A 72,089-nucleotide genomic window follows, 5' to 3' on the forward strand; every position below is an offset into this window, starting at 1 on the left:
TAGATAGATAGATAGATAGATAGATAGATAGATAGATAGATAGATGGTGTAAGAGCATGAGTCAAACAAGCCAACCCCCGCCTCTCTATGATGTTCTGATGCTGAGATATAGCTGCTGTTATATCGTTGCTAGGTTAGTCTGTTTTGTTGCTATGGAGTTGATTGACAGCTTAGACTGATGATGTATCAAAGCTTCTTGCCAGTATGAACAGTTAAACACAACCCCCATGTCTCTATCACACTGCAGCATGACAATATCAGTCTGAACCTCTTTAATGGCAGTCTATTGGACAGTTGCTAGGGTGCAGTATTTGGTTGTTAGGGTGTGGCTAGAAAGTTAAAAGGCCATCAATGATTGGCTGCTGGCTAGACTGAGTTAAATGAGCTCAGCCATTAGTCTGTAGGACAGTCTGATGCAGAGTTATGAGCTCACAAAGTTTGATCCAATGTAAAGTCAATGAGAGTCTTTTGCAATGGAAGTCTATGGGACGGTTTCTAGGGTCCAAAAGTGGTTGCTAGGGCGTGGCCAGAAAGTTTAAAGGTGATCAGTCATCGGCAGTTTGATTGTCTGAGTTAAATGAGTCCAGTTAGAAGTCTGTGTGACAGTCTGATGCAGAGTTATGAAGTCACAAAGTTTGATCCAATGTTACGTCTATGGGATTTTTCCGGCGGTCCCGGGACGTTTTTCGGAAAACCGAAAGTTTTATATATAGCAACTCGATTCAGAATAGTTCGGAGGTCTGACCCAAGTTTGATGGTCATAGCTTGAATGGCCTAGGAGGAGATAGAGTTTAATTTTTAGTCTCAGAAGAAGAATAATAATATAGAAAAATAATAATAAGTTTAATAGGATAACAGTAGTCTGGCTTGCTACACAAGCCAGCCTAATAACCAATAATGGCCATTATAAGAGTAATAACGTACATTAAATTTAAACGATAAAGGTAAGCAATCAGTCAATGTGCAGAATCAGTGTACAAGGTTACATAAATTAATATATTAGCTTATCTTTTCACTCAGCCAAAACAGAGTTACCTGAGAACAAGTGATTCAAAAGACATATGAGTTGTTAGAGAAAACAAGATGAATTCAATATCACGTTTAACAACTATAGTGAGATGAGATCATCCAGCAGATGAACTGTCTGACATGCACTATACTCTCACCTGGGATTTATGCTCACCCGCTGAACTACTGGCTGCAGCTCTTGGCAGAGAGTGTGCGGTCACGTGATTTGCGCTTTTAGCCGTGTACTAGAATGAACGGAGAACTTTTCAGAATCGTTAAATGAAACGCTGGTGTATTTCCCACGATTTCTCTGCGCCTCCCTTGCGTTTCTTCTCTCTGACTCTCGACTATTTTGACAAATACACACAGACGACGCAAGCTCACACGGAGTCCAAAATAGGAGTTTGTGATTGGGCCAGCCCAATGTCAGTAAAGAAAAGAACCAATGGGCTGCAGAGTGTCACATGGGCCGGCCCAGTCTGTCTGTCCGGGAAAAAAAGCATCTACTTTCAGATAGTCACAGATCACAGGAGCGTCAATTAATAAGGCAGAAAAAAAACGATAGGCTGCTAAGCCTTTAATGGGCCGATCAGATCATAAGACGATGATCAGCCCGGCCCAAAAAGTACGTCGGCCCACCAGGAAAGTGCCTGGTTTGCCAGATGGCCAGTCCGCCCCTGGCTCTCCGTCTACACCAAAATGCTGAAAACGCACATCACGTGACCACACACACACTCTCGGGCAAGCGCTGCAGCCCATCTACCCAGATGAGAGCTGTGCTAGTCGGACTTCTCATCAAGCATCTCCCGCTGGATCTAATTTCACTATATTTATTAAACGTGATATTTCATTCATCTTGTTGTCTTTATCTAACGACATTGGATAACTGGTCATTGGCATCTATTACTTGTTCTCAGGAAACGTGTTTTGGCTGAGCGCAAAGATAAGTTAATGATTAATGTAACCACGTAGCCTACATTCTGTATATTGACTGATCGCTTGCCTTTATTTCCTATAATGTATAAACTTATTGTATGTTATACTTTTATAATGGCCATCATCTATTATTAAAACTGATATTTAGCAAAAGAGAGGGTGTGTTTCGTATTTTTACTGAAATTGAAAGGAGGCAGTTGTTATAGGCTCCGTTTAGTTATAAGTATCCACACAATGAAGATGATGCTCATGCATCACGACGCCTCAACATTTCTGCTGTCTGTTAAGTTGCTAATATCAAAATGAAAATAGGCAGTTCCTTAAATCATGTTTACATTTTATTATTGAGAAAGTGAAACAACGTAGCCAGGGTGATGTGAATGAAGTTATAAAGTACACTGTTCCCTTTGAAGATTTACCCGTGTCCTCGGTATAGTCTGTTTTCCATATCAAACTGAGAAGAAGAGACTGCAGGCTTGATCAAACTTGCGAAGTCTGAACTTACAAGGAGAGGATGCAGGACTGAACTGTGTACTTAATATTGAGGAAAAGCCCCAATCAGAGAGGCGAATGTCTGCAGCCCCGCCTCCATTTTCAGATGTCTCCGTTTTCCATCATCCACACTGAGACGGAGCAGCAGCGTTTCAGAATGAAAACGGCCTCTCCAGCGTTTTTGAAACGCTCCGTTTTCAGCGCTCGAGAACTACGGCGTAGTGTGGATGGATGGCGTAACCGTAGCAGAACTTTTGCGTTTTCAAACTAAAACGCATTAATGTAAACGGGGCCTTTGTAGCACCAGGAGTCGTAAACCCACACCAGAGACTCAGGCCCCTTTATAAAATCAATACGTAGTTTTATCAATGGACTGTACACTGTGGCCAACAATGGCCAACACTGATTATAACCTTGACATTCACACAGCTGCTGACTGCTCCTGTAGAGGATTCTGGGTAAATCTCTCATCAGTCTTCAGCTCAGTTTCACTGATGATCTAAAACACACATTAAACCCAGGGCAGAGCGGCTCAGTGAATGTGGTCTGGACTGAGTGGATGAGGCTCATTGTGTCTCTATAGATGTTGTAGAAGATCAGAGTTCCTGCACTGTGATCCACAAACACTCCTATTCTCCTGCTGAGTGCCTTCACTGAGAGATCAGTGCCTGTGTTATTGTATCTGAATGAGAAACTAGAGGAAAAGTATTACATTACATTACTGAGCATTACATCCAAACACACACTCATAACACTGATATATACACACCATAATCATCTCCACTCTAGTCAATCTCTCAGTAACAGCGTCCACACACACTCTCTCTGCACAACACCTGAGGATAATCCTGAAATCTGTCTGGATGATCAGGATAAGTCTGATCCTCTAACACACTCTTCCTCTCTCTATTCTCCTCAGAAAGAATTAGGCAAGTGTGTGCTGTGTTTGGATCCAGTTTGAGGAAAGAGACATCTGAACACATGAATACTCACATTTATAACCACAGCTGTGTATGTTAACAATTCGTAACTTTCTGATTTAGTGGCTAATTCGTATAAATTTGTACAATCTAATTGAACAATTTAGTACTATTTGCTAGGGATGTAACGGTATCAGAATTTCACGGTACGGTAATACCTCGGTATGAATGTCACGGTACGGTATTTATTGAATCATTTACAGGAAAAAAAAAACTTTTGAAAATACTCCAAAAAAGTGCCAAAAGTGTCAATGACATACAAATTAGCCATCTATCTGTAAGCTTTGAAACAGGAACTTCAATTTTAATAACAAAAAAATATTAAACTTGTAAAAAAATAAAGTTTCAATTTAGTATTGTTGAAAACTCATCACATTTAACATTTAATCCGTCAAATATATAATCAACAGCTCACAGACTCAAATCAGCTTCAGAGTTTCTGGGAATCACAAGAGCACAAATATCAAACCAGTAGATGAATAAATGAAGGATAAATGAAGTGTGATGTTTTTTTGTTTGTTTGTGTTATGTTCATTTTATTATTTTTAACTGTTCAAACAATGAAAACACATTTATTCCAGTATTTATTGATCTGTTCATGTTAGTTGATGACAATAAAGTTGTTCTCTGTTAGTTCTTGTTGACTCTCAGTACATTAACTAATGTTCACCAGCACAACTGTAGATTAATAATGCTTCAGTAAATGTCTATTCACTGTGATTCATTATGATTCATTAACTATAATTAATAATGCTGTATGAGAATTTTTGATTATTATTGCGATGAGATTATTAAACATATGAACTAACATTAACTAACATCACCTTATTGTAGTTTGACCATCTTAAAATACACAAAAACACCTATAGTAGAGTTATGTCTCTGTATTCTGCTTAGAGATTATTACAAGTGTTTCTCTCTCTCTCTCACACACACACACACACACACACACACACACACACACACACACAAACAGAGCAGTGAACACATGTACACACTCACACAGACACACACAAACAGCAGTGAACACATCCATGCATGCACATACACGCACACACATCTTTTTTTTACTCACACATAGATGCATGCACACACACACACACACCATCTCACTGCGGCTGACTGCTCCTGCAGAGGATTATGGGTAAATGTCTCCTCAGTCTTCAGCACATTTTCACTGATGATTCAGAACCAATCCAAAACCCAGGGCAGAGCGGCTCAATGAATGTGGTCTGGACTGAGTGGATGAGGCTCATTGTGTCTCTATAGATGTTGTAGAAGATCAGAGTTCCTGCACTGTGATCCACAAACACTCCTATTCTCCTGCTGAGCGGCTCCACTGGGAGATGAGTCTCTGTGTTATTGTGTGAGAATGAGAATTTGGAGGAAGAGCAGATCAGACTCCAGGACTGAGCATTATATCCAAACCAACACTCAGCACCTCGACCCTTTCTCCTGATGCTCTTATATGACACTGATATACACACACCAACATCTCCACTCCAGTCAATCTCCCAGTAACAGCGTCCACACACACTCTCTCTGCACAACACCTGAGCATAATAATCAAATCTATTCAGATGATCAGGATACGGCTGATCCTCGCTCACACGCTTCACCTCTCTGTTCTCCACAGACAGAATGAGTTGATTCTGTGCTGTGTTTGGATCCAGAGTGAGGAAACAGGCATCTAAACACAAGAACACACACATTTATAACCACAGCTGTGTGTGTGTGTGTGTGTGTGTGTGTGTGTGTGTGTGTGTGTGTGTGTGTGTGTGTGTGTGTGTATACATTTTTGAAGTCCTGCTGTAATCCTCGTGTGTCCTCCATGATCCAGACTGTAAACACACACAGATGGAGAGAATGAGCTGTTTAGTTTCCCCCTCAGCTAATAAGCTAAAGCTAGCACTGAGCTGCTCAGCTACACGCTCCAAACTCTTGAGCTAAAACACACAACACTTGTTGGTTGAGCCGGGATGCACAATGAATGTAACACAGTGCGTTCTTTTCCTCTGCTGTTGGTGAAGCGAGCGCAGATACTGCTCATGTTGATGGAGACACCCTGCTGCAACATTCATTTATTACAGTGATCACACTTAGCTTTGACATCGTTCTTCAGCACATGCAGCCTTTGAGCACATGTTGCAGTCCATCTCTAAACTATGTTCAGATTATTAAAGCTGCTCGACAGTGCTCTAGTTCCTGACAGATTACCAAGTGTGCACAGAGAAGAGGAATCCAGAATCCAGATGTTGGATATGATGATATCGTGCAAACAGAACATTTTATGGGTGAGTGAATACAGATACTAAGCTACCTTTTTTTCTGTCCTGTGCAGCGCTGCATTACAAACGCATAGGGGAAAACTGCAAATAAAAAATGTTTTCTGTGTCCTCAAACAAGTATATATGTTTTTATATGACGTGGTAAATTTTAAAAATGAAATTTACATGAAGAACATTAGTGAAAAGCTTCTGAGTGCAACAACATATAGGCAATATTTCATTACTTGCTCTTATGTGCTGAAACACTTAACACTTTCCTTAAGATCACAGAATGATATGCAAAATCTTTAAATAGAGGGGAATCACCTATAATGAAAAAATAATATGTTTCAGGTCTGTCTGGAGAATTTGGGCTGAATGTTTGACTGCGTCTATCTAAATGAGGATGTTAAAAAATACATTTTTTACTGAGTTATTAACGGAGACCATTTGATGTTCGATGCCAACAGTCGGTCGGTTAGTAAATGAATATAATGGATGAAAACACAGAGGCATATGAGTATAATGTAACATATAAAGTACTGCTGTTCAAGGCAATTGGCCTGACATGGCCCGATTAAAGCCCTGGCCCGACAGTGAAAATGCGGCTAATGATTTGCTCTTCATAGACATGACTGTATTACTCTATAAGCTGTATCTTCTGTCTGTCCTCACCCCATAACCCTCACAGAAAACTGAAGCTGATCACAAAAGAGCTTTGTCCTCTTAAAGCCATTTAGTGCAAAAGCACAAGACCAGTGATGCTTCACATACTTGAGTTTGTCCAGTGTGTAGTTTGGATCCTCCAGTTTTTCAGAAAGCAGCTCGACTCCTGAATCTCCTGGATGATTGTAGCTCAGATCCAGCTCTCTCAGGTGTGAGGGGTTTGAAGTCAGAGCTGAAGACAGAAAACCACAGCCTTCCTCTGTCACCATACAGCCAGACAATCTACAAACACAGCAATAGTCCACATCACACAATTGGACAATCACACATCTCTTTGTGTTGTGAAGATGCTGACTGCTGTTTCTGCTCATGTCAACAGCAGTGATGAACACACACATCCTGATCAGCTCTCCTTATTGATCGAGCCCTCACGTCAGCAAACACACTAACACACTCAACAAGGACTCGACATCATCTGTATAAGTGTACAGAGCAAAGACATTGTTCATAATACACCACATCAAGCTGTAAAGTCTGCTGTGAGGAGGAAGAAGACACACTTGAGCTCAGAAGATCATCTTAAAGTCATGTATAAAACACAACAGGAAATGAGCTGATTTCATCATTTATATTGTGATTCTGTTGTGGACTAAAACAAAATGAGCTCAGACAAACACAAACCCGCTCTCTTCATGTGTTCATTACCTGACCCACAGTCACATTCACACTGATGGTCCATTAGGGGACTTTTATTCTCTCAAGTGAGAATCACATCAATATTCATGACTGCTGAATCTCCTTCACATATCGCCTTTCCCATATATTGTTTTATGTGAACAAATAATCGGGATTATTTTCAGATCTTTCTGTAGTAAATACATAGGTCCACCTCGTCCCTTTCAGTAAGCTCTTGAATACATATGTTTATAGTGTGTGTGTGTGTGTTTGTGTGTGTCTTCATATTATTTGCGCTTGCGTTATGCTGCACTTTATTACAGTTTTTCTTGATTGCTTTAATGCAGCAGATACCTGAAACTCCACATTTTCAAAACAGTTAACACACAGGCCTAAACAGCGGCACTCATGGTAAAAATGTCACATTTTGCTTGCAAAACGCACATACCTTGTCAAAACATTTAAAATATGCAAAACAAGCTAGTTTTACTTTCCAACAACACAACTTGAAAACAAGTACATGAGCTCTTAATCATTACACAATGGACAACAAAATACAGAACTCAGTGTGAATCAGAACACCATTGCTTGCCATTGTAGCCTATTGCCAATGCCATTTGTTGTCTTTCTATTCGGGCTATCAAATTTGTCTTTTTGCAAAGAATTGGATCCAGAATGAGAAATGATTTGATTAATATTATATTAAATTCAAACTGTGGCTAAAAACTGAAATTCTGTAAAAAAAAAATAAAAAAAATAAAAAAAAAAACCATAACAACATAACAGACAAAAAAAATAATAAAATACTCTAAATATTAGAGAAAACACATGTAAACCAATATACAGTCACCTATTAGAATTACAGGACATAGCCACTATTGACCTCCTCCATCCATGCTGGCACAGAACAACACAAACCTTCCACTGTTTTTAATGTTTGCAGATTAATTGGTAATTGAAAATTTGTGTGAAGGAGTGTCAAAACGCTGCTTCAGTTAATTCATACTGCTCTTGGTAGTGTCTAATGGTTAGGAATAGATGGTTTCTGTTTGGTTACCATAGCTAAAACAATCGAGTTTGGACTGCATCACTGACATCCGTGTAAACTGTTTTGAAAAATGGTGGGGAAAATGTGTCAACTCAATGAAAAAGGCTTTACACATTTGCAAGACCTGTCTTCTGCTCTGCTGGGATAGTGATAATGAAAATAAAGTGGATCCTATTTTCTTTAACCAGGTCAAAGCAAACAAGAAAAACTGTAAATTCTGCATTCTGAGTGAATAAACCCTAAGATTGCCTGCTGTTCTTCCAATCAGCATTGTGACACCACAAATATGCAAATAAGAGCGTTAAACAGGAGTTTAGGATGTACAATTAATGAATTATCTGTTAATGAATGCTCTGGATTATTTGTTATTTTACAGGTATAGTATAAGCAGTAAGGGGTTTAGTATCACCCGGGGTTAACATATTCAAGTATGAAAAGCCCTAATATGTAACTGTCTGTAGTTATTGTTGAGTGGAGAATCATTTACCTCAGTGTCTCCAGTTTACAGTTTGGACTTTTCAGTCCATCAGAGAGAAGCTTTACTCCTGAATCCTGCAGGTCATTGTTACTCAGGTCCAGCTCTCTCATGACACAGTTTGAGGATTGTAGAGCTGAAGACAAACTCTCACAGGATTGAGCAGTGAGATTACAGCACTGTAGCCTGTTAGGAAAACAGAAATATAGATTTTGTGTTTATCTAGCAGGGCTAATCCAGAACAGAGACAACAACAATTGAATGGTGTGTTTTAGTTTGAGCAAAGGCAAAAATGACTATATGTACTCTTCAGGGCCGGAGTGGGACTCTTTTTCAGCCCTGGAGTTTCAAGCCTTAGACCGGCCCACCTCAGTTCACCACTGACTGTATTAAAATAAGGTCATTTCCAAATCAGTTTCTAATTACACTATCACGTCTTTTTTGAGAAAACAGCTGTTTTAGAACTTCAAATGTTCAACAACCCTTACAGTATTATATTTCTTTACAATAAAAATGAAAAAAAAAAATGTTTCTCAGACAAGGACCGAGCCCAGGTTGACAGCGTTATAACCTAACGTGCTAACCCCTGAACCACAACAGCTGAACATGGAATGGTGACTTATCTAGTTAAGGCTAAAAAGAGATAAAAAAGAGCAGCGCTGCGGTAAAATAATGAATAAGAAGGCTGTGGTCAAGTAAATAAATTAATTATTTTTAAAAAGTGTGACTGCTGAGAGCAACAGATTCTGGAGCTAGGGACACAGGGACGCCCCCAAGGGGTAAACTCTGGCCACCCCAAAATGATTTTGCTGTTGATATTATTAACTTACTTATTATAAACTGATGCGTGCGTGCAGAAAACCATACCCGTCCCGTGTGGCTCACGCGCTCGTGTGTGAATCCCGGTTGTTTACATGTACGCTGATAAAAAAACGCGCCGCTCATGCGCCGTGAAACCGGAATAAGCCTTTTGTGAAGAGGTGTCAGGTGTTTAGTTTTGAAAGTCGACAAAACTAAAGTTTATATAATATGATGATGATACTTTCACCAAGCATGTCTATAAAGCAGAAAGGAGGGATAAAGAGTCAGGGAGGTAAGACTTCATAACATTATTTCTCGGCCATAATTCGGGTCTAAGACCACAGATAATTCTATAAAACACATATTTTTGTATTCTATAGAATTGTCATAACTAATATTCATGCAAAAGGTTCCCTAAGTGATCTTAGCATATCACTCTGTTACATTGTTTTCCAGTAACATTTAGGATTGATGTCTGTTATTTATTTAGAATAATAATTGTGTAATTATATTAACATTAATTGTATTTATTTAGAAAAAATATAAGTACATTTTATATTTATTGAAAAATAAATGTAACTATTTAAGGAGGGTGGGTATATGGGGTGGTTTGCCCAGGGTGTCATCTAAACTAGAACCACCACTGCCCTCCCTGATCGTCATTGACAGCACACACACACACCTTCAATACAGAGTAATGGCTATGTAATATTTACCTTAAGGTATATCAATAGAAGAAGCTGCAATAATAAAGTGGCTCAAAAAGGGATATAGATAAATGATATTATTAGGGTCTGTATAGTGAGTGTGTGTGTGTATTTATAGTAATGCATTTTGTTCAGTTTGTTCACTTGTTTGTTTTATTATTTAACTCATTAATCTCAATTAATTTTAGACATGGCATATACTGTATGCTGTACAATAAATGTATGTAAAAAATAACTGAAAGTTATTTCTATATATGAGAAGTGTTTTTAAACTAAATATTGATTTTAATTTGGTTTGCACATGTACTTGCTTAATTATTTCAAGGAATAAATTGTGATACTGTAAGACTAATTAATTAAATTATTTAAAATCACATTATTTAATTGACCAGAAACAAAAATATAACATTACACTGAATTCAATTTTTGTTGTGTGTGCCACCCCAAGATTTGGTGTGGCCTCTTCTGGCCACCCCTATGAAAACTTTCTGGGGGCGCCACTGTAGGGACATCGGCCCTCGCGGCCAAAAAACGGACCGGCCCACCGGGAATTCTCCCGGTCCTCCCAATTAGCCAATCCGGGCCTGGTACTCTGTGTAGCTATCACCACACCATCTATATTTAGACATTTAAATGTGTTAACAGAAAGGAGAGATTCTATCTCCTATATTATATATAGAGATTCTATATTGGTATTGCATAAAAGAATTATCAAAGCATTGAAATGTCTTAAAATGAAATAAACTTAAGGAGAACAGATATTGTATACAGCAGGAGATCAGTAATGCTTATTTGAAGTGAAAGATTGCAGATGTGTCGCAAATTAATGTGTGAAATGTGCATAAGTGTATCCAGAAAACTCTTACAGGGCTCTTGTGGTGTTTTTGACCACTGGTATCAGTCTCATCAGTGCTTCATCAGATCTTCTGTATTTCTGCAGTTCAAACTTCTCTTGAGTCTCTTCTGACATCAGGAGCACAAACACCAGACCAGACCACTGAGCAGAGGACAGATCCTGTGTTGTAAAATTTCCAGACTTCAGACTCTTCTGGAGTTCCTCCACAAAGTCATCCTTCAGTTCATTCAGACAGTGGAAGAGGTTGATGGTCCTCTCTGCTGATTTCTCCTCTTCTATTCTCTCTTTGATAAAGTCAGTCGTGTCTTTGATGTTTTCAGGTTTGAGCTTCAGTCTTGGGAGGAGCTGCTTCAGGTTATTCTGATTAGACTCCAAAGAGAGACCCAGCAGGAACCGGAGGAAAAGGTCCAGGTGTCCATTCTTACTTTGTAAAGTCTTCTCGACTGCATCCTTATGAAGTTTAAACAGGGGCCTTTCAGAGAGTTTCCATGTCAGTTCCTTTTTCCAGGAATCAAGAAGTAGATTTGCTTTCTTGTTTTTGTAAGTAAAATACACATAGAGAGCAGCAATGAACTCCTGAACGCTGAGATGTACAAAACTGTAAACCTGTTCCCCTGAAATGGGGTTTTCCTCCTGAAACATTCGAGTACATAATCCAGAGAACACAGACCCTTCCTTGATATCTAGGCCACACTTCTCCAGATCTGTTTTGTAGAAAATCAGTTGTCCTTCCTGCAGCTGTTTCAAGGAAAGTTCCCCAAGCTTTAGAACAATTTCATCAAAAGACCAGGCCTTGGCTTCAGGTTCAGAATTATTGCTGTATTTTTCTTTCATCTGTTGCTGTTGAGACAGTAAGTAGCTGGTGTACATCCCTGTGAGAGTTGTGGGTGTTTTTTTATTGCTTTCTTGACCCAGCAGAGGCTGAAGAACAGTGAGAGAGATCCAGCAGAAGACGGGGATGTGGCACATGATATACAGACTTCTGGATTTCTTGATGTGGCCGATGATGTTTCTAGCAACCTCAGGACTGCTGTTTTTGATGAAGTACTGCTCCTTCTGCTTATCACTGAATCCTCGCACTTCAGTCACACAATCAATGTAGTTTTGTGGTATCAGACTGGCTGCTGCTGGTCTGCACGTGATCCAGATGAGGGAAGAGCGTAGAAGCTGTCTCTTTAAGAGATGTGTTACTATCTTACTCACTGTCATTTCCTGGTCAATATTTGCAAATCCATTATCCTCCTTAAAGTTCAATTCAAAGCGATATTCATCCAGTCCATCAAAGATGAACATGACCTTGCCTTGTTTTTCAGGAAGAGAGCTCAGTCCTCCAGTTCTACTAAAGAAGTACTTGTTAAGCAGACCTATGAGACTGTACTTTTCATCTTTAATCAGATTGAGTCTACGGAACGGCAGTGGAAATATGAAGACTATTTCCTGATTGTCTTTTTCTTCAGCCCAGTCAAGGATGAATTTATTGACAGAGACAGTTTTTCCCACTCCTGCAATCCCCAGTGTCAGGACTCTTCTGTTTTGTCGACCTGTGTCAGGCTGAACTTTAAACATGTTGTTACACTTCAGTGGTTTATCTTTGGCTGTCTGTTTGTGGTGTTTTAACTCCATTTGTATTACCTCATGGTCATTCTCTCTTCCTCCACTCTCATTCTCCACCACATATAGATCAGTATAAATATCATCCAGGTACTTCTTACGACCCATCTGCGAATTACCAATCAATATCTGCTTATAGTCCTCCTTTAAGTTCTTCTTTAGTTCATGGCTGATGTTTGTGTAATCAAGAGGAGTTTTACTGTTTTCTGAAGCTGCACCATTACAAGAGAGAGAGAAAAAACATTAAAGTAAAACATATTATTCCCTTTATTAAAAAAAAAAAAAACAATTACATTTATATACAAATTTAGAGAAACAAAGACAAACAATATATTCACATTCAGCATAAGCAGACATACAGCTTCCCGAAGCCCATAAATGTTGATATTGTGAAATGCAAGCATCCATTTACATGCATTAGCATTATGATTGGCAATCACTGTTGCCCATAGCAATGCTAAATCTTAGACGGTTCATCTGAAGCTGTGCAATAAATGTTATGACAATACATCTGACTTAAAAGCCTTGCTAGGACATAGCTATAATATGGAAGATTTAATCTGATACATATGTGAATATTTGTATAAAGTTTGACAATGAATGAAACAATACCTTGCTTCTGTGTATTTTCCAGCTTTTCAGCCAAGTCATTCTGGTTTATTTTCCTCAGGATGTCCACTGTGATCTTCACAGCTCCTTCTGGTCCAAAACACGACTCCATCTTATCCACTGTCTCCAACCTGTCTGCATTCTCCATTTCAGATTTTGAAATACATCTATAGTCATTCCTTAAGCACCACTGAAACTCTTTTAGTTCAACTTCTACCAGTTCTTTCAGTGAGTTCTTGAGCAGCTGTTTGACATTTTCCATGGTGCTTCACTCATTCACAGCTACAGGACAAGAGCAACAACATCTGAGTTAGTTTCACAATTAACATATGGACCTAGGCATTTATTTCTTGTTTGAATAATAAAATTAATATGAGTAGAAACTTAACATTTCAAAAATCTACATTTTGAAAATTGATTGTCACTATTTTAAGTGGTACACTCTGAGAAAAAATGTAGAATGTTGTACAAAAAAGGTACAAACCCTTGTCACTGGGGCAGTACCTTTTTATGGGACAAAACTGTACCTTAAGACAAAGAAATGAAACTGTACCATTTAGTTTGTACCTTTAAGGACATGATTTGTACCATGGGAAACCAAAATGTACCTTTGTTTTTTTAAACCTGCTGATACAATATTGTACCTTTACCAAAGGTACAAATCTTATCCATGAAGGTACCACTAAAGTGACAAGACACTTAACAGTTAACTTGTACCTTAACAGTGTCAAATGTGTTCCTTCAATAGCTATTTTAAGGCATTTTGCTTTATCCAAAATGTGTCGGTTTGTTTTAAGTAAATATAAAACATTATTACATTTATTAAACAATGTTTCAGTTTACAAAAAAGTTTTTTTTGAGTAATATCACATTTACAATAAAGAATAAAAATACTTTAACAAAAATCAAAAGACCTACTTTTGCAAAAAATTTCACACTATTCACAAAAATGTTACAGAAGCACATTCTCCCATGTACAATATAAAAAATAATTATCCAATTTTCAACACTTTTGTAATCATCTAAAAGTAATTTAATTTACTTAATTTTAAAATAGAAATAGAACTATGCAAAAGTATTGTAATGAGATATTGTATGCACAATGTTTGATTATTTCTAAATAGTAAAATATCTGCATGAACACTTTGCATATGCAGGATATTTGCCAGCTCACGTATGTAGTAGAAAGCACATGCCAAAAAGTTGTGGATATTATGGGGTGGGTATCTTTTTTCCAGTACTGTTCAGAGACTTTACAGAAGCTAGAAAAACCTAAAAGGGGCGGGGGGCGATCCGGGGGAAGAGGGTGAAGTTCCAGAAATTTTTGTAATTTCTGTAAAAGGCCCATTGTAGACCTTTTACAGTTTTACCAATTTACAGTTATATTTTATGTACTTTATTTGTCTTCTTTCTGACAGCATTGTAGAATGATCACAAAATTGAACACTGAAAAAACTGACAACTAATATAATATAATAGTTCCAAGATGTACTTGTACATGGTCATAATCCTCTGAATTAAATATATATTTTTTTTTTTCTATTTTGATACACATGGCCACACGGACAACAAGAGCCATTGGCAATTGGGCTGCCAGATCCTCCAGAGTTGCCAGATCCCCTTTCCTGAGTTCCCGGAGAGGGTGCCAGATCTTCTTGAATCCTGTAAATGGCGGGTTCTAGATCCTCCTGAATCCCCCATGTGGCTGCCGTCAGATCCTCTTAAATTCCCAAAATGGCGAGCAACAGTTCCTCTTGAATTCCCCGAATGGCAAGCACCAGATCCTCATGAATCCTACAAATGGCCAGAGCTGCCACCTGAGTCCCTTGAATTGCTACCAGAGCTGTGAGACTTAAAGATAAGCTTCACGATGGAAAAAAACACACAATAAGGCAATAAACAACAGGGAAAACAAAAGGCTTACTAGGCACCGACCAGAGGGGTATTGCACAAAAGTGGAATAAAGAAAGCTAGGATAAGAGAAAAAGCACAGCTGGACTTAGTTTAATTGGGTCCTTCTGGCTTAGTCCAAGAATCTGCCGAACCAGCTGTATTCCTCCCTGTTTAGAGACCTTACTTGCGCCATACTCACGTTAATGACAAAGGCAGACTCGTCCAGGCTTCTGGAGGCCTCTTCAACCTCCTGGATGGTCAAATTTTGGAAGACTCCACAGCGGTGCCCTGAGATGGAAGTTAGGTAGCCAGTAAGAAAGCCATAGAAACGCCATTGTTGCCTAGTGTTTGGGTTGGACTCCAGGCTATCTGATGAAGGCAGTAAAGTTAGACAAATTAGACCACCAATGGTTTAACTTAGCCAGAGCCACTGGTGCCCTAAAGCAAAAGGAGGGGGCGGGAAAAAAACATTTCTGCTCTGGGTTACCAGCAGCTCTAGGTTCACCCAGCTAAACCAGCCACGAAAGCCCGCCCACCTTCCCCCGAATGGAATTCCATGATGTGGCTGGTTCAACCAAGAGCTGCTGGTGCCGGCAGGGTTTCCAAGAGGTAGTCTAGGAACTGGGCTATGTTTTTCAGGTAGTGCTGTTTCGTAGGCTCGGCTATCCGCGTCCGGCCCAGCAGGGCAGCCCAAGCTCAGATTCGGGCCGGCTGATAGAGAAACAGGAAGTTCTCTGGCTCCGCGATGCCTCTTGCCATGTAGCCCAGAAAGGTCGGTAGGCTCGCTGCCAGGTTGAAAGCCTTCAAACTCCCCCAAAAGCAGGTCTGCAGAATGGGTACAACCAAGAGTACACAGCCCTGAAGACACAACCCCACTAGACCAACAGTAAAGTGCCACAACTATACTCAACTCAGCATGGGGACATAGTCCGGGAATGGATAAGCTTGCGGGTCCAAAGCTTCCGGAGGCTCGGGGGCGTCGGACCTCATCGAACATGCACCGTTTTGGTAGCGGCTCCACATGCGCCGGCAGTGGGAGCTTTTTTGTACGACCTGCTACAACCATATCGATATGCACCAACCATCGAACGGGGGTCCAGACAGCTCATAACCCCAGCACTACTGACCCTGGCATGTTTCACCTCACCGGAGACCACTAGCTCCCCCCCAACCAACCAAGGGTAGGGTGAGGGTCAGCTGGGAGCCAGCGAGGATAAACCCGGGGGGTGGGCGGCGTTGCGGATGGATGGGATCAGCAGCACTGGGAAACCTACACTATGCTGCCGCTGGTGAACCACTGCTGGAGCCACTGACCTTCAGGGCCTTGTCACACACTCTCTGCCCAGGGGCCCCCCACGCTCTCAGGCCAGCCGTGCTCCACGCTGGCCTAGAACCACTGACCTCCAGGGCCTTGTGTCACGCGCTCTCTGCCCGGGAGCCCTCCAAGCTTTCCGGCCAGCCGTGCTCCACGCTGGCCTGGAGCCACTGACCTCCAGGGCCTTGTGTCACGCGCTCTCTGCCCGGGAGCCCCCCACGCTCTCCGGCCAGCCAAGCTCCACACTGGCCTGGGCTGGTGCCACTGACCTCCAGGGTCTTGTGTCACGCGCTCTCTGCCCGGGGGCCCCCCACGCTCCCCGGCCAGCCAAGCTCTACGCTGGCCTGGAGCCACTGACCTCCAGGGCCTTGTGTCACTCGCTCTCTGCCCGCGAGCCCCCACGCTCTCCGTCCAGCCAAGCTCCACGCTGGCCTGGGCTGGAGCCACTGACCTCCAGGGTCTTGTGTCACGCTCTCTCTGCCCGGGGGCCCCCCACGCTCTCCGGCCAGCCAAGCTCCACGCTGGCCTGGGCTGGAGCCACTGACCTCCAGGGCCTTGTGTCACACACTCTCTGCCCGGGGATCCCCCACTCTCTGGGGGCAAGCGCCGGTTCCAAAGGACCCTCTAGATTGACACCTGATTACCAGCAGTGCCCGGGCACCCCACTCTTAAGCCCGGGGATGCTGACTTCGCCATACTGCACGGGCAAGACAGACGTGCCGCTGGTGACCCAACTGGCCAAGACGTACCACTTGTGACCCAACTGGCCTTGGGGGTGTGGATGGGGCACCAATGCCACGTAGTTCTAGTCTCAGGTGATAATAAAATCCTGTGTTTGCCTCGCCCTGGTGACCGGGATTATTGCTTGTTTAATGGGAGCAAGCTGGCGCGGACGCCGGGCCATAGACTCCCTGCTTCTTCGCTAAGAGCGCCGGGATGCGCGCGCGCTGGCCTGAGGGGACAACTTGCACTTCGGCTTAGGTTAACAGCTCAGCCACGGGCCCCTGACTTCCATGGGGCGCGCCCACCGGCCTTGCCCGGGTTTGGTGGCACCTCCTGGGGCAACAGGCCTGCTCTTAGACCCCTGGTTCGTTCAATCGCTAAAGCCAAAATTGCACTAAGTGCCCATTTCTTCGCCTTCTCCGAAAACAGAACGGCAGGTCAGAGAAACCCAGTATCACGCGCGCACCTCCAGGCGCGGGACATGCCGAAAAAGGTGGTCTCTCTTCGGCCATGGCTTGGTGGACTAGGGCCCGGGTCTAATCAACGCCCCCGGTGAGCGCATCCATTGCGTTTGCCAGCGGTCGTTCCAAAGACCCACCTTCCCCCGCTAAAGATCCACCATCCCGCCAAATGTTAGTTGTTCCAAACAGCAAAAAAAAAAAAAGCATTTTGTTTACCAAACCAAGTTTTTTACTTTCCACTAGAAGCTCAACAGCACTTCAGACATCTGCAACTCTTTAGGACATTTAAAGCCCCTATTATGCATCTATCAAGCTCTGACAAAGTCTCATACATCATTAATCTTTTCTGATCCTTCCTTTAACAAACGGCCGATGTATGCCCCATTGTAAACGTGTAGATTACTTAAGCACTCATCATAAAAATTACAGAAAAACAGCAGAAGGCTGGGGCTGTAATGCTTTTTTTATTTCAAAAATAAACTTCAACCACTGACTCTTCACAGCCTCATCTTTGGGTGTATAATAACTTTCTCTCATACTTCAAAGCACAGAAATTTGAAGTCACTGAATCAAGGCTGTGAAACACACAGAGAACATTTGTGCACAAGACTTTTGGGAACTGGATCTTGTAGCCTAGTGTTTTTGCTTCAAAATGATGAGAGAATCTTGTTTACTTGCATCTTGTTTATTTGCTCACAAAAAAACAATATAATGAATTAAAATTTCTAAGTCACTTTTTGAGTTAAAATGGTCTATGTGAGAAGGCATGAACTATCATTACTATGCAGTGAGTCACATCTGAGAAGACAAAGACCTGCATAATGAGCTGCAAAATGAGCCATCAGACAGGTATGTGACTAAGAGAATGAACCTGAGAAAAAAAATAAGTTTATATATTTGCAGTTTATTTAAAATATATCTATCACACAAAATAACTCGATATACACTTGTGAGAGTCAGCACACTGTATAATACTCTGTAAACTATACAAACTTGCACATAGCAAATCTAATTAAAGAATAAGCAAGATGATTACATAAACTATATTATTAACATTTTTGTGATGTTCACTGATACTAGTACTAATTTACCTAACAAACTCAGTTACCATAGGAATTATAAACTGAACAGCACCTGTTTTTTAAACAACTCTCAGTATTTATTTTTCACAATAGCTTATGCATATGCATACTTGATGAGAGAATCGAATGCAAATAACAAAGAAACTATATTTTAACACTAGTAACCACAAATAGGATTACCATACTCACATGAAAAACATTATTAGTAAGTTACAGTGAATAATGAAGTTGTTTTGAAGCATACTATAGTAAAGTACTTGACATAATTTGTTTTATTTATTCAATAGTTGCTGTGGTTATATAACCACTAGCAAGGACATATTTTATATAAATCATGAAGGTAATAATAAAAGGCTTACTTGACAGTGTAGGAAAAAAGGAATTTATTTTTTATTACTTTTGTGTCTTTAATTTTTTATTAGTAAAATATTCAGACTAACAACAGATTAATCAACCTTTCTCTTATGTATGAGATCACATCTTGACCTGACACGTTTCCTGTTTATTTTTATTTTTTACTGTGCTGCATACTTTTAGAGGAACTGCTGACCAGAGGAAATATATTAAAGAATAAATTTAGGGTTGTTCTGGACTGCGGTCTATACATGTCACAAGTTGCCATGATGCTTGTAGAAGTTGTAAAAAATATTAGATATGCACGTAATTGTTCAGTTCTGGTATGCAGAGAAGGGTTGTAGAAAGAGGAAGTATGTCTGGGGTACAAGAGCCAAAGGACTGCAGAATTACTGATAAGTGACATTACACCAAACTCCACCTGTTAATATCAGTTGTGTATATATGCTGGTGTCAGGAAATGTATGTTAGTTGCGAACCTCTTGAATGTAATTCTTGTATTGCAATGGGGTAACGTAACCCAGAGCTCTGTCATTGAATTGTTTATTTGTATCTAATAAATTACTATTATTTTTTGGCATTAAAGAAAAACCTCTCCAGACCTTTTCTTATTGAACACACATGGAATTGGCTTGATATTCCAACAACAGGAATTCTGTCCTTTGCTGAGTCTAGACATTCTTTAACATGCGCTCATCATCAGAGTCGCACTCTTCCTCTGAGGAGAAAGTAAATTCTTCAGCGCTGTTCAGTATCATGCTTCTTCACTCGTGTAGCGTGCCAACATTCAGTCGAAAGTAAGTAACTATAATAAAGCTTGTCGTTTTATGCCATGTCTTGGGGAGCGTGTACATTATTACCTGGCACACTTTAGTTCATTTTTATATGAACAGTATGCTCACTGAGTGCGGGATCACGTTCGCTGTAATGAGGAGACAGGAGAATCTGTACTTACTTTTATACGGATTACAAGAAAAGAGATTATTTTTTTTCGGCTTAAATTGGTTAATGCACAAGTAGACATATCAAGCTTTCTTTAGAAACATCTCTCATATTTCTTTGTTGAGTATTTGCTAAATTTCTGTTCATTTTAATGACGTGTTTTTCCTGACAGACCATATCTTGCACAAGTCTCATGCAGGATATTTGTAATATCAAAGCCTCGTGGGCGTGGTAGCATTACCTCTAATGAGCTTAGACTGAGAAACTAAAAATAGCTTTGGTTTCATACTGATTACTTTATCAAACAATATTTGTTTTCAACATGCACATGAATTTAAAAATAGAGAAACTTCAAGCTTTCTAAAGATATGTGTCTCATCTCTAGGTGTTTGGTTTTCGTGTTTGTGAGTTTCATCGCATTTTACTGACGCGTTTCTAAAAACAGTTCACGGAGAAAGAAAAGACAGACTGCCTACACTGTTTATTATCCTTGTTTTGCAAAAGCGCACACGTTTGTTGTAATTGTGAGTGTACACATTGAAAACTAGACACCTAACAGATTTGATCGATGTATTGATCTTATCTGTACGATCAAAACTGAAAGTGTAATTTAAGTTCATTTCAGCTTATTGAGGTAAAAACTTGTCAGACCGCGTATACGTGGTCTTCGACCCCATGGGGTTAAAAATGGTGCACTTTCAGATTTAAGCCTTAGCTGGATATTTCACCTCACTTAGAGCTGTGTTACACACTGCATGAAAGGTCATTTTCAAAAACCCATAATAGGAACTCTTTAATTCACTGCATTGTCCTTACCCATCACCTTCTTGTCAGCTGAAGATTTTGCTAAATGCTTTACTGGTAGGACTGCAACAATTAGTGGTATATTTAGCTGCTAAGATCCACTCCTACTGCAGAGAAATCACTCTCCTCCTCCCTCACAAAGCCAGAAGGGTCCAAACTTTTCTTAGGCCAATGTACAACTTGCTCCCTGGACCTCCTTAGTTAGAACATCTCCACGTGAATGAAAGACCATCACCTGCAGCTTAATCCAGCTAAAACTGAACTCCTTGTGTCCTTCCTGCAACTCTGACTTAACACCATGGCTGGGTCTGAAACTGCATACTTCCATACTATATTGTACGCTAAAATCAGTATATGAGCCGAGTATTATGTCCGAAATCATAGAATTCGAAAATCAGTATGCGAGCAGTACGCGGATGACTTACTACTTCCGGCAAGATTCTGGAGTGCGCATACCATACATGCTGCGCTATCCCATGATGCCCCACGAGCAAATTCATGAATGGGAGTAAAGTGATGCAATTGACACAGGTAGGTCACGTGACCATGACAAAATGGCGGATGTAGTACGTCCGAATTCCATTCGTACTTTTCACGTTCATACTGTATAGAACATACTTTTCTAACGGCCGAGTAGTACGTTTAAATTCAAATGCAGTACCTACTGAGTAGTAGGCGGTTTGGACGCAGCCCATATCTTCTTGATCAAACTGGAGTCAGCTGCCATTAACCCTTTCCATTCAGTCAAGATTCCTGGGGTGATCTTTGATGACCAAACACAGCAAAATCATGCAATTATGAACACTTTGAGATGTTGAGTAAAGTCAATCTGAACCCTTGGCTCATCAACCCATCAATGGCTGTATAATTTTGACGATTGGGAAAACTTTTTTGTTTTTCATTTTATTTTAATTTTAAAAACGATTTTCCCTATTTTAGAGGAACATTTGTTAGTTTGTTGTTGTTTTTTTTACTATGTCCTGTTCTGCTTTTGTGTTGAGAATTAGGAAATGTCATGATCTTTGAAATGTATTTAGAGAAGATAAATAATGTAAAACAGGTCACAGTTTTAGCCACAGCAGTTGTTTAACATCAGAATCAGCTAAACCGCAACACTTTAGGCAAACAAAAGAAGGTCTGACTGGTGAAACTCTTCAGGGTTTTCAACTCATGTGTCTAGAAATAAGATTGTGTGAATCCACAGTACTGCACATCACTTTTGTGATATAAAGCTATTCAGTCCTTCTTTTCCACAAATGTACACTCATAAAACAAACTAAATGCATTCATGGATACTATTATTGCAGTTTGAGTTTTCTACACTTAAGAGCTTCTATAACTCGCTGAGCTTATGCTGTGTGCTAAAAAACGGACTGTTCCTGTCTGAAGTAGAAAAGAGTCTGTAATTAATCATTACATCAAAATGAAGCTGTTGAGTGAGTTTCTGTCTCAGAGTTCACAGCAATATGATAAGAAATACAGTCTAAGAATCACAGACTCATTAATAAACACACAGAACACTCATGAACACACAGATCACTCATAAACACACAGATCACTGACAAACACACAGATCACTCATAAACACACAGACTCATTAATAAACACACAGATCGCTCATAAACACACAGACATTAGTACCACAATGAAACACACTCAACATTAAAAGGTGTAAATGAAATAATCAGAATGTCTTCATCTCAGCAGTGAAGTTTTAGAAACACAAAGAGATGATCGACGGATAATCAGACGACACTCATAGATGACATAAAGCACAGAAAGAGCAAACTCTCACCTCAAACAATGCCTGCAGATCTTTTTGTTCCTCCGCTGAACTGTTGAGTTGAACAACAGATCAGAAAATTCTTTCACTTGTGAAAAACGCGTCAAAACATGTTTGAAACATGAGGGAATTACCAGTCAGGAGAAAAACACAGACACACAATTATCATTGGAGGCTTTTGCTCAGCTCTTAAAGCAAGCAATGCAATGTGACAGTCTTCTTCTGTAGTGCACTAATATAACAGGTCACTTTCCAAATTTGGTATATACTTACAATGAATAAATTTTAGCCTCAGTTTGGTTTGTGATATTTATATTGTTTATTTATGTTTGTTGTTTATATTGTTCATGATTGTGAGTGTGCAGTAAAAGTACCACAACAACAACAACAACGATTAAGCTGTTCAAAAAGGCTACAATAAGAAGAGAGAGATGTAGCATCCAAAAATAACAAACAACCATGCGATGTAACATTTCCACCCATAAGTTTTCAAACCAAATACTTTCATTTTTATCAGTTTACTCTTTAGCAAAATAATCTCTCAAAAGCTGTGTCATGTTCAAAACCTTTACTGGATATTCAAGGTCTGTTCTTCATCATAGTCATATTCTGATAAAATTTCCTCATCCTGTGCAGAAAAGCAAGAGGATTATGGTCTGGATTAACACTGATTACATAACTACTGCCTCCAGGGTAAACTGCAGAATCCTGTAAAGCTGACACCAGCGCCTCCTCAGTTGTACTGTCCTGTACTTTTGAGCATTCGTAAATTTCCTAAAACACATACAGCATAATCTATGCCAGGTGTGTCAAACTCAATTCCTGGAGAGTCCTTCAGAATTTAGATCCAACACATTTACCTGCTGCTTAACTCTTATTAGTGCATCCTTGCTTCATCTCCTGAATTAACTTCATGCTTAATATTCAGATTCATGTGCATTTGTGTTTTTGGCTGAGGAGGAGCTAAAACAAGGAAAGATAATGAGAAGCAGCCCATTATTCAAACAGGAATGAAAGACTCTTTTTTTAATCACAAAACACATTCAGAGTCATTACCCAGAAAGGAGGCGACATTCTCGCAACGTTCCCTGAAAGTTCCCTAAAGGTAATGAAAGTCCCAAACATTTACAGCACATTAGGGACATTCTTAAAACGTTCTCTTTTAGTCATAAAATAACGTTCCCAGAATGACTTCAGGAGGACGTTCTGTTTTGGTCATTCTATGGTCACATAATAACGTTACAAAGAGAACCTTTCTAACATTAACAGAACGTTTCCACATGGTCCTCAGTCATATAATAACGTTCCCAGTATGACTTGAGGAGGACGTTCTGTTTTGGTTATTTTATGGTCACATAACTTTACAAAGAGAGTCTTTCTAACATTAACAGAACGTTTCTACATGGTCCTCATTTAGTCATATAATAACGTTCCCAGGATGACTTGAGGAGGACGTTCTGTTTTGGTTATTTTAAGGTCACATAATAATGTTACAAAGACAACCTTTCTAACATTAACAGAATGTTTCCACATGGTCCTCCTTTAGTCAAATAAGACCATTTTGAATAGGACTTTAGGAGGACATTCTGTTTTGGTCATTCTATGGTCACATAATGACGTTACAAAGAGAAACTTTCTAATATTAACAGAATGTTTTCACATGGTCCTCCTTTAGTCATATAATAACGTTTCTAATATGACTTAAGGAGGACGTTCTGTTTTGTTCATTCTATGGTCACATAATAACGTTACCAAGAGCACTCCCGCAGCACTAATTCTAATAGCTAGTGCTCGTGGTGTCAAAATTCAAAAGCAAACACGTAAAACTTCTATGTCTTCTATGTTCATCGTGCTCAAGAATGAGCATTATAACTGTAGTGTAGCGTGTAACTGCTTCATTCTGGAGAGTTTAAAAAAAAAAAAAACATTTCGTATCTGGGAGTCGATTCCTGTCTTCGAGTCAATTCCAGCACTTGGTCCATTGAGGAATCGACTCTTTAGAAGTCGATTCCCTAAATCCCTAAACAACGGCACTTATTCTGCCAGTCAACAAAGCTGCTTATCACCAATTTCAGGTAAGTTTAGTCCTTAAAAGCACTCGAATATTACATACAACTGTTCCTGACTGCTTCTTTTCTAACTGGTAATTGACATTTGTGTTGAATATTTATTTTATAGTAATGGTTACACAGCAAAATCCTCAGAGTAAAATTTACTCAGTTCAGAGAATATTTGATCCCTCTCTAAATTCAGCAGCAGTTAAAGTTAATGAGACAATGATGGGGTTAATTAAGTGATGTTTGAGCACTGATGATGAACACCTGCTGTTTGCTCATTGCTTACCTGATTGACTTTATTTCTGTCAGATGTTCACAAAAGACCATATGAGATTTATTGAGAATTAACGGTTTTAGTTCTTTACATTTTACAAAAAAAAAAAAAAAAAAAAAAAACACACAAACGTTTTTTTTTTCCCCTGATGTCACCATTGTGGAGAAAAGTGGTTGATTTACTTGGACTCTATTTCTAATGAAATAATTTTTCTGTGCTTGCTAGGACAAGTATAATAAGAGCAAATGTGATCAAGTTGATTGATCCTGTATTGATTCTTACTCTTGACAAGAGTAACTTTATAAGAGATTATGTTTAAATGATGGTTTATCACATAAGAAGCAAAATTCAGTGTTTATCAGGAGAATGGACCTCAGCTGGGGTTTTATATTTATTGAAACACATTGAGCATCTGAATCAATTCAGAGACACAGACATCAATAATCAGTGTATCTATCTCAACAGTGGTTGGAGGTTTATTAATTTTTGGCTGCAGTGCATGGTAAGATAATCATACGACATTCATCTATAGTTCCCAGCATGCACTGTAGAAGAGAAAAAAAAAAACTCACCGTATTTGAGAAGCATACTCTGATTCTTTATGTCTTTGCGTTTTATGTGTTTCAGATGTTCAATGTGTTTTATGACCTGAAGACAAGTACTGGTGAGCTCCGTTTTCTTTATACAGTGCTCCTTTTGTGATACAACAGTATTTAAACCTAATAGGTCAAAACCAATTTTACTGATTTGACCAGTGACTAAACCACCACAGAGTCAATTATCCAGAGCACAATTGCTCTCTTTATACAATATTTGCCACAATACACAATTTGGCAAACAAAGAGAAACTAACATTAGCAATCGAGTCAGAGTCCAAGTAAAGCAGCTACTGTTCTCCTCAATGTTGACAGCTTAAACACAAAAAAAGTGTTTTTTTTGTTTTGTTTTTTTATTGCTGTTGTAAAAAATGACTTAGTTAATTATTAATATTATCTATATGTAATTTTGTAAAGTATGGCAGAAATAAGGCCAAACAGGTTGTTAATAAGTAAAGCTGCTGTTTGTGGAGTTGCTTAATGATGCTCTGCTGAGATTTTGAAAGATTTGATGTGTTTTATTTAGTTTATTTTATATACGGCTGTGACTGAAGGTAGATGTAGTTTTGTGTTTCTCTTCTCTGTTTGTGCTTATTAACAGCAGGTGTTTATCATCAGTGCTCAATACTTAATTAACCCCATCATTGTCTCATTAACTTTAACTGCTGAACTGAGTAAATTTAACTCTGATGATTTTACTGTGTAGAGTCTGGAAAAAGTACTGAGCTTTTGTTTATTAAAGTTTTAGCTTTTAATGACAATATTTTTTGTCAATGTTTAATATGAGGTAGTGTAGTATTTAGCCTAAAATATCCTTTGTCAAAAACGAATTAAAACCCCTTGTGAAAAAACAACTCAGTTTTCTGACCACACTTCTATATTATTGCTTATTTATTCACTTGCTGGAAATTAGAATTGAATTTAGAAGTAGTTTGGAAACAAATGTTTGCTCTTCGCAAACAAAAATAACTATGTAGGCTTATGGATGTCTTCAGTGGAGATATTTGAGTGGCAGTTCTTCAATAATAGATAAGTGGGATGTAGATATGGAGATTTATACATTTTTTTTAAATTCAAAATATATTAATTTTGAATTATTTTATAAGACTCCACTGTAACACCTGAAAGTAAAAAAATAAAATAAATACAAAGTAAGTGAACTTATTTGTAAATATTGTTATTTATGCTTCGTTTCAGGCAGCAGAAAGACAACTGGACGATAGAGAATGTGACTAAGACACGCACACAAACACACACGGACACAGCATATTAAAAATTAAATTGTTTGACAAATGCTTTATGTTTTCTGCCAATAAAGCAAATTTTAGTAACATTTTATTGATTGAGCTCTTTCTGTCTCTAACATTCAGGACAAGAAAATAACATACCCTAGATGCACCCTGCAGTGGTCCCTTTTCTGCCCAATTTTACGGAACCAGAACAGCAGAGAAGACGCAGAGCTTCCTAGTGAAGCCCTTCAACTTTGGCCAAGGAGTCTACATTTGGATGTGAGCTGAAGCGTGCAGTATCACTTTGCAAGTCTGTTTGCTCAAGCAGAGAGGTCATTCTCAAGCATCCTAAAATAACTGCCTAGCAGCGGATGGGATTTGAACCCACACCCACAAAGAGACTGGAGCCTAAATCCAGCACCTTAGATCCCTTGGCTACGCTATCCCAGATGACTCCATGCAGTGGTCCCTTTTCTGCCCAATTTTACGGAAGCAAAGAGGACGCCGAGCTTCCTAGTGAAGCCCTTCAACTTTGGCCAAGGAGTCTACGTTTGTACGTGAGTGTAAGCATGCAGTATTACTTTACAAGTATGTTTGCTCAAGCAGAGAGGTCATTCTCAAGCATCCTAAAAGGACTGCCTGGCAGCGGTGGGATTCGAACCCACGCCCCCGAAGAGACTGGAGCCTTAATCCAGCGCCTTAGACCACTCGGCCACGCTACCTTGCCAAGCTGCTTTCCCTGAGCAGTTTTCGCACCAACTTGTTTCAAGTAGCGCAACAGCGCTGGGAAATCAGTTGAATTTGGCCATGCATTGCTGGAGCTCCTCCACAAAGAAAGAGAGCTGCTTAATACCAGCTTAGGAAGCACTCCCACCTTCCTGTCAACCACAGTTCTGTCTCTATTTGAGCACACCTCAAGGCATTTGAAGTCTACTCCAAACAGCAGCCAGCTGCGATACATTTAAGCACCTCATTACAAGGTAACTGTTATTTACCTTGGATTACAAGCCTTAATCCAGCTGCCGAAGGATAGTCCGACAATATTTCACAAATGTTGAAGATGAGAGCCAATCAGAGCGATTCACTCCAACATTTTAGCCAATCACGTTGCAGCGCTTCAACATTTGCAGCCAATCGCGGACTGGAATTCTCAACATTTTCAACATTTGACCAATCAGAGTCGAGACAATGTTGAAGCCGGGGGGGAGGAACCGTTCCAAGAATCACCGCTAGGTGTGCAGTCAAACAGGTCAGTCAGATGTCAATCAATTTTCCGAACTGAGCCGAAGGTACACGAAGGAATGACGCTGTCCTCTGGAGGCGGGTCAGAGGTCAAAAAAGTTCATTGACCATCAGTGATATTCAACGAACAGCATCATTCGACAGAGCACAGCATCGTTTTGCTTACAGTAAAGGATTTTTTCCGATAGTGATTTCTTAAAAAAGGTAGGAAAAACTACACAATTGCACGAATTAATGTTTTAGTGTGTTGTATTTCAAATTTGGATACTTTAATTCAAAACCGTTTAATTTATAGGAGAAAAATGTCTGGAAAATCTCATAAAGCCATGTCAGACGCTGACTGGATTTCACGTTTGAAAAAGTTTGCCAGCACAGGAGTTTGGCCATCAAATGAGGGAAACAGGCCAGCTCCTCGACAAAAAAATTGGCATGAGATTTATCAAAGGGTGTGTATTTCGTTTACATGATATAACGTTTGTTGAAATTTGCTTAACAGAGTAACGTTAACTTGTTAGGCTTCAGTACATTCAGTACAGTATCTGTGTAAAACATGTCATACTTGTTTTTAAATATTAAAGTGTTTTAAATTGCATGTATTTTGAGATTTACGTCGAATAATTTAGTAAGTTTGACCGTTTATGAGAGAGATCTGAAAAGGTGGGGGAAGGGATTATGAGTACAGTATACAGCATGTGGTTTTAAGGCCTGAAATGTTCCTGTCCAGTTCCTTTTATTCTTCTTTTCGTTTTTGGAGGTACAAACTGTACAATTACATATTAGACAAATATTAAACACATTCTAGAAACAGTGGTAAATTAATTTACAGAGCTATTGTGTGCTTTATTAAGGGAGTCATTGAGTAAAAATTCTTATTTAGTTATAAAAGTTTTTTTGTATTGTGTAAAATTATTTAATATATCTTTCATGATTTTTTCAGATTGAGAAATGCCCATTGCAATCTCGTGGGCAGAGGACTTTGCTTGGAGGTGTGCTGAAATGCACATGTGGTTTTCACACTCAAAAGGTACATTTTTGAGTCAATATGTGTTTATTTTTATTTACTAGAATGCCTTTCCTTTTTCATGATTATATGTATTTTTGTGATTTATTTTCAGCAGAGTACTGCTTCTGCTGCTCCAGCACAAACGGTGCAACAACCTGGCCCTACTGTACCTGCTCAGAAGGTGATGGAGACAAGACAACTTGAGGCCCAGCCCCAGTCCCCGTCTACTCCATCAGTGGCATCAAAGATTTCACCGCAATTGTCAATGGTACATTTTTTAAAAAATCAAAAGAAATGACCATTTCAGTGTTTCAAGTGTTCAAGGTGTTCAAAGTTCAGTTCAAAGTTCAGTCATAGGACAAGAGGATCACACCTCTTGTACAGTGGGGGGTAGCAGACACTTGCTGATTGGTCGGTTTGAGTTTCAAAGTGTAAGCTAAAATTTGTACTTTTTCTAAACAACGAGTCTGAGGTATTATCTTGAAAAAGTACTTATTTAAAAAATATATGAATATATATATATTTTTTGCTACCACAGGTATGATAATATTTTTTCTTCTGGAGAAAGTATTATTTGTTTTATTTCGAATACATTTTTCAAGGTCAATATTATGAGCCTCTTTAAACTTTTTTTTTTTTTTTTTTTTTTGGCATAGTCTACAAAACAAACCATCGTTATACAATAACTTGCCTAATTACCCTAACCTGCCTACTTAACCTAATTTACCTACTTAAACCTTCAAATGTCACTTTAAGTGGTATAGAAGTGTCTTGAAGAATATCTAGTCAAATATTATTTACTGTCATCAGGGCAAAGATAAAATAAATCAGTTCTTAGGAATGAGTTATTAAAACTTTGATGTTTAAAAAAATGTGCTGAACAAATCTTCTCTCCATTAAACAGAAATTGGTGGAAAAAAATAAAAAAGCGGGCTAATAAATCAGACTTCAACTGTATATAACACATAGTGTGATGTTGTAATATACAATGTATGTTTTTGTTGAAATGCATGATGTAATAATAGTACAATAATACTGTATATAACATAATGCAATACTTTATTCCTTTGGTAGTAAAAAAAATATTTGTTTGCATATTGCTCCTTGATCCAGAAAACTATAATTTTAATCAAAGCCTAACGTGTCACATTTATTTGCAATGAACCAGTTGTCTAATTAAATCTATTCTAACTTATATCTTATTTCTACCTGTAAAAGTAGCAGAGGGTGGTAGTAAAAACAGCTTAAACTCGAAACACTGTAGAGAAATCAAACTGATTGTACAACAGACATATAGAAAGATAGTTTGTAATTGCTTGAAATGTAATGTGATATACACTAATGTTCAAAAAAATGATTATTGTTAAAATATAAAAGCTTAATATTACTCATATTTTGCAAGAATTCTATTGTGTTTGTGTAAATTAAGTAGATTTTATTTGATTTGAATTGTTTCAATAAATTATTCTTTATTTATTTAATTTGCCTATATTTTTATTTCACATTATTCCAGTTTTTACTAAATATTTGATCAAATAAATGTAGCCTTGATAAACATAATTAAAACATAAAAAAAATACATTGAGCAGATCGCAAACCTTTGAACATTAGTGTACATTTTCCATTGTGAACACAGTGTTTTTAATGAAATGCTTTTTGTCTTGCCCTTTTTGAGTTCACCAAACCAAGATTTTCCGGATCCCACATTGCTGCAGCAAAGCCAAATCTTAGTGTGGCTAGAAGACCATCACAGGTTGACGTTCAGCCCAGTTCAGCAGTGTGTAGTGCTTCTACACCAAGCACGGCTTTAAGTATTGTCATAATCCACATAGCTTTCTGAGAGATTTTGGTATAAGCATTTGTTTTACGTAAATTCGTATTTTTATTAAGTACAGTCACATTAAATCTCAATAAAACATCTCTGTAGTATTCTTTTAGTGCATAAAAACATATATATTAAAAATAAGCACCATTCTTTAAACTTTTTGTTCTGCATAGAAGCGCTGTGACAAAATTTTACAGTTTAGCAGCAATCATTCATTTCCAATGTATTTTATACATTAATGTTCAAATAAAGTAATGGTTGCAAAAAATTCTGATTAGTTAATGTTATTTATAGATATATATTTACAAAATGCACTTTGTTATACTGCTTGTTTGTACAGACACAGGACCTTCAAGTTTCTGCCCCTATCCTCACATCCACTACGGCAGTGACCAGTTCCACAGAGCCGTCCAGCATTGTCTCAGTAAGTAATTTCATATTTTCTGTCCAAAAAGGTAATTTGGTTTGCATATTTGCTGCCCCAGCTGAATTCACACAAAGTGGTTTTAAGACCAGCCAATTAAATTGACTTGATGTTAATTAACTAAGCTTGATATATGTATAAATGTTAACAAAATAAAGAGAGGAAAAAATAAAGCAAAGAATCACAAAAATTACGCCTTCTGTTGTTTATATTTTATGTTCACAGTAGTAAAAAAAAGAAAATGGATGGAAAAGAAGTAGAAAGGAAAAAGAGAAATAACTATATTGGAAAATACTTTTGCTTCTTTAAAGAAAATGTTTATTGGTGAAATTCTATTAATGGTTTTTGGAATTGAAATACATAACTAGATTATTAAAGTTCGTCGAGACAAACTTTAGGCTGGCTTGAGAAAGTCTGTTGGAAATAGTTTATTTAGTTTAAACAGTTTTAAAAAGAATGAAAATATAATAGATATATAGATAGATAGATAGATAGATAGATAGATAGATAGATAGATAGATAGATAGATAGATAGATAGAAAGAATAAAGCAGTAGATAGTTAGATAGATAGATAGATAGATAGATAGATAGATAGATAGATAGATAGATAGATAGATAGATAGATAGATAGAATAAAGCAGTAGATAGATGGATGGATAGATAGATAGATAGATAGATAGATAGATAGATAGATAGATAGATAGATAGATAGATAGATAGATAGATAAATAGATAGATTAAAGCAGTTTATAGATAGATAGATAGATAGATAGATAGATAGATAGATAGATAGATAGATAGATAGATAGATAGATAGATAGATTAAAGCAGTTTATAGATAGATAGATAGATAGATAGATAGATAGATAGATAGATAGATAGATAGATAGATAGATAGATAGATAGATAGAATAAAGCAGTAGATAGATAGATAGATAGATAGATAGATAGATAGATAGATAGATAGATAGAAAGAATAAAGCAGTAGATAGTTAGATAGATAGATAGATAGATAGATAGATAGATAGATAGATAGATAGATAGATAGATAGATAGATAGATAGAATAAAGCAGTAGATAGATGGATGGATAGATAGATAGATAGATAGATAGATAGATAGATAGATAGATAGATAGATAAATAGATAGATTAAAGCAGTTTATAGATAGATAGATAGATAGATAGATAGATAGATAGATAGATAGATAGATTAAAGCAGTTTATAGATAGATAGATAGATAGATAGATAGATAGATAGATAGATAGATAGATAGATAGATAGATAGATAGAATAAAGCAGTAGATAGATAGATAGATAGATAGATAGATAGATAGATAGATAGATGGATTAAAGCAGTTTATAGATAGATAGATAGATAGATAGATAGATAGATAGATAGATTAAAGCAGTTTATAGATAGATAGATAGATAGATAGATAGATAGATAGATAGATAGATAGATAGATAGATAGATAGATAGAATAAAGCAGTAGATAGATAGATAGATAGATAGATAAATAGATAGATAGATAGATAGATAGATAGATAGATAGATAGATAGATAGATAGATAGATAGATAGATAGATAGATAGATAGATAGAATAAAGCAGTAGATAGATAGATAGATAGATAGATAGATAGATAGATAGATAGATAGATAGATAGATTAAAGCAGTTTATAGATAGATAGATAGATAGATAGATAGATAGATAGATAGATAGATAGATAGATAGAATAAAGCAGTAGATAGATAGATAGATAGATAGATAAATAGATAGATAGATAGATAGATAGATAGATAGATAGATAGATAGATAGATAGATAGATAGATAGATAGATAGATAGATAGAATAAAGCAGTAGATAGATAGATAGATAGATAGATAGATAGATAGATAGATAGATAGATAGATAGATAGATAGATTAAAGCAGTTTATAGATAGATAGATAGATAGATAGATAGATAGATAGATAGATAGATAGATAGATAGATAGATAGAATAAAGCAGTAGATAGATAGATAGATAGATAGATAGATAGATTAAAGCAGTTTATAGATAGATAGATAGATAGATAGATAGATAGATAGATAGATAGATAGATAAAAGCAGTTTGAAAAAGGATAGATAGATAGTTTTGAGGTCACAAAGTTAGATCTATTGTTAAGTCAATGACAGTCTTTTGCAGTAAAAGTCTATGGGACAGTTGTTGCTAGGGTGCAGTATGTGGTAGTTAGGGTGTGGCTAGAAAGTTAAAAGCTCTTCAGCTATTGGCAGTTTGGTAGTCTGAGTTAAATGAGCTCAGCCATTAGTCTGTATGACAGTCTGATGCAGAGTTATGAGCTAACAAAGTTTGATCCCATGTTAAGTCAATGAGAGTCTTTTGAATGGAAGTCTATGGGACAGTTTCTAGGGTCCAAAAGTGGTTGCTAGGGCGTGGCCAGAAAGTTAAAAGCTCATCAGTTATTGGCAGTTAGGTAGTCTGAGTTAAATGAGCCCAGTTAGAAGTCTGTGTGACAGTCTGATGCAGAGTTATGAGGTCACAAATTTTGGTCCAATGTTAAGTCTATGGGATTTTTCCGACGGTCCTGGGACGTTTTTCGGAAAATCGAAAGTCGGATCAGTCGGAAAAGATATAGCACACCGAGTCAGAATAGTTTGGAGGTCTGGGGGCTGTTCCAGAAAGCAGGTTATGTGACATACACGGGTAAGTTTGAGAGTAAGTAGGTGGATAACCTCAACTTTGGTTCCAAAATCGGAGGTAACTTCTGGGTATGTTAAGTAGCCATAGCAACTTACTCTCTGAACATAACCTGCTCCGGAGCAGGTTATGTTCAGAGAGTAAGTTGCTATGTTTCAGAGTTTGTCTGTTTCAGAGAGTTTACTGAGCATTGCGTGCTCTTTTGATGAGAATATTTATGGATGTGGACACACAGATACAAGTTTTTTCGTTGTGAGAGGCCTATAAGTGCATAGTTTTTTTCATAACCAAAGTCATAATGTTAATGTATTTAACAAACCTTTTTGAAATCAAATGTGACAAACCCCGGGTCTGCGCTTACCATAAAAAACATTCAGTGCAGCTCTTTGTATTCGCGTCAGGGCATTTTAGGCAACTGTACAATGTGGCAGTAGGACCTCCTGTACAGTATGCCTGGCACTGAACTGTTTTTTACACTTTTGTACAGTTCCTTGGTCATACATTACTGCGTATCATTACACAGATGATTCAGAGCACAGGAATAGCGTAGTGGACAGTGCGTCGATAAGGAACAACGGAGCGCACAACGGAGCGAGTTCGAATCTCACATACAGATCTTGTGTTTTTTCTCTCCTTCTGCACCCTTACATTTTTCTGTATAATATTATAAGTGGCAGCTTTGTCTTTTGTAGGAAAATATATCTTTAATTTAAGATGTAGGACGTTAATCTTATATATACATTCACGCACACACACCTAAATTTTTTAATATAATATTTTTTTCAGGGTTTCTAAATGCTATTGTGTGCATTAATTGCAGCCGATTTTAAAGCTCCATCAGTCACTAAAGGACACTGATCATATAACATTTGTCTAAAGTATAAGTGTGCATGTACAACTTAATTTTCTATCCTTAATCTTTTGGTGTTTCAACTATTAAACTCATTACTGCTTCCACTTACCAGCTTATCATACACTCCACCTCATCACTATGTTGAGGCTAAATGGCTGATTTTCAGGAAGTAATGATTCAAGTGTATAACACAAATATAGTAAAAAAAAAACTATAAAGCAAATGTTGCTTAACTCAATGATTATTTTTATTATATTTGTATTATAAAATAGAATCATTACTGGGCACTACATTGTTACTTGCTGGAGGACAAAAGATACCCTTTTCTGCCTTATACGATGACACGTACCTGCAGCCTGACCCAGAGGAAATCTCAGTGACCCAAGCAGACAAAACAGATGGAAGAGTGCTAAAAAATATAATTAGTCAAAAAACTGTTTAATCAAATAGTTTGGTCTGTTCATTTCTTCATTTCCTGAAATAAAATGAATGATTTTGTACACTCCTTTATACACACACCTTTCAACGTGTAACATATTTTTCATATACATTTCTCACCTTAAGTTGATGCTCATGTGAATCTTTGAAGATGGACCTTATACAGCTACTTTAGAATTTAAATATGTAGATAAAAGATTTTGTGATCCAAGAGTAATATTCAAATATGGAAAATTCAGAAAATTCTTACACTGCTTGTTAGTTGAGGCAGAAGGAACTTCGTCTGCATGCAAAATAAAAAGAACCTAAAGCTACCTGACAACAATCACTTACAACAGTGACAGAGTGTGTGGTTTAAATCAAAAACTCAACCACTGAAAAGCCTTTATTATAGGACACAGCAGTTAGGCCTATTTCTATAAGCTGCATGTCAGAAAGAATATTCTAGAGTGTTAAATAAAGAGCTCCAGTAATTAAATATTACCTTTTATGATAATGTTTCTGTGTTTAATGACTTTGGACAGAGTTCTAGCTCCAGAAAGATTACAATTTCTATAAGCCTTATTAGTCAATACACATATTGTGGCCTTAAGAAATTAATGGCAAGAAAAATAAATGCATGAATGGTTACACAACATACTCAAAAAGGATGTTAAAGAGTAGTTTAATTTATCATTACAATAAAATGGAGGGTGGCATGTGTAATTTAATGAAATAATAGATTTTCTTATTATTTATTTTTTATTTTCTTATCTATTTCTTATTCTATATTTCTCTCCTTCGTTGAAGCAGATGTGTAATCTCTGTGTTTAAAACCTCCAGCTTCGCCTCTGTAAAGTGCGTTGCCCTTTTTTTCTCACCGTGACTTTCTATGGTGACTCGTGAATTCGGCGATCTACTGAAAATGCCTTCAGGTGTGTGCCGTGCATGCGCATTAACCCGCGGTTATCTTCAGGAGGTTGATTTAACTAACTCTTGTCACCTGTTTTGGAACCAACATACTCGCGGTAAGCAGGTTTTGGGTAAATCAAGCAGAATTTTAGCAGATGGTAAGTTAACCCAGCTTTCTGGAATACCCCCCTGGTGTGAGTTTGGTGGTCATAGCTCGAAAGCTCTAGGAGGAGATAGATTTTGAGCTTAGTCTCAGAAGAAGAAGAAGAATATATAAAAAAAATAATAAGTTTAAATAGGATTTCAGTAGTCTGGCTTGTTTCTCAAGCCAGCCTAATAAGGTATTTAAAAACAATCACTTAAAATCAAAGGTATTTAGATTATAATCATGATAACATCATGTGAGGGTACTCACTCAAATATGTAAGGTGCATTTACATTACCAGACTAAAGGTTTGATCTATTTTCCTTCACAGACTGCACCTTCTGGGTCATTGTTGCAAGCTCCATCAGCTGTTCCACTTCCGCGCCTTTGGGCTGAAACCTTGCCACCAGAGGACCACAAGTGGATTGCCAGCAGGCTTTTTAAAATGGGGTCCAAAGGAAAGCCAGAGCTTCGAGACAACCTCCAGCTCTGGTATTACCCTCCACAGCCTGCACTTACATACAATCAGGCTCCAGCTCCAGACAGATTTTTCTGTCATTCACTTTTGCTGTGGATGCCATACAAGCTGTGGAGGGTCAAAGTCCTTTGCCCTAATCCTGCATGTGGACAGCATCAGCTGACAGGTGGAGGTCTGCACAAAAGGGCACGGCAGGTTCTGGACATCGACAGGATGTACAACATGGTTACAGAAACCCTCATCTGTACCAAGTGCAAAGCCTCGCATGTGTCCTGGAGTCAGACTGTCTTGCAGCAGCTGGATCTTGGCCATCGCTCAGAGTTTCGGGTCATTCACACGCAGAAGTGAGTAATTGAACACCTTTATTCCTCGTGCAGTTGTTAACCTATCATCACAGATATATGAAAATACTTTACAAATATATATATATATATATATATATATGTGAAGTTTCTCAAACTAATTTCGAGAGGAGCACGTGATAGGATTGACTACAGCTGATCCCTATCACTAATCACTAACTAGCCAATCGGATCACTCTAAATTCAATATAAATATCCAGCCTAAACTTCAATCCTCATCTTTGTTTTGGAAACCGCTCTGCTTCGCTCCGCTTATCAGCAGCCCACAAGCTACAAGCCGCTACAAGCCACCACAAGCTACAAGCCACTACAAGCTACTAGCCACCACATGCTACAAGCCGCTACAAGCTACCACAAGTTACAAGCCACTACAAGCTTCTAGCCACCACATGCTACAAGCCGCTACAAGCTACCACAAGCTACAAGCCACTACAAGCTTCTAGCCACCACATGCTACAAGCCGCTACAAGCCACCACAAGCTACAAGCCACCACAAGCTACAAGCCAGAAGCTACAATCCACTACAAGATAAAATCTACAATCCACAATCTATAGCAATAACATAAACTACTACTAATTCAAAACAACAACAATTCATCAACAACAACATCAAACCTTCCACTTTAAAGTGCCTCCTCAAAGAATGCTGCATGGAATCTGAACCCTCGCCTCCTAGCGGTGCACATGTGGTAACGTACATAGTATGCATGCCTTGAAGGAAAACTTTGCAAAATAACTACAGCCAAACATTTAGACTAAACATTTATTAATCTTTTGAATAACAAGACTAGCGTGAACGATGAATTTAACCAAGACATTTGCCTCACAATCCTCCTGCCTGTCCACAGATCCATAACATTTACAGCTTGTTTGCTGGAATGTGTTCAGCAGAACAGCAGCTCCAGTCATAAACAATGGGGACTTTTGTTCAACAAAATGGCCGCTGGGCTTTTGCACCTTTGGCAGGGCCTGATTGACACTCCTTTTAAGCCAATAGCTATAACCGTCACCATCCAATGAGCTCTAAAAAACTGGAGATAGTCCCGCCCTCTCTCTTGACTCTGTTACAAAGACCTTATGAATAAATTGGCCAGACACGCTTGTGAATTTAGTTAAGTTAAGATTTCAATAAATATTCATGGATTAAAATAAGCCATTACTAACATTTCATTCACAGTTTTACTAAGTGGTGATATCGTTTTGAAGTTTTATTAAGTTCAGAGTTTGATGTTAGCGGTTGATATTTTATATTAAAAAAAAAATAAAAATAAAAAATAAAAAATAATAATAAAAAATAATAATAATAATAATAATAATAAATAAATAAAAATAATAATAAATAAATAAATAATAATAATCAAAATAAATAAATAAATGATTATATTAATAATAATAATTAAATAAATAATAATAATAAATAAATAAATGATTATATTAATAATAATAATTAAATAAATAATAGTAATAATAATAATATAAATAAACAAATAAAGTTACATCTGAAAGCCAGTTAACTAAGAAAAGATTATTACCCAACCAGTGAACATTACCCAGGTATTGAAAAACATCATACACTTCGAGCACAGAAGTCCAATCGTAATACGCCAGTATTACGTGTTGATATACAAAGTGTCATACGTAAACTTATAATGGCAAGTCAGTTAGATGTAAAACGGCAAAGAAAACAAACTTCTTGCTTGGCTGCTATAGAAGGAGGATATTTGACAGATGGATCTTCAATAGATACTTCCAAGACAACCAGACAAGCCACACCACATATCCTCAGCTCTCCATCCATCTGCCATCATGCGGGGGGACGAATGCCCACCTCTACCATCCTTGCACATCGCGACAACCAGCTATCGGACCATGCGTTAACAAAAGGCGCATCCATTTACAGTTGTCCACACCCTTAATAAGATGATTGCATGGATATCAGCTAAAACAATTTATTATGTCTGTCGTACATGCACCATGTTGTAATCTTTATCTGATTCTCTCATTTCTCATTTCAGAAACCATGAAATTTGGCTGCAGAATCTGACCCTCATCCAACCCATTATATTCTATATACATTCCAAATACAACTATACTCTACACAAAGTATACATTTTTACACTAGCCTTTTAGTTCTGAGATATCTAACACTATAACTAACATCTAATCCCACAATCACCTCACCATATCTGAACCAACTTGGCAGGATGAAGAAATACCATCTTTCTTATTAAGCAAGCAAAATAGATCAATTTTGCAAAGGACATCATGCATACAGTTTGATATACCCTCCCTCACACCCAGTCCAAACTCTCTTAGCATTTTTTCACCACAGGAGAATAATACCACCTCAGGGAAGCTCAGCTGATATTCTCTCCTGTCGATTTCCACCAGCATGCATTTCTAGGAGCTTTGTACCAGAATCATATGACAGCCATTCATTTAGCATCGAAGCCGCCACTACTGCAGCATATAAAGGACTACCACAACATCACATCCAGGCACCAGGAAGGTAGTCGTCAGATCCATTTAAGTCATACATCTGCCTCAGCCGGAGTTATCTTAAAGAAGCCCAGAAGACCCTTTCCAGAAGGAGTCATCATGTTAGCCTATAACTCATGTACTGCTGTACTGACCCCCCCCCCCCCCCTCCCGCCCCAACCCTTCCTAACATTGTTCACAGGAGTTTTCTAATCCCTCCCTCCCTTCCAGACTCCTGCTAGAACCAGCCTTTGATAGCTCAACTACCCGAGCTGTGACTACGAGCACGAGTCACGTCACTGCCCCCCGCCTCCGGCCCTAGCTCTTTTGTTTATTTTATATTTGTTTTGACTGTTTATATACGCATATATGAAGAGTGCACATGGCACGTATATATATATGCCTATATGAACAACATAATTATATGCCCACGTGCACCCACGTACGTGGGCATATACATTTATACATAGTGCTGCCACCCCTAAGCTCTGGTCACCGCAGGAGCGGTCCCAGAGCTTAAAACCCCTTTTTCCCTCTAGTAGGAGTCTTCATTGCCCAAATTCCCATTTTCCCGACTCCTGCTAGAACCAGCCTTTGATAGCTCAACTTCCTGAGCTGTGACTACGAGCACGAGTCACGTCACTGCCCCCCGCCTCCAGCCCTAGCTCTTTTGTTTATTTTATATTTGTTTTGACTGTTTATATACGCATATATGAAGAGTGCACATGGCACGTATATATATATGCCTATATGAACAACATAATTATATGCCCACGTGCACCCACGTACGTGGGCATATACATTTTTACATAGTGCTGCCACCCCTAAGCTCTGGTCACCGCAGGAGCAGTCCCAGAGCTTAAAACCCCCTTTTCCCTCTAGTAGGAGTCTTCATTGCCCAAATTCCCCTTTTCCAAACTCCTGCTAGAACCAGCCTTTGATAGCTCAACTTCCCGAGCTGTGACTACGAGCACGAGTCACGTCACTGCCCCCCGCCTCCGGCCCTAGCTCTTTTGTTTATTTTATATTTGTTTTGACTGTTTATATACGCATATATGAAGAGTGCACATGGCACGTATATATATATGCCTATATGAACAACATAATTATATGCCCACGTGCACCCACGTACGTGGGCATATACATTTATACATAGTGCTGCCACCCCTAAGCTCTGGTCACCGCAGGAGCGGTCCCAGAGCTTAAAACCCCTTTTTCCCTCTAGTAGGAGTCTTCATTGCCCAAATTCCCATTTTCCCGACTCCTGCTAGAACCAGCCTTTGATAGCTCAACTTCCTGAGCTGTGACTACGAGCACGAGTCACGTCACTGCCCCCCGCCTCCAGCCCTAGCTCTTTTGTTTATTTTATATTTGTTTTGACTGTTTATATACGCATATATGAAGAGTGCACATGGCACGTATATATATATGCCTATATGAACAACATAATTATATGCCCACGTGCACCCACGTACGTGGGCATATACATTTTTACATAGTGCTGCCACCCCTAAGCTCTGGTCACCGCAGGAGCAGTCCCAGAGCTTAAAACCCCCTTTTCCCTCTAGTAGGAGTCTTCATTGCCCAAATTCCCCTTTTCCAAACTCCTGCTAGAACCAGCCTTTGATAGCTCAACTTCCCGAGCTGTGACTACGAGCACGAGTCACGTCACTGCCCCCCGCCTCCGGCCCTAGCTCTTTTGTTTATTTTATATTTGTTTTGACTGTTTATATACGCATATATGAAGAGTGCACATGGCACGTATATATATATGCCTATATGAACAACATAATTATATGCCCACGTGCACCCACGTACGTGGGCATATACATTTATACATAGTGCTGCCACCCCTAAGCTCTGGTCACCGCAGGAGCGGTCCCAGAGCTTAAAACCCCTTTTTCCCTCTAGTAGGAGTCTTCATTGCCCAAATTCCCATTTTCCCGACTCCTGCTAGAACCAGCCTTTGATAGCTCAACTTCCTGAGCTGTGACTACGAGCACGAGTCACGTCACTGCCCCCCGCCTCCAGCCCTAGCTCTTTTGTTTATTTTATATTTGTTTTGACTGTTTATATACGCATATATGAAGAGTGCACATGGCACGTATATATATATGCCTATATGAACAACATAATTATATGCCCACGTGCACCCACGTACGTGGACATGTACATTCATACATAGTGCTGCCACCCTTAAGCTCTGGCCACCGCAGGAGCGGTCCCAGAGCTTAAAACCCCTTTTTCCCTCTAGTAGGAGTCTTCATTGTCCAAATTCCCCTTTTCCCGACTCCTGCTAGAACCAGCCTTTGATAGCTCAACTTCCCGAGCTGTGACTACGAGCACGAGTCACGTCACTGCCCCCTCTCCTCGAGCCCTAGATCTTTTATTTATTTTACATTGCTTTGCCTGTTCATATAAGCACATATGAGGAATGTACACGGCATGTGTGCATATACATTAATATGTGCCTATATGAATAATATATATATTGATATGCCTGCATGCACTCATGTACGCAGACATATATTTTATTTCATAGTGCTGTCACCCCTAAGTTCTGGCAACCGCAGGGACTGTTCCAGAGCTTAAACATCTATTTTTCCAACCAGTAGGAGTCTTCATTGCCCAAATTCCCCTTTTCCGACTTCTGCTGGAACCAGCCTTTGATAGCTCAACTTCCCGAGCTGTGACTACTAAGTGTTCTTATATGTGTGCATGTGTATATATATGTGCGTACGTGTGTATGTGCGTGTATTTGTATGTATGTATGTGTGTGTGTGTGTGTGCGTGCGTGCGTGTGTGTGTGTGCGTGCGTGTGTGTGCATGCGTGCGTGTGTGTGTGTGCGTGCGTGTGTGTGCATGCGTGCATGTGTACGTGTGCATGCGCATGGCACGAGTGCATATGTGTGCAAGGTTATATGCCTATATATGTTATGTATCTATGCCCGCATGTACCTGTGCATGCGGACATATACATTATTTCATAATGCTGTCACCCCTAAGCTCTAGCTACAGCAAAGGCAGCCCTAGAGCTTAAACCCCCATTTTTCATAGTCGGAGCCTTCACTGCCCAAAAATTCTTTTTCCGACTCCTGCTGGAACCTGCTTTGATAGCTCAACTTTCGAGCTGTGACTACGAGCATGAGTCATGTCACTGCCCACCCTCCAGCATAGCACTTTACCTATGTTGTTCATTTATATTATCTCCATCGGAGATAGTTTCCTCTTTTCACGTCTGGGCTCTTACAGAGCCCACATCTCCTCTACCTTTTCATTTCTTTCTTTCTTTCTCCTCAAACCACTATATCCAGCAGCCGGATATAGCAATTTCTAGCTTTTGGGGGGGCGTTCTTCGAATACGCGGCTGCTGTCCCAACACAATAGCATTTATGGGAAGCTATCGAGAACTACCTGATCTCATATCCCTCCAAATGCTTATTGACCAGGCGGGAGCCTTGGGCTCATCTATCACCGAGCTCAGGGTTCTCTCCCGGGACAGCATGCCAAACTAGCTTAAATAGTCAAGCATTATCTAAGTGTGAACTCTTGAAGTGAAGTTTCTCAAACTAATTTCGAGAGGAGCACGTGATAGGATTGACTACAGCTGATCCCTATCACTAATCACTAACTAGCCAATCGGATCACTCTAAATTCAATATAAATATCCAGCCTAAACTTCAATCCTCATCTTCGTTTTGGAAACCCCCCCCATCCATCCCTTCTCCCTCCTCCTCAGTTTGGGCGACACGGTGGCTTGGTGGCTAGCACCGTTGCCCCACAGCAAGGAGGTCATTGGTTCAACACTAGCTGAGCCAACCGATACTCTCTGTGCGGAGTTTGCATGTTCTCCCCGTGTTCGCGTGGGTTTTCCCCGGGTACTCCGGTTTCCTCCCACACTCAAAAACTATGCAACAAAAGTTAAAGTCACAAGCACTTACTACAAACTAGCACAACTAGTGATCTATTTTGGGAAGCTATCGAGAACTACCTGATCTCATATCCCTCCAAATGCTTATTGACCAGGCGGGAGCCTTGGGCTCATCTATCACCGAGCTCAGGGTTCTCTCCCGGGACAGCATGCCAAACTAGCTTAAATAGTCAAGCATTATCTAAGTGTGAACTCTTGAAGTGAAGTTTCTCAAACTAATTTCGAGAGGAGCACGTGATAGGATTGACTACAGCTGATCCCTATCACTAATCACTAACTAGCCAATCGGATCACTCTAAATTCAATATAAATATCCAGCCTAAACTTCAATCCTCATCTTCGTTTTGGAAACCCCCCCCATCCATCCCTTCTCCCTCCTCCTCAGTTTGGGCGACACGGTGGCTTGGTGGCTAGCACCGTTGCCCCACAGCAAGGAGGTCATTGGTTCAACACTAGCTGAGCCAACCGATACTCTCTGTGCGGAGTTTGCATGTTCTCCCCGTGTTCGCGTGGGTTTTCCCCGGGTACTCCGGTTTCCTCCCACACTCAAAAACTATGCAACAAAAGTTAAAGTCACAAGCACTTACTACAAACTAGCACAACTAGTGATCTATTTTGGGAAGCTATCGAGAACTACCTGATCTCATATCCCTCCAAATGCTTATTGACCAGGCGGGAGCCTTGGGCTCATCTATCACCGAGCTCAGGGTTCTCTCCCGGGACAGCATGCCAAACTAGCTTAAATAGTCAAGCATTATCTAAGTGTGAACTCTTGAAATATATATATATATATATATATATATATATATATATATATATATATATATATATATATACATATATATATATATATATATGTTTATATTAATATTCTTCTGTTCCTAAGGTACGCCTGTGATATAAGAGTCATTCGCCTACTGCGTGACCGTGGACTAGGCAACAGCCCCACAAGGGTCATCAAACAACTGAAGGAAAACCACAGTGAAGAGTGGCTCCAGCGTCTGGCCCGCTACACCACTCAGTGTGTGGATTTCCTCAGTGGACCTGGGGTGTTGCCGATCACCTTCCAGGAGCCCCCAGCACCTACAGTTGTGCCAAGCTGCAAGTGGCTCCTCACTGTCTACAGCCAGGACATCTTAACATGGTTGAATGAAATCCATGCCAGGATAGCATCGACCCATGGGTCCATCTTGAAGATGGATTCAACTAAAAAGGTTAGTTGTTATATAGTTAGATATTCATCAATTTATAATTTCTTTATTATATTCCAGCATTGGTAAAAACCCTTTGTGTAGTCTACTTGATCTGACGATACACCATGGTTCTTCTCTTGTCTAATCTAGATCACAAAAAAGCTGGCTGGGACAGCAAGAGGAACAGGACTCTGGCTCACCTCTGTTGGCAATGAGTTTGGTCAGGTGCTGATAAGTGTGCTCACTGCCCAGGAAGGAGCAGGACTGGACAGGATGGTGGATGGGCTGGTCAGAAGATACCAGGAGTCTGGTGTGGATCCACCTGCTGTTTTGTATGTGGACTGTGGGTGCTGCACTGATGTGGGTGAGACCAAACTCAAAGCCAGGTTCAGAGGATGGCCGGAGTTGACTGTGAAATTGGACATCTGGCACTTTATGAGCAGGATTGCTGTGGGATGTACAACTGATGCTCATCAACTGTATCCCATCTTCATGTCACGGATCTCTGCGTGAATTTTTGAATGGGATGCGGCTGATGTTTCTTTGCTACGCCAAGCAAAGCGAGCACTGTTGATGTCCCAAGGTTGGCCTGCGTTGACAGATGCTGATGTCGACAAGCATCTCACCAGGGAGGAGCTGGCTCTCCATTGCCGGAGGAGGACCCGTGGGGAGGAGACTACCATCCTTCTACTTGAACAGCTTCTTACTGAGCTCATGAGCAACAAGGGCAATGACTCGCTGGGCGTTCCTTATTTAGACAAGGAAAGGATGTCCCTTTCAAGATGGTCTCTGATCCTGCAAGACTACCGCAGGATTAGGCAACTCATACTGGGCAACAGCTTGGTAATGGGAGGTACATCCATGCAGCTGGTTGAGGTAAACCAGAATACCCTGATTCAGTGGTTTAATAACAGACAGAAGAAGCAGGAGCTGTCTGTGCTGCTTCAGGGTATTCAGTTGCCTCAACCCCTCCCAGAAGCCCAGGAACCTCTCCTAGTTGCTAAAAGTCTTCACACAGCTCACACCGTCCACATCTGGAGCCATTGCCAAAAGACAGTACCGGAGAACTGTTCAAGTGAACACTTGTAAAAAGTGTGGGCAGTTCAAAACAAATGCCACAGGCCATAGCCAACTCAGGGGCAGGGTGTACTGCCCACAGACTGAAACCTTAACTAAAGAAGAGTGGCTAGAGGAAATGAAAAGGACCATTCCAAAATAACGTGTTAGTTTTTTTGTGTATGTATTGGTGGAATAGTTCTTCAGTTTATTCAATTTTACTTGCTGTTAGTTTATATTTTTATTTCACATTTTCTTTAAATGGTGTATTTATTTTGTTGACATTTAATTTAACTTATATATTATTTATGTGTGTGTGTATAGTGTTAACAGTTTATAAACATAATAATTCAATTTATTCTATTTCACTTGTTTTTTTGCATTTTACTTTTTAATTATTTATTTTGTTAACATTTTATTTAACTTATTTATTATTTATATATGTGTGTGTATTTATATAGTTTATAACCATAATAGTTCTACAGTTTATTCTATTTCACTTGTTGTTGGTTTCTATTTTATTGCGCATTTTATTTAAATAGTGTATTTATTTTGTCAACATTTTATTTAACTTATTATTTATATATATATATATATGTGTGTGTGTATGTGTGTACAGAGTGTATAAAGTTTACAACCATAATAGTTCTTCAATTTATACTATTTCACTTGTTGGTTTCTATTTTATTTCACATTTTATAAAAAAAATAATTTATTTTGTTAACATTTTATTTAACTGTTTATTATTTATGTGTATGTCTATAGTTTATACAGTTTATCACCAAAATAGTTCTTCAAATACCTTGTTTGATTTTGTTTTATTGCACTTTTTATTTAGTTTATTTATTTTGTTGACATTTTATTTAACTTATTTATTATTTATATGTGTGTGTATGTATAAAGTGTATACAGGTTACAACCATAAAAGTTCAATTTATTCTATTTAACTTATTGTTGGTTTCTAAATTTATTTAACATTTTATTTAATTTGTTAATTTTGTATTTATTCTGTTAATATTTAACATTTATTTTTTTAGATTTTTTATTCCATGTTCACTACTGTTTTGTTGACCATTGTTAAATAAATATTGCATTTATAAATGACTGGTCCTTGACTTTTAAGTCCACTTTGTGTCGGTTTCTGTTTGTATTTAACATTTTATTAACATTGTTTATTTATATTGGTAATACTGTATTATTAATAACTAATTTATTATTTTTACATTTCCACTCTATATTCATTATTGTTCTGTTGACAATTGTTAGATAAATAATGCATATATAAATAACTGACAACTTGACTTTTAATTCCATATACACTATGCACACTATATACAAATATATACACACACACACACACACACATATATATATTAGTGCTGTCAATCGATTAAAAAAAATTTACTAATTAATCTCACCTTTTTTTAAAAATTAATCGCGATTAATCACATTTAAAATACTGAAATTTGTAATTTTGGCTATTTAAATGTAAAATTAATGTAAACGCAAGACAAAAAATATTTAAATTCAAAATATAATTATTTTATAGAATTTTTGTTTAACTTGTAACACAGATTTCTTCATGTAAACAACATACCCACAATAAACCATCAAGATCCTGGCTTGACAGCCATATTTATTACAGAAATTAAAACACAGGCATGTTAATGACATTTAAATTTCAAAACAATCAATGCCAATAAAGAAAACATTGATTTCCATGTTGGATTCTAAGTGGACTGCAAAAAAATGCCAAAATACAGGAATTGCAGATTTGGAAAATGAAAAATTATAATAATAAACTATAGAATACAAACTGTTGCACTCATTGTAAAGTTTTATTGCTGTGAGTTGAGAACATTAATTATAGAGTAGAAACAATTTTGCTTAATCCTCCTTTACATTCATCCAGTTGCTAGGACTAGGAGTATCCCGCAAGTGCACAGAGACTCCCAAATGCCCGCAAATAAATGATAATTTCTTGCAAACCGGTCGTGAAATACATTGCACACCCCTCTCGCCCCTACTCAGATATGTCGCTCACTCCACCCCGACACCCCTCAACCGGCCTGACACAGACACACACAGACAGACACACACAACTCGCTGCAGACGTTTTGGCCCCAACGGCCTTCCATACTGGAGCGACTCCCCTCAGATTCAACACGCATGATCAAGTTCATAAAATTTGCTAAGCGTCCTAAACTAAGCGTCCTAAAGTATTACTGTATTTCACAAGGATTCTAACACCACAACGCAAAGCATACGCTTTCGTTGCCTTTAATGAGGAAACACGCTAAACTTGGAGGGATCATGCTGAAAGAGTAATGCCCTGTCTTTGACAGCTCTCGACCTCACCAGACGTTCTGAGTACATTTACATAAGACACCAATACTCCGATTTCAATATGATTAAGATAATACTCTTATTACAGTTTTTTACAATTGCTATGACACATTTTTCAATACATTTAACAAGTTTCCTAAACTCTTAACACGGTTAGCACAACATCCGTCTTCGTGGGCTATACAATTAACACATTTCTTTTTGCTTTGACACAAAATGCATCCAGTTAACACAAATTTAAAATGCTTGAACTTCTTTTACACACAAACTCAACCAAAACCAAAACAATGTAATTTTACAGTCCAATTTACCAATGCTTTCACACAGTATGTCAGAACAGATAACATCATGTTCTAAACCAGGGGTCGGCAACCCAAAATGTTGAAAGAGCCATATTGGACCAAAAAAAACAAAAACAAATATGTCTGGAGCCGCAAAAAATTAAAAGCCTTATATAAGCCTTATAATGATTGCAACACATGCTGTATGTATTTATATTAGCTATATTATCCTACTATAAAAATGACTTCGCTGGCTACAAATACATACTGAGCCTTCATGATTAAATGTTCATTTCCCTGCAGTGCATCCTGTAGAGAATGATTTTATTATTTTGTTTTTCATTATAATTGCGATGCTTTTTCTGATTGTATTTCTTGCAGTGATGTCCTTTTGCAAATTACAGTTTTTTACAATGGCTATGACACTTTTTTCAATACATTTAACAAGTTTCCTAAACTCTTAACACGGTTAGCACAACATCCGTCTTCGTGGGCTATACAATTACAGTTTTTTTCAATACATTTAACAAGTCTGCTAAACTCTTAACGCAGCAACACACCTAAAACACACAATTGACAAAACAGTTAATTTCATGCTCAAAATCACACATTATAAACTAAACCTCTAAACTACTTTTCAAAATACAATAATAAACGAACACACTACACCATGTCTAACAAAACCCTGCAATCATGTTCCAAAATGAAATTATTGTTCAAAACACAAACCCATGTTCTCTTCCAACATAAACATTCAGTCAATCATAACACACTGACAATAAAAACACTATCATCAGCTGACATTACAGAAACTGCATTAGTTTGTGTCAGCTCTGCCCTTATATTTGAAGTCTCGTTACAGTTTTGTTTCGTTGGGTTAAGTAAATGCATGCATTTTCTTTTGTTTACGGCAAAAATTCTATACAAAACAAAGAAAAAAAATTGCTTCATAAAATTTACAGTTTATGTAAAAAAATACAGACACAGAATTTCTACAGAACAGACTTTTTTTGCAGAAGGACATCACTGCAAACAGCAAAAGCACCACAATTATAATAAAATAACAAAGTAATCTTCTATTCTGCCCGGTCTTTTGCCACATGTTCTCATCCACATTATACTTGATATCTTCTGTGGCCCAGCACAGTAACTGTGGCCCTTTGGCCTATTATGTTTTTCCTACGGCGACATCCCCAGCCTTGTCAACATTGAAAATTTCATGTGGTACTTGATTGGCCTCTAACTTCATGACTCTCTGAAAGTAATTAGACACAGTGTATGCAAATGCTGTACTGTATATGTACTGTATGTACTAATGAACTCCAGGTTTAAAGAGTAGTTTACTGCAAAACACACTGTGTATAGTACAGTAATGACTGTATTGCATAATCTTACATGGACGTATTGGTGACAGAGTTCTTTAATGCGCTCACTGTTCCTTTCAAAAACCTCAAGAGTCCTCTGTTAGAACATATGATCATGTGATTGGAACAGATAACATCATGGTCTAAACAGAACCTATATAGGCTAAAGCCAAAGTGAACAGCTGTTCATATTGTCAATTGAAACACAAATATATTCCCTGTATATATGTATGTATGTGTGTATGTGTGTGTGTGTGTGTGTGTGTGTGTATGACAGCTCCCATCTCCCATATGAACATGATTCCCATCTAGAAAGCACACTCATGTGTTGAGATTTTTCAAATCACGTGATCATACTGTATGTTCTAAAAAAGGACTTATGAACTTACCAAGATAAGGTTATGCAATACAGTCATTACTTTATGCACAGTGTGTTTTGCAGTAAACTACTCTATAAGCCTGGCATTCATTAGTACATACATTAGCTATAGTACAGTAAACCATTTACACTGTGTCTATTTAATTTTAGAGAGTCATGAAGTTGGAGGTCAATTACAGTTTTTTACAATTGCTATGACACTTTTATCAAAACATTTAACAAGTTTCCTAAACTCTTAACACAGTTAGCACAACATCCGTCTTCGTGGGCTATACAATTAACACATTTCTTGTTGTTTTGACACAAAATGCATCCAGTTAACACAAATTTAAAATGCTTTAACTTCTTTTACACACAAGCACAACCAAGAACTAAACAATGTAATTTTACAGTCAAATTTACAAATGCTTTCACACAGTATGTCAGAACAGATAACACCATGTTCTAAACAGAAATTATATAGGATAAAGTCAAAGTGTATTATTTATAAATAAATAAATATATATATATATATATATATATATATATATATATATATATATATATATATATATATATATATATCTTTATTTATTTACTGTATATAACCGCAATATGCTATTTCTCATTGGCAACTGAAAAAAAAAAAATATATATATATATGTATATATGTATGTGTATATATATATATATATATATATATATATATATATATATATATATATATATATATATATATATATATATATATATATATATATAAAACCGCAATATCAGTCTCTCATATATATATATGACAGCTGATCCCCATCTAGAAAGCACACTCATGTCTTGTTTTGGTTTTTCCAATCACATGATCATATGTTCTAATAGAGTCCTCTTGAGGTCTTTGAAAGGAACATTAAAGAACTCTGTCACCAATACGTCCATGTAAGATTATGCATTACAGTCATTACTGTACTATACACAGTGTGTTTTGCAGTAAACTACTCTTTAAACCTGGAGTTCATTAGAACATACAGTACATATACAGTACAGCATTTGCATACACTGTGTCTAATTACTTTCAGAGATTCATGAAGTTAGAGGCCAATCAAGTAACACATGAAATTTTCAATGTTGACAAGGCTGGGGATGTCGCCGTAGGAAAAACATAATAGGCCAAAGGGCCACAGTTACCGTGCCGGGCCACAGAAGATATCAAGTATAATGTGGATGAGAACATGTGGCAAAAGACCGGGCAGAATAGAAGATTACTTTGTTATTTTATTATAATTGTGGTGCTTTTTCTGTTTGCAGTGATGTCCTTCTGCAAAAAAAGTCTGTACTGCAGAAATTCTGTGTCTGTATTTTTTTTACATAAACTTTTTTTTTTCACTTTATATAGAATTTTTGCAGTAAAAGAAAGAAAATGCATGCATTTACTTAACCCAACGAAACAAAACTGTAACGAGAGTTCAAATATAAGGGCAGAGCTGACACATAAACTAATGGAGTTTCTGTAACGTCAGCTGATGATAGTGTTTTTATTGTCAGTGTGTTATGATTGACTGAATGTTTATGTTGGAAGAGAACATGGGTTTGTGTTTTGAACAATAATTTCATTTTGAAACATGATTGCAGGGTTTTGTTAGACATGGTGTAGTGTGTTCGTTTATTATTGTATTTTGAAAAGTAGTTTAGAGGTTTAGTTTATAATGTGTGATTTTGAGCTTAAAATTAACTGTTTTGCCAATTGTGTATTTTAGGTGTGTTGCTGCGTTAAGAGTTTAGCAAACTTGTTAAATGTATTGAAAAAAGTGTCATAGCCATTGTAAAAAACTGTAATAAAACTTATGCAGTCTGCACCCTCAAAATCAAAAAGTACAAAGACTGCCACCTGGTGGAGCAAAGAGAAAACTTATTGACAATAACTTTTTAGATCGCTTTAGTACAAATTGTGTATGATAATAGAAATGCAGAATATGTGACTTTTAAAAAAAATAAATATTACATTAATGTAGTCATATGTTTTGACAGTTAATATGCCAGTGATTATGCTTCACAAAAGTTGTAGATGCCTTTACCACTATCAAAATGCTTTTGTAAACATCCAGTTATTCCATACAGCGATTAAAAAATGGCTATAAAGAAAGTCTTTGCTAAATGTAGAACTAAATACATTGATATGCATTGAAATACATGATGAATACTCTTGACACATGAAAGTGTAAAGCCTGCAGCTCACAACAAATGTGAAAAGTTATTGCATGTTATATTTAACAAATCGTTTACTGCAAATTTTTTTTTGTAATTTTGCTCACATGGATAATTGAATATTACTCAGATGATGTCATCACGCTGCTGTGCCGTCAGCCAATCGTTGCATTGCTGATCATGATTTCGAGGATCGATAGATCTGTCCTTCACAACACATGCAGCGATCTCAGATCAGTTTATCCAGACATTCTAATCTGATTTACGAACATGTTTGAAGAACCAAATTAGCGAGAGATCAGTTATCAAGATTAAAAGATCCAGCATCTACCAAATCATCTTAGATCATTTAAGCTAGGTACAAAGAACGGACCCCAGCACTTATGCTTTTCACTCATCACAGCCTACGTGCTGCTGCTGATGTGACAATAAAAGTGATTTGATTTGGATTTGGCGACAGACACTAGAGGCCATGGTCTTTAGCCTACTTGTTAGAGCAACTGCTGTGCGGAAGGTCGCCAGTTTGATCTCAGCTTGGAGCAGGTTGGTTGGTGAAGGGCCAGCAGGGTTACACAGGCCTCGGTAAGCTCACTATTCAAATTCCTTTAACGTCATTGGATGAAAAATACAGACCAGTTTTTCTCCTTCTATTTATTGCCAAAACCCTACAAAGGGCTGTTTTCAACAAAATTTTCAAATGTTTAACTCACATCAAACTGCCTGAAGGATATCGGCTTGGAAAAAACATCACCAACTGTTTACTCATTTGCTTATTACATCAACTTCCCTGGAACTCCACACATTGAACAAAATTTTTCAATCCAGCTGTGATCATCTACAATTACCCCATGTAGTTCGGTAAAAAATGATTCTGGATGATCAGTTTTCCTTCAAAAAGGATATTGCTAACACAGCTCCATCATGGTGATCTGCACTTTTAACATCAGAAAAATGTGACTCTTCTTAACAGATCATGCAGCACAACTTTTAGTGCAAACTCTTGTTATTTCAAGGCTGCACTCCAACAGTGCTCTTCTAGCTGGATTCCCATCCTGCACCCTTAATCCTCTACAGATGCTCCAGAACGCTGCAGCTCATTTGGTCTTCAATGAGAGCCCATGTAACTCATCTCTTTATCTCTGCATTGGTTACTGTTCAAGGCTCAAATCAAGTTAAAATCACTGACTCTGCCACCTCTTACCTCCACCTACTGCTGAAGGTCAACATCCCCTCCAGAAGCCTGCAATCTGTGAGTGAGCACAAGCTATAAATCACTTTCCAAAACCTTTTCATTGACTGTTTCATGCTGGAGGAATGTCTTCCCATTCCCAACTAAATGTAAATGTAATATTCTCAAATGTAAGTTTCTCAGTCTCAAAAATAGATAAAAAAACTCTATAACATTAATCCATGCACAGCTCTATTCATTTGCAAAAACAATTCATAAATTAAAAGACAATTTGTGAATTAAAAAAAATTGGGTTTGTGAATTTAAGAATTGTGTGCTACTTCACAAAAATTCCAGAGACCTAAGGAGATCACTAAATTTGTCCCTCTGGGGCAGTGGCTTTCTTTGAATACTACATGTGTTTGTAGCAACCAAGTTAATCAATGGTTTTAAACCATTATAGCAGGGGGGTATTCCAGAAAGCTGGGTTAACTTACCATCTGCTAAAACCTACCCAGATAGCAAAATACACTCGGGCCAGTTCCGGCTAGATTGTCGCCTGCCGAAGACTTACCCCTCGGCCCAACTCCGGCTGCCGGACTCGGGCCGGATGCCTGTGGACTCACTGCCCGATTCCGGCCCGAATCAAGCGGGCCAGATGCGGCGGCCGTAAGCGAGCCGACGCTGCGCATCCGCGCCGGAATCGGCGCGAGGGTAATGTGCGCTGCGGCCCGGAGCTGGCGCGACTCCGTATTTATACACCTTATAAAACCTTTTGGTATTACATTGGTACTTGATATATGGTATTACAACCATTTGAATTTATACAACAGCAAACACAGGCTATAATGTAAACACAAAGTGTAAGCACTGTGTTTAACCTTTGAATAAAGTGCAAACTGCATACATATTCTGTAACGAAAATAATCAGACAAATGACAAAATAAATAAATGTTAAACGTTTATTAATTGCAAGAAAAAAATAGTACTAAAATTTTATAAATAATTTTGTAGTGCACAAGAATATCAATATAAAAACAACAATAAAACAACACAATAAAGACACACAGAAAGATTTAAACAAAAATCTAAAAATTACACACAAACACAGATGTTTTTAAAACAACCCTGTTTTCCCAATAGACTTGAATTAAAATTTGTACAAACAGCTAAATTTTATATAAACCTAAATATAGAAACCAATTTAAGATATAGCAAGAAACATCTTAAAAATACCAATGACAATCCGTAAAATATCCAAGTCAAACTTGTAAAAAGTACTGCAGAATTCTGAAGAAACATCTTGAAACATTTTTTAATAAAACATTAAAATAATAATAAACAAACAAACAAATATATATATATATATATATATATATATATATATATATATATATATATATATATATATATATATAAATAATTGCAGAAGTATAAAGTCAAACTTATTTTTAAATAAACTTGAACAAAATCAATTGCACAAACAGCAAGACATGAGTGAGATGATTATACATTTCATATATATACACGCCTTGTGCAATTTTATATTTATAATTTTATTTGTATTACGTTTATTAAAAATGTATCAAGATGTTTCTTCAGAATTTGGCGCACACACATACATACATACATACATACCTACCTACATACCATACATATATACACACACACATATATATACATATACATATATATATATAAATGCAAATGAAAGAAACAAATTGTTCAAGTATCAGGGAACATCCTAATACACTTAAAAAGTTGTTTAAAAAATAAAACAAAATAGTGATGTAGACATTTGACACATTAGCTTTCTCTTCTTTCTTCCTCCATCCCTGTCAGGGGCAAGTTGTAGCTACCTTGTAATGCATTTTTCCACTTCTTTATCAGTGGCGTGGTATGGACATTTGTCCTCACTCCATCTGTGATTAAAAGATAAACAGATAATTAGTAGTGAACAAGTACTAATGTAAAAAAAAAGAAAAAATTAGGAAAAAAGTAGGCTACCTACGAAGCAAAAAAAACAATAATAAAAAAAAACTTAAAACACTTTGAAATTAGCAAGAGCTTGAACTTACCAGTTTCTTCATTTGTTCGGGCTGCTCCTTTAGTTGATTTTCCAAATCAAATTGGCCAAAGGAAGGTCAAATGTGTTTACATCTGGAATTTCATCACGTCTGTTTTGGTTTTGTGAGAATCAGGCCCAGCTGCTGCTTTATGACGTTGCATGATTTTAAAACTTCAGTCAGTCGTGCTAAAAAAGAAAAATAACAGATTAGTATAAATCAACCTGTAGCTTATTCTCATACAACTTCTGTAAATACAACAGTGGGTTAGACACTGCTGATATTCTCTAGTTGATCTTTACTTTCTAGCTGCATTAAACCTTAACAAATTTAGTGATGTCTTCAATTCTTACAAAGACATCACGAGATGCAATAAGTTCTGTCTTGATCTCAAACTGCACTAGAACAAAGACTGTAAATGTTCATAGGTGTACTGCAGGAGTGTCCAAACTTTTTGGGCCGAGGGCCAGATGCAAAAAAACAAACGTTGTCGCGGGCCAAATTTTACATACATCACACAGACACACACACACACACACACACATACATATATATATAAGTAATTTTTCTTCATCACGGTATAGATGCGTCTATACTGTCCCTTGATCAGATACATTTACAAAACAAAACATCACTTTAGTATAGTGCCAGGGCAAAACTCACAGGTTGTAATAGATCAATGACAATGTTGACAGTATGTGTTTAAAATAATTGCAAACAAACCTGTTCTGTCTTTAGATGTATGACAGGCGATCATCGTCCTCATCTGTCTGCCAGTCAGAAATCACAGTTGCGTGTGGATGTTTTAGTCGAGCTTCCTCATATGCATCTATAATAAAACATCACATTGTTGTTAACCTCCCGTAAAGAAAAGTTCAAATCCTGAAATACTATCAAAGTTAATTAATGCATATAATACCTATAGTGTAAATAATCAGTACACTGAAGGTTGCACAAGATTTATTCAGAGATTCATGCAGAGTGACAGCCTTATGAATCTGAGACATAGATTTGTACGATGGCCAAGCACATGCATTATTCTGTACCCATGAAGATTAACCTACCATTGTGAAAAATGTTTGATGATGATGATAGCCAATAACAATAAACCATTTCAGCTGTTTGTGAAGCAATTAGTAATGTAATGTCTGAAAAGCTCAATCTATGTTGAAAATGTATCAGCAGTTTACAGCTTATGGACTTTTAGCACACAACTATAACATGCCTATTCACGTTCAAAAGAGTGTGCCATTGACTTCTTTGGTCGTGATGTACTGCAAAATGATCTCACTAACCTTTGTTAAACAAGAACAATGAGACTTAACCAACAAATATTGTTACCCATTCATTTAAATCAGAATTTATCACTGTCAATAACATAAAAAACAAAAAAAAACATCAAAATCTGCTTTAAGACGTTCAGTTTTACATTAACTGACCATTACAGCTTGAACAAAAGATATAATTGATTCACATAGGCTAACACATATGAATTAAAGTGCACACTAATATATTTCTCTTGGATAATTTAAATAGAATAGTAAACAGTCGAGTTTCCATCACTTTTCGTGACTAACTGCATAAACAGGATAAACAATAATATTTTATTAATCCAAAACGATTAGTTTTTATTTACACATAATCACAGAATTAATACTGTTGGATAAGTAAACGCCTGTACAATGATTTTTTTCAACATCCACGGTACTTTATAATGTTAAATCAGGAAAAAACACGTTTTGCCTTGTTAGTTAATGGATTCGTCTACAGAAACTTTCTTTAACGCAAAGTTAGCATACACACAAATTCGTTTCATGTTTCTTTAAAATAATTAAAATAGTTTTCAGTTACTACACACGTTACAATCTAACATTGTGTAAAAGGAAAATGAACTTTCAGGCGTGTTTGTAACTGTTAGCGTTAGCATACATTAGCTCCAGTCGTGTTTCTTAAAGCAAGTTACATTTCGTATCAAACTGTTTTAAATTACTAAACGCTGTTACAACCAAACACCGTGGAAATGTTTTAGGCTTTAAATTTGCTAATTATACATTACACAAGCAGTAAAAAGCTTACCTTTCTGACCGGAATCCACATGAAATATTTAAAAAACCAAACTTTTTCTTCTTGTGATCTTCGTGCCATGGTGGTTGACAACCAGCTTTTTGGAGCATTACCGCCACCGTCTGGATTGGAGTGTGGATCATGAGTTTAGTCACGCATGTGTTTATTATGAAACCAACTTCTGCTTTAAAACAAAAACAGTCAGCACAGGAGCGTGCTATCTCAAAAATAAGCGAATTTTACATAGTTTCTCTCTAGATGACATGTATAATCTATTTATAAATAATATTGTTTTGTTTGCGTCTAAACATTGCGACCATCCACACTAAATATTCTTTTTTTTTTTTTTTTTGCTATCGTACCATGAATATTTTCTCAAATTATCATTAAACGTGGAGCTAACAGATTACTAGATAAAATAAGAACTTAATCGGTTGCCATCAGCCTTAATCGGTTGCCATATGGTTGACCGGAATCGGGCCAGTGCTTTACAGCCGCATCACAACCGCATGTGCGCGAGCGAGCTGCGGGCCGCACTCGGCCCGGATAACACTCGCCGATGCCGAGTCGGAGCCGGAGGCGCCGGAGGGCAGCCGAGCTCGGGCCGATTACTGCCTGCTATCTGGGTAAACTCTCGGTTGATTTACCCAAAACCTGCTTACCGCGAGTATGTTGGTTCCAAAACAGGTGACAAGAGTTAGTTAAATCAACCTCCTGAAGATAACCGCGGGTTAATGCGCGTGCACGGCACACACCTGAAGGCATTTTCAGTAGATCGCCGAATTCACGAGTCACCATAGAAAATCACGGTGAGAAAAAAAGGGCAACGCACTTTACAGAGGCGAAGCTGGAGGTTTTAAACACAGAGATTACACTTCTGCTTCAACGAAGGAAAGAAATATAGAATAAGAAATAGATAAGAAAATAAAAAATAAATAATAGGAAAATGTAGGCCTATTAGTTTATTAAATTACACATGCCACCCTCCATTTTATTGTAATGATAAATATAACTACTCTTTAACATCCTTTTTGAGTATGTTGTGTAACCATTCATGCATTTATTTTTCTTGCCATTAATTTCTTAAGGCCACAATATGTGTATTGACTAATAAGGCTTATAGAAATTGTAATCTTTCTGGAGCTAGAACTCTGTCCAAAGTCATTAAACACAGAAACATTATCATAAAAGGTAATATTTAATTACTGGAGCTCTTTATTTAACACTCTAGAATATTCTTTCTGACATGCAGCTTATAGAAATAGGCCTAACTGCTGTGTACTATAATAAAGGCTTTTCAGTGGTTGAGTTTTTGACTTAAACCACACACTCTGTCACTGTTGTAAGTGATTGTTGTCAGGTAGCTTTAGGTTCTTTTTATTTTGCATGCAGACGAAGTTCCTTCTGCCTCAACTAACAAGCAGTGTAAGAATTTTCTGCACTTTTCCATATTTTAATTTTACTCTTGGATCACAAAATCTTTTGTCTACATATTTAAATTCTAAAGTAGCTGTATAAGGTCCATCTTTAAAGATAAAGTCACATGAGCATCAACTTAAGGTGAGAAATGTATATGAAAAATATGTTACACGTTGAAAGGTGTGTGTATAAAGGAGTGTACAAAATCATTCATTTTATTTCAGGAAATGAAGAAATGAACAGACCAAACTATTTGATTAAACATAGTTTTTCGACTAATTATATTTTTTTAGCACTCTTCCATCTGTTTTGTCTGCTTGGGTCACTGAGATTTCCTCTGGGTCAGGCTGCAGGTACGTGTCATCGTATAAGGCAGAAAAGGGTATCTTTTGTCCTCCAGCAAGTAACAATGTAGTGCCCAGTAATGATTCTATTTTATAATACAAATATAATAAAAATAAACATTGTGTTAAGCAACATTTGCTTTATAGTTTTTTTTTTTTTACTATATTTGTGTTATACACTTGAATCATTACTTCCTGAAAATCAGCCATTTAGCCTCAACATAGTGATGAGGTGGAGTGTATGATAAGCTGGTAAGTGGAAGCAGTAATGAGTTTAATAGTTGAAACACCAAAAGATTAAGGATAGAAAATTAAGTTGTACCTGCACACTTATACTTTGGACAAATTTTATATCATCAGTTTCCTTTAGTGACTGATGGAGCTTTAAAATCGGCTGCAATTAATGCACTCAATAGCATTTAGAATCCCTGAAAAAAATATTATATTAAAAAATGTAGGTGTGTGTGCGTGAATGTATATATAAGATTAACGTCCTACATCTTAAATTAAAGATATATTTTCCTACAAAAGACAAAGCTGCCACTTATAATATTATACAGAAAAATGTGAGGGTGCAGAAGGAGAGAAAAAACACAAGATCTGTATGTGAGATTCGAACTTGCTCCGTTGTGCGCTCCATTGTACTTCATCAACGCACTGTCCACTACGCTATTCCCGTGCTCTGAATCATCTGTGTAATGATACACAGTGATTTATGACCAAGGAACTGTACAAAAGTGTAAAAAACAGTTCAGTGCCAGGCATACTGTACAGGTGGTCATACTGCCACATTGTACAGTTGCCTAAAATGCCCTGACGCGAATATAAAGAGCTGCACTGAATGTTTTTTATGGTAAGCGCAGACCCGCGGTTTGTCACATTTGATTTCAAAAAGGTTTGTTAAATACATTAACATTATGACTTTGGTTATGAAAAAAACTATGCACTTATAACCATCTCAACAACGAAAAAACTTGTATCTGTGTGTCCACATCCATAAATATTCTCATCAAAAGAGCACGCAATGCTCAGTAAACTCTCTGAAACAGACAAACTCTGAAACATAGCAACTTACTCTCTGAACATAACCTGCTCCGGAGCAGGTTATGTTCAGAGAGTAAGTTGCTATGGCTACTTAACATACCCAGAAGTTACCTCCGATTTTGGAACCAAAGTTGAGGTTATCCACCTACTTACTCTCAAACTTACCCGGGTATGTCACATAACCTGCTTTCTGGAACAGCCCCCAGATGAATCCTTCTTTATGTGTCTGAAATGTATGATGTCTGGTACTAAACAAACGCTAGAGATATTTGCAATACATTGGTGTAAATGAAAATCTAGTATCAGAAACAGTATTTGTCTTGTAACATTTGATGTAAGATAGTAACAAACTTACAAGATATTTTACCACATGAAATTATTAAGCAGTCTGTTAATGACTTACCCTGAGCATAATGGTACAAGGCATGGTCCCGCCCTCTATGGCAACTGCTCATTTGAAGACAGCGCCATTGGGATGGACCAAACCAGATCAAAAACCTACTGCCACAGTAAAACTTTGCTTTTTGCATTAGCTTGCTCATGCTCACAGCTGCTCTGCCTCCTCTCGCCTTGCTTTCGGACACTGCACCGCCATTTAATCAGGTCGCAAAGAACATTCCATGCAACCTCTTAAAGTTTAGAAACCGCCGAAACCACAAAACAACTTTTGCAAACCGATTCTCAGCAGCGTCTGTCACCCCGGTAACCCAGGACAACTTCTACTCACAAGCGAGTGAATCCTAAGGACGTCACTGAAGCTGAGTCACCAATCAATCAGGAATGCCGTGTTTCGTTGAGGCCAGTCGATGAAGGAAACTCAAACAAATGTTGTCTTTTGCTGATCTGGTGCAAATTGATCTTAAGCAGTTAAAGATAAGCCAAATCTCTGCTTTTGTGGTTTCTCAGATCTTGTAATAATAGCAAAAATAAATTTGGGATGGTTGTCAACTCATTTTGCACTGGGGTGGGGGGGGGGGTTTGGGGGGGGGGGGGGGGGGTGATTTGGTTCAGAAGCCGCTTGTCTGAAAGAGTATTGAACGGGCCAAAGAATGCAATGAATTGGCAGCGTAAGCTTCATTGCCAATTATCCCAGCATATAAGCACACCTGGAGCGAGCAAATGCCATCCTTTTAAGCTGAAGAGCCTTTCAAACAGCTAAGGGACAGTCATTATGGCAATGGAGTATAGCACTTCCGTTCCCCTCCTCGGGGAACGAAGGGTTACTTCTGTAACCTCGAACGTTCCCCTTCGGTTGGGGAACTTCAGTGCTATCAAGTGGATTTGATCTTTGAGAAAATCCACGAAATGGGAGAACTATGGAAAGCGCCATAATGACTGCACCTTACCAACGCCCCTGATGAGGGGATAGTCAAGCAAGCGTGACGCACCCACATCATGGGAGGCGTGGTCCTCCAATGTGTCCCTGACCCTAATTTATCCTACTTCAACAGAAGTCTTACGGATTTAGATATATTTTTTGGGAAGTCGTGAGCATCTAGATAATTCTAGGAAAATACGACAGTACGTTGGGAAGCGTGCAATCCCGATAGGGAGGACGCTGCTGAGGCCATTCGTTACCCAAGGGGGGAAAGATGGCAGAATTTACATATGGACTAGCCCTAAAAAGGGGGAGTACGCATAGCAAAAAAGTGGTTAGCGGAGAGGGAAGAAACGGGTCCACCCAGGGGGGGGGGGTTGGGGGACTTAACCGTGGCGGAATAAGCATATGGGATCGCCTAGTGGGGATCACGCATAGCAGCCACCTATACCCAAAACACAGGCTGACCAGCGGGCAGACCTACAACGTAGTGGGCCAGCAAGTGACTCCTCCGCTGAGTCAGTGCTGGGGGCCACGGAGGAATCTGCAGGGCTCACCTGACGGGGAACTTTACTGACAAATAAAAAGGTGCACGTACCTCCGTGTTAGGGAGATTGACGCAGCAAGCGTGTTTCAACACCCTACCGAATTGTTTTCTCAATCACCAAAGGGTTACCTAATACCCTTGAGGAAACCGGCTCCACTCGCAGATTGTAAAACCTTGTAAATGTGTCGGGTGTCACCCAGCCCGCAGCTCTACAGATGTCTGTTAGAGAGGCACCGCGTGCGCACGCTCGAGAGAATGCGAAGCTCGGAGTTGAGTGCACACGCACTCTCGGGTGACAGGGCTCACCTCGGCTCTGATAAGCGAGAGAATGGCATCCACAAACCAGTGGGAAAACTTTATTCGGTTGGACACTTCCCTGCTGCCGACCGCCATAACAGACGGAGCTGCTCAGATGATCTAAACTCTGGGTGCGGTCCGTATAATACGCAAGACGCAAACTGGACAATAAAGAAAGGGCTGGGTCTGCCTCCTCCGAGGGCAGCAAATCACGAGGAGGGAGAGCTCTGACATCCAGGTCCGGTTGAGCCAGAGGCGCGCAATCAGCAACCTGTTCCTCGTCCTCCCTGACCTTGCACAGTAACTGCGCGAGCAGGCTCACTGGGGGAAACGCGTATTTGCGCATGCCCCGAGGCCAGCTGTAAGCCAGTGCATCCGTGCCGAGAGCACTCGGTCAGGGAAAGAACAACTGGCAATGAGCTATCTCGGGGGAAGCAACAGATTGATCTGGGCTTCCCCGAATCGCGCCCATATGAGCTGGACAGACTCGGGGTGGACTCTCCATTCTCCAGGACGTAAGGCTGCCGTGAGAGCGCATCGGCTGCACGGTTGAGCTTGCCTGAATATGAATGGCGTGCAGCGATTTCAGCTACGGATGACTCCAGAGGAGCAGACGGCGGGCTAACTGAGACATGCGGCGAGAGCGCATAACCCCCATACGGTTGATATATACGCCGCCGCTGCCGTACTGTCCATCCTGACCAGCACGTGTTGCCGCTCCGGCACCGGGAAAAAACGGTGAAGAGCGAGGAACACTGCCAACAGCGAGCCAACGCACACGCAGCGGACTCAGTAGTCTGAAGAGCTAAGTCGGCAGCGGTGCGAAGCTCGTAAGCCTGGGATGGACCCACCCTCGTGCAGCTCGGCCAGCGCCTGCACTTGGTAGCGCTGGTAGGTGGCTATTGCATGCAAGGCCGAAGCAGCCTGGCCCGCAGCCTTGTAAGCTCAAGCTCCGAGGGAGACAGATAACTTACAGGCTTTGGATGGAAGACGAGGCGGACCCCGCCAAGAAGAGGAGCCGCCTTCACCTGGTGAGGATTAACCGCCACCGCGCACTCAACCTGAGGAATCGCCACATACCCCCTGGCCGTTCCACCATTAAGTGTGGTGAGTGTGAAGGGACACGCAGCACGAGCAGAAAAAAGTGCCCTTCAAGACCGGGTGAGCCTACTGTGCACCTCCGGGAAGAAGGGGACACCCCTCTAGTCGGTCCGGCCGCGGAGCTGGGGGATAAACCAGCTCCAACTTACGGCCGAAGCAGCCCGGGAAAGCACGGCTAACATGTTCGTTTCAGGATCCGTTTGACAGCGCTCACCTGCCCGGAGGGGGCGAGCGGGTCTGGAACATCATCGGTCAATGAAAGCCCACCCTCCGATGCCGCGGTGGACGTCTGGTCTTCGATGTCATTGAGCGTGAGGTCTACCATCTGTTAGACGGATCGCTTCCCCCGCCGAAGCTTGGATGGAACGCTTACGCCCTATTCACACGAGGCTTCAGCGTCAACGCTTGACAGAGGGCTTGTCTGAAGTTGGAGCTGAAACGATCGTCATAGAAGCGTCAGCCAATGAAATTCAGTCAGCAATAGGCCACTGTCTGAGCTGGTGTATTTGCATACAGCGATCTGATTGGCTGACGCTTCCGTCGGCGCTTGAAAAGTTGAGCTGGTCCCAACTTCTGCAGCGAGGAACGCTTCTGAAGCGGCGCCGACGGATCCACAATGCAGTTCGGCAACGCCTGACGTCACCTATTCAAAGTGAATGGGAAGCGTTGACGCTGACGCCCCGTGTGAATAGGGCGTTAGAGGAGCGGGAGGTCCACGGGCCCGTGGGCGACGTATTATCTCTCGCTGAAACCCTCAGATCTGCCTGAGTGCCCGCTGCAGAGCAGGGGACAACTGGGGTGGTTTGCCCTTTTGCAAAGGCTAGCCATGATCTTTACTGCGCAACAGTCATGGCATCGCAATGATGACATGAACTGCCCGCGAGCAGCGCATTAACATGCTGGACCCCCCAGGCATGCAACGCAGTGCCCGTGCCCATCATCCGAGGACAGGAAACCACCGCATCCAGAAATGCACAGTCGGAGTGCCGTCCTGAAAAGGACTGTGTTGCTCTTTCTGTGAAGTTTGCAACTTTATACGCACCGCTCTGGAGGACCGGACCCAAAGAACGCCAGGCATGGGAGAAAACCCAGCTCGACCGTCTGCCGCTGCGTGTACACACTCTGGACAGGGAGAATGCTCTCGTTCGCTCGGAATCGCTGGATCACAGCAGGAGGAACCCTTATCGACTCGATGAGAAAGTCTCTGAAGCAAAAAGGATGGCGTTTGCTCGCTCCAGGTGTGCTTCATTGCTTATTATCCCAGCATATAAGCACATCTGCGCAAGCTTACGCTGCTAATTCATTGCATTCATTGGTCCGTTCAATACTCTTTCAGACAAGGGGCTTCTGAACCAAATCCCCCCCCACCCCCCCACCCCCCTTTCGTGGATTTTCACAAAGATCAAATCCACTTAATTGCACTGAAGTTCCCCAAACGAAGGGGAACCACTGCTCTTAGGTACTCAAAAAACAAACTAGCAAACTCAACGTAAATTGCTTTCCTTAAGTTACTTTTCTACTTCACTATATCCATGTAAACATTTCTTTACAATTTTTAAAACAGTTTGATAATTTAGTCTGTTAATTTCTCTGGAACAATAAGCACTCTAGGTTGCATAGGAGTACATCGCAACAGCCAGGGTTGGGGCTTCCTTAGCATTTATTTCATTATTACGCCTTTAGTCTGAGACTCGTGCACTGGTTCATCCCTCCTGAGAGAGCTCCATCTTGGTTTATGGGTCAAGCCATCCTACTCTCCATTCCACCATTACAATATCTATTCATCTATTTATTCATTTTGTTTTGTAATTGTGTTATTGTTGAGGCTGATCTCAATAATTTTTTTAAAGATAGAATTTTAGGTGCAGGCTAGGACTGTCTCTGCCATTTACGGATAACATTGTCCTTTTGGCTTCATAGGACATGGACCTGCAGCCTGCAGTGGGACGGTTTGCTGCTGAGTGTGACATGGCAGGGAAAGAACAGCACCTCTAAGTCAGAAACCATGGTGCTTGACTGGAAAAAGGTGGCCATCTCCAGTTTGACGGAGAGTCCTTACCCCAAACTGAGTTCAAGTATCTGAGGTTGTTTTTTTTTTTTTAATGAGGAATGGAATGTGAGATTTAAAGTTGGATTAATGCAGCGGCAGCAGTAATGCAGTTGCTGTGATTGTCTGTTGTGGTGAAGGAGCTGAGATTTCTGTTAACATATGTGTTATCTGATTAAACCTCTTGTCACAGTGTGAACACTTGTATGGTCTCTCCAGTGTGAATCGTCTGGTGCATTTTCAACTTTGGAGCTGTAATAAAAGTCTTCTCACACTCAAAGCACAAATACTCTTTAACACCAGTGTGGATCTTCATGTGTTCATTAAGGTTTGCTGATCAATTAAAACTTCACACAGAGTCCATGTAAATGGTTTCTCTCAAGTGTGGGTCTTCATGTGTTTAATAAAGGTCTGAGGAGCTGCTGAAACCCATTCCACACCGAAGCTCCAGTCTCACTAGAGTTTGAGCATGCAAAATATTGTTGAATGTCGCTGCGAAAAGGGGCGGGATTAAACAAGATGATTAGACATTAAGTGAGCGATTCGTCTATATTTTACTAACTGTCCAGAGAGGTCATGTTTTGATGTTCGATTGGACTTATAAAGTCAAGTGATGCAATTTCACAGGTCAGAGTTTACCAAGCTTGAACTTTACAAGGCAGTGAACTGCGAAACGTGACGCACAAACTTGCGTTTCCAGTCTGACGCATTCGCGTGCTATGAATAGAAGTTTATGGGGAGAAAAGTCCAGTGTGACTGCGGCTTATTTGCAAGTGAATGGTTTCTCTCCAGTGTGGATTCTCATGTGTCGATTAAGGTGTGATGAGCTGTTAAAACTCTTCCCACACTGAGGGCATGTGAATGGTTTTTCTCCAGTGTGGACCCTCATGTGTAGATTAAGGTTTGATGATTGGCTGAAACTCATTCCACACTGAGGGCATGCGAATGGTTTCTCTCCAGTGTGGATCCTCATGTGTAGATTAAGGTTTGATGATTGGCTGAAGCTCATTCCACACTGAGTGCATGTGAATGGTTTCTCTCCAGTGTGGATCATCATGTGTCGATTAAGGTGTGATGAACGATTAAAACTCTTCCCACACTGAGTGCATGTGAATGGTTTCTCTCCATTGTGGCTCATAATGTGTAGATTAAGGGATGATGAGCGGATGAAACTCGTCCCACACTGAGTGCATGTGAATGGTTTCTCTCCAGTGTGGATCCTCATGTGTCGATTAAGATTTGATGATTGGTTGAAATTCTTCCCACACTGAGTGCAAGTGAATGGTTTCTCTCTAGTGTGGATCCTCATGTGTAGATTAAGGTTTGATGATTGGCTGAAACTCTTCTCACACTGAGTGCATGTGAATGGTTTCTCTCCAGTGTGGATCCTCATGTGTTGATTAAGGTGTGATGAGCTGTTAAAACTGTTCCCACACTGAGTGCATGTGAATGGTTTCTTTCCAGTGTGGATCCTCTTGTGAATCTTAAGATCCCTTTTTCTTCCAAAACTCGTTCCACACTGAGTGCAGGTGAAATGATTCTTGTCTCTCCTTTTCAAAATACCATCAGTCTGTAAATTAGTTTTTTCTTCAATTTTGACATGATGTTCCTCCTCTTTACTCCCCTCATTCTCTTCAATTAGGTCTAAAATGAATAACATAACATTAGGTTTCTTTGAGTCTTAATAACTTTCATCAAAAGCTGAAAAGTGAAAAGACACTGGAAACACTGGCTTTACACACTGTAATATTGATGCACATTAAATGCAAAATAAATCAGATCATATTGCGTTTTGTCCACATTTAATCAGATCCTATTCAATTCATCTTTATTTATCTAGTGCTTTTACAATGTAAATTTTGTCCAAGCTGCTTAACCTAGAAGTTATAGTAAATAGACTGTGCACAAACTCTGCTGCCATGTTTCCGGTAGAAAATCAGTCAGACTCTTTACTTCAGCATAGCGTGTTCTACAGCGAAATCTAATAGCGGCGAAACCTAAACGCATCAGAGCATGGCAAAAAAGGGAGATTTACTTTTAAATTGATGAGGATCCTGTGCCAGTGGATGTCCAGCATCAGGAACATCATTATTGTTCAGTTCCAGAACTCTTGGTAGTTGATTAATACACCAAATCAGGCTGACAATCTCTGTGAAGAGGTGGAGTGACTAAAAGGAGACTACTTCGATGCTGCTTTTAGTGATGTTATAAGGTTCTAAAGCTACAATTAAAAAATGATGTACTGGAATTTAACCAAGGTGAAAGTAACAAGTTGTAATTGTATTTTATATAAATATTACGTTTAACCATTCTATAGTAAATTCTATTATACTGTACATTGTTTTCTTGCCTTTGTGCATGTCCTGAGGCTTATCTGAAGACCTACATGTTGACATTTGAAATCCCTGACAAGATGCAGAAATGCCATCTAAAAAGGTCAACTGCTGTTTGTCCAATCAGGGACAGTGGCAACGTAAATATACAAATGATTTTGTTAACCCGGGTTTTGCCAATGTGAAACATCTGTTAATAAACACTCAGGATTATATTTTAACCACAGGTAAAGCATGAGCAGTGTGGATTTTACAGATAAACCAGGATTATTAGACTTGTTTGTTGGCCAGTTGTAGTCAGTGCAATGCTAAACAATATTGTTCCACTATAATTTGTTTGTTTTGCCTCATGTTGTCCTACAGAAACATCATATGGTTTAAAATACTGTACAATGTTTTATTATAATTAATTTTTTTTGTCCATTTTATTCAGCATATTTAAAATTGGGGGCATCCACTTTTTGGACATGCTTTAAACCAGGGTTTCTGCAGGTTTTACTAAATTAAATTTAAGACCTTTAAAGACATTTTTAAGACCATTATGAATGAAATTTTAGATTCATAAAAGGCTAAACAATCTTTCAAATGACCCAGATGGGAAATATTTTTATTTGCCATTTCAAAAAATATTATCATTTAAAACATGTATTAATATAATATTAAATAAATTATAAAAATTATATTTGAGATATTTTGTAACAAAAGATTTTATATATTCTGTAAAAACAAGCAAGCTTTACTTGTATCCATACACTTTTTCCAACATTAACTTTCTTTATAATAATTATAAACAAATGAACAAATGTTTTAAAAGTTCTAAAAACTATAATAAACTAAATCTATGTACAACAATCTGTCCAGGTTGATGTCCTCAGCAGTAAATACATGGAGCTCGTTTAAACAAATTTTATTGTAAGGAAAATAATTAAACCGTTATAATAAATAGAGTTAAAACGACCTTTTGAATAAAAAATTGTTTATTGAGATAGGTTGTTGGTGATTGTATGCACATTGGCCAGATTGGGTAGCAAAACATGAAAAAAGGAAAATAAAGACTTGATTAAAAAAAAAAAAACATTTAAGACCTACAACACAATATTTCAGTAAATTTAAGACATTTTAAGGCCAGAAATTTAAATTTTGTAATTTAAGACATTTTTTGACTCGCAAAAACTCTGTTTAAACACAATAGCCCTGGTAATTAGTTATGATAATAATGATGTAATTCTAGCGCAGATATTATCTGTGAGAACTAGTAACAACTTCTAGAAACAAGTTTAAGCCCATAAAGAAGTTGGAATTGTGATCAACGTGACATATGCAAATAGAAAGTACCAAGTCAACTCTTATCACTGTAATTGCAGATATCTTCTATGAGAATACTGTGAGGACTAGTAATTACAAAATAAATGAGAACAAGTAACAAAAGACACTCACTCCTGAGAGTTAACCTGCCCTAAACTAGGCTAGATTCCCAGCATAAGTTGCCAGAGTAACTGAGTTTGAACTATCGTAAATTTGATTAATGAAACTGAATCCGCCAATAATAAACTGACTTTCCAAAATAAGCCTGATGATCATTGTGGAACGTGATTACAGATAACCCAGGATTCTGTTAATCCAGGAATAGAATGACCACGTGTTAACAATTTGTGACAACGTAAATATACAAATAATAATGATAACCCAGGGTTTACAAATGTGAACTGTCTGTTAATGAACACCCAGGATTATTTTTTAACCCCAGGTATAGCATGAGCAGTGTGGAAGGTGACTACAAATAACCCAGAATTTATCCAGGGTTAGAATGACCCAGGGTTAACAATTTAAAGTGTGAAAAGCCCTAAAAAAATCAGCATCAGCTCTCAGGATAAACAGAGTACAATGACAAACAGCGACATACAAAAATTGTCAATCATGTTATAGTAGTGACCTGATCTCATATGCTATTATTTTAGAACTTCAGTTGTCTTTTGGAGAAATGACCAAGAATAATAAACGGCTACTTGCTCTACAAATAAGTGTGTTCATGTCTATACAAAGAAAAATAATAAAATGAGAAAATATGACTTTGCAACATCAAGCAGCATTAGGCATGGGCCAGTATAAGATTCTGACGGTATGATAACCTAAAATGAATTTTCTTCTGAGAAACATATAAAATATTTTGGAGCAGTAAACATGTCAGGTTAAATCATTCATATGAATCACAGATTTCTTTATGATTTAAAATGGCATCTTTGGAGATCTTTTCTGCTGGAGTTACTGTTGTCCTAAAAAACTTAAAACAAAACATAAAAAAAACCTTACATGTACTGTAGGAACGGTACAGCAGAAAATGTTGGCGGTTTTAAAACCTTGACTTTTCCAAACTGCGGTAAACTTTGAAAGCAGTTATCGTTCCATGCCTAAGCAGCATAACACTGTTTTTAGGATCTAAAAATGTATTCCTTAAAGGGTCACGAAACACCAAAACACATTTTTTGAGCTGTTGACAGTCGTATATGTGTCCCACACTGCTAAAAACACTATTAGGACACCTATATTTCACTAAAAAGGGTAAATTGGTTGTTTTTGCGCTATTTCAAGCAAATTCGTACTTCTAGTTTGTAACGAATTTTTGAAGCTGCGTCACGGTCATGACATAATAGTGTGTATTCCAGCGTGCAGACTGGGCGTCTGTGCCAGAGTGTGTCTTATTACGTCTTACAGTGTGATGCATTAATGCATGAGTAAGGCTTGGGTCAAACCAATCAGCGCGCTCTATTGTGCAACTTCATTAATATTCATTACTATCACCGTGTTTTCAGGACAGAGACGCCACGTTGTGTTGGCAAAACAAGCGTGAAGTGTTGCTTTTATAGTTTGCTGCAGTTAAGTTTCGTTTTCATTTTCTCTCTGTGAGAGCTCAGACTCACGTGTGGATTAACAGTGTACGCGACGCGCGACAACAATAACTTACGTGTCCAAGGAGGATTATTGTTTACCTGAGAGCTGTTCTCATCTGCAAACACTGAGATCTGGATTCGTTTGTTGTCTTCTCTTCATAAAGACGCGGCTCTAGTTGCTGGTGATTGTCCTGTCTCTACAGATTTGGTAAGTGAGCGACCAGTGCTCTTTGTTTATTCAGTTTGTTCGTATCTAACAAACTATTGCACAGAGTGTAAACACGTTAGCACCACAACCAAACTTTAACCTCGTGTAGGGTTTTTACCGCATTTAGTGACCGGAATAACACGCGCGGCTTTCCGACGCTACCTGTCGTGTGCATCTAAGTTTCTGGGAAATGCAGAGGGTTTTTTTCTCTCATTCGCCGTGCGGTATAAAACATTGCATGAAAAATACACGCTTAGAGCAGCTCCTCGAATCAAATATCTCGTGTGTCGCGAGGGGCATGAATGAATTCCCTGAATGAAAGAGCCAAACTGCAGTTAAAGTCCACCATTTAATCATTTGGCAAATAATTCGACTACAGATGTCCATGTAGGTTAAACACCATCAAATTCTCCTGTATGTATGTGTGTGTGTTTGTGTATTTTGACTCTGATACTCGCGCGTGCCCAAATAGACACTCCCACACCATCCCACTTTTCTTCCTCCGACACTCCCCCCTAAACAGAGCTGGACACGCCCACTTTTCGGACTTTTTCCAAAGTAGAGGTGTGAAAACACCCTGCTGAAACGAGGGGGTTTCATGGCCCTTTAAAAAATTTTCAAGCAAAAAGATTCCAATGGCGCCACCTGCTGGTACATGAACAACATTGCCTATTTTTGAGACTGTACAATGTTTATAATAATTGATTATTTTAGTGTCCATTTCATTCAGCATGTTTAATATTAGGGACATCCACTTTTTTTGACATACTGTAAACCAGGCTCTCTGTGAGTTTTACCAAGTTAAATGTAAGACTTCTTAAGACATTTTTAAGACCATTATGAATGAAATTTTGGACTCATAAAGGGCTAAAGGCTAAAGAACTTTTTAAATGGCCCAGATGGAAAAGGTTTTTATTTGCCCCATCAAACAAATATTACAAGTGAATACATTTAATAATACAATAATAAATTAATAATATATATTTTTTAATTTTAGACATTTCTTTAATAAATAAAAACTAATATTGTGT

At 38.6% G+C, this 72,089-nt stretch overlaps 2 protein-coding genes, 1 long non-coding RNA gene and 1 other non-coding gene across 6 annotated transcripts in view; all 4 read right to left on the reverse strand.

The window, feature by feature from the left end:
• Window positions 1-3,963: 3,963 nt before the first annotated feature.
• Window positions 3,964-22,557, reverse strand: si:dkey-124l13.1. The gene is made up of 7 exons (NM_001444294.1): window positions 22,501-22,557; window positions 13,135-13,413; window positions 10,922-12,734; window positions 8,560-8,733; window positions 6,458-6,631; window positions 5,211-5,257; window positions 3,964-5,106 (listed from the first exon to the last, which is right to left on the reverse strand). Exons 2-7 carry the CDS (start codon window positions 13,391-13,393, stop codon window positions 4,580-4,582), a joined length of 2,994 nt encoding a protein of 997 aa, NP_001431223.1. The 5' UTR covers window positions 13,394-13,413; window positions 22,501-22,557; the 3' UTR covers window positions 3,964-4,579.
• Window positions 22,558-27,284: 4,727 nt separating this feature from the next.
• Window positions 27,285-27,366, reverse strand: trnal-aag (transfer RNA leucine (anticodon AAG)). Its single transcript has one exon. It is a non-coding gene; the product is annotated as a tRNA-Leu (tRNA).
• Window positions 27,367-54,330: 26,964 nt separating this feature from the next.
• Window positions 54,331-57,579, reverse strand: LOC137491063 (uncharacterized). The gene is made up of 3 exons (XR_015484403.2): window positions 56,172-57,579; window positions 55,461-55,636; window positions 54,331-55,304 (listed from the first exon to the last, which is right to left on the reverse strand). It is a non-coding gene; the product is annotated as an uncharacterized LOC137491063 (long non-coding RNA).
• Window positions 57,580-65,378: 7,799 nt separating this feature from the next.
• The window catches only part of LOC137491040 (uncharacterized), a 48,323-nt gene continuing 41,612 nt past the window's right edge, over window positions 65,379-72,089 (reverse strand). For all 3 annotated transcript variants that reach the window (XM_087250160.1, XM_087250159.1, XM_087250158.1), the window contains one exon: window positions 65,379-67,273. In XM_087250160.1, coding sequence (XP_087106286.1) covers window positions 66,393-67,273 — 881 coding nt within the window. In that variant the 3' untranslated portion in view covers window positions 65,379-66,392. The remainder of the gene's footprint in view (window positions 67,274-72,089) is intronic.

Source organism: Danio rerio, chromosome 4 (genome assembly GCF_052040795.2).
Source record: "Danio rerio strain M-AB ecotype USA chromosome 4, GRCz13ab, whole genome shotgun sequence".
NCBI lineage: Eukaryota > Metazoa > Chordata > Actinopteri > Cypriniformes > Danionidae > Danio > Danio rerio.

Excerpts from the sequence above, each read along its gene's own strand:
- si:dkey-124l13.1 (NM_001444294.1), bottom strand. The coding sequence starts at position 13,393 with ATGGAAAATGTCAAACAGCTGCTCAAGAACTCACTGAAAGAACTGGTA. Across the intron at positions 12,735-13,134 it reads GGAAAATACACAGAAGCAAG|CTTCAGAAAACAGTAAAACT; the intron begins GTATTGTTTCAT and ends GTAATGGTGCAG. Across the intron at positions 8,734-10,921 it reads AAAAACACCACAAGAGCCCT|GCTACAGTGCTGTAATCTCA; the intron begins GTAAGAGTTTTC and ends TTTTCCTAACAG.